This window comes from Psammomys obesus, unplaced genomic scaffold, assembly GCF_907164565.1.
Source record: "Psammomys obesus unplaced genomic scaffold, mPsaObe1.curated_primary_1811, whole genome shotgun sequence".
Taxonomy (NCBI): domain Eukaryota; kingdom Metazoa; phylum Chordata; class Mammalia; order Rodentia; family Muridae; genus Psammomys; species Psammomys obesus.
In genome coordinates, this window is record NW_026596443.1 from 5,305,326 (window position 1) to 5,377,414 (window position 72,089).

At 41.7% G+C, this 72,089-nt stretch overlaps 1 non-coding gene and 1 pseudogene across 1 annotated transcript; both read right to left on the reverse strand.

Annotated features, from left to right (window-relative positions):
• Positions 1 to 6,134: 6,134 nt before the first annotated feature.
• On the reverse strand, positions 6,135 to 32,379 carry LOC129669740 (60S ribosomal protein L27-like; annotated as a pseudogene).
• Positions 32,380 to 42,256: 9,877 nt separating this feature from the next.
• Positions 42,257 to 42,363, reverse strand: LOC129669839 (U6 spliceosomal RNA). Its single transcript, XR_008719089.1, has one exon. It is a non-coding gene; the product is annotated as a U6 spliceosomal RNA (small nuclear RNA).
• Between the last annotated feature and the right edge of the window lie 29,726 nt (positions 42,364 to 72,089).

Genomic DNA, 72,089 nt, shown 5'->3' on the forward strand with positions numbered 1-72,089 from the left:
GAACAGGCAACACTTTAGACATTGCCAAGACTCTGCTTTCTCAGAGTGCACACTTCCGGTGTGTGTGGCAGAGCAGGGGGAAGGCTTTTTAAGAACTTTATTATTTGCCATCTTTGCAAACTAACAGCTTAGCATGATGTCCTTTCAGGATTCTCTGGTCCTCTGGTCTCTGCCTGTAACCCAGCCCTCATGGTGCAAGTCATGAGAGACTGGTAGTATAGTTTGGTATTCACGCTGTCACAAGTACCCGTTGTTTTCCTTGGGCTGGTTCGCTGGGTCCTAGTTCCCACAGAACAATGCACAGTGGGCCAGATAATTCCTGCACACACAGTGAGCTGCACTGTGGGAGAGGGACCTCCGACATGGGGAACACAGATATTTTATATTGGGCAGTAAGTACCCGTGTCCTTTGCTTCTAGGGAGACATTACTGTTCCCTTTCTGCCCTTTGGGCTGGAAGAAGACACTGTTTCTAATAGCAGATGTGCTCACTTGCAGACACTCTTGTAGCGTCTGCAGTGCACCTTCACTGTGTGCAGAAGCCCCAGAGGCCTTCTGATGGTGGATGCTGAGGAACTCATGTTTACACTGACATATTCTGCGCACAGTCAGGTTGTTAAATTGCATGACGTCACAGATCTGCCTTGATTTCCATCAGTGATGGTGAGGCCAGCATTAGCCTCAGCAGTGCTGGGGATGAGGGTGGTCTTCAATCTGGGAGTCTTGGTGCATGGACCAGGCTACTCCGGGTTGATTGCGTAGATTCTCTGAATCTGTTTTCTCTAAAATGAGAGCAATAAAACTGCTTGTATGGAATTTCTGGAAAGCTAAGTAAATAATGTTTGTAAAATACCGAGTATGGTATATAGCTCCAACAAGCATCCAATCATTGCATTGCATGAGTAGTGCCCGCCCCCTTGACGCCGAGGATCTCCCCGGCACCAAAGGCTTTGCCCACATCATTCAGTTCATCCCTCATCCCTCATGGTAGTACTGCCATGTTGCAGCATTTTCACTTTACAGGCTAGGAGATGGAGGCTTAGCTCAGGTTATCAGCTGATGAATGATAAAGCTAGGTCCCAGAACAGTCAGTGTCACAGACCACACAATGTGCTGCCACTTAGCAGCTAGAGGCCAAGTCCCTTGCTTTTTCCAGTCACAATTTCTGTTTTAAAATCTCCCTTTGCCATTTATTGTCCATCCTGTATCCAAAATTGGGTTTATGAGCACCTACCAGATAAAATAAATCATGCTTTCACAATCATGCTTGACAAACCAATATAAACTCACACATACTGAGCTTGCTAACATCAGTTTTGGTTAGAGTTACCATGACAGGGTGTGGAAGCAACTTTACTTATTTCCTAGTGTCATTTACCTTCAATTTACCTCAATTTGACCCTTCTGTGACTTAAATGTCATATAAGCTGTGTATTAGAACAGCCTTGGGAAACTTTAAACACACTGGTCACGAAGTACTTGATGAAACCTTAGATGATTGATGGGAAGCAGAATATGCCATCTCATATTTGAGCTAATTTGATTCTCTTTTATTTTATATTATCCCCCATGGTTTTGGTAGTAAGTACATAGTTAGAGGTAGATCCAAAGACATGGGAAAAAAAGTTACCTGATTGAACTCATCATACATATTTGTTGTATGGGTTGACTCACCTTATATACATTTAAAGCATTATCTAAGATTTATTATAGAGAAAAAGTATATAACAATATAACTTTTCATTAAAGCTTACCAGTGAATATTTCTCAGTTGAGTAAGCCAGTTAAATATTAAGTTTGATAAAAAAAATAGCATGTGTCAAATAAAAATTATCTTCATTATTCTTTAGCTTCTAGAAAGGTGTTGGTATTCAGGGCTTTCATGTCCAATTTCACACCCTGGAGCCAGCAAGCCCGCATTTGAACGCCGGCCGGTTCTGCTCCTTACAAACGGCATGAATGTGGGCGAGATGCTTAAGATACAGTCTCTGGGAGGCTCCTATCCTCACTGAAAAGTACAGGCAATAAAAACACGCGTGCTGGGAGGATGAATGAGGTGTCATTCCCGAAGCGCTGGGTGAACATCTACACTCCTACCCTGCTGCACAATTCCCATGTTAGCCTAAGGATGAAGGGGGCCTCCTTCCGGTCGGCAAGTCTCAGCAGAAGGCATCTCAGCAGCCCACTCTGGGGGGCCCTGTCCTTACCAAGCTCTGTCTTCCTATTCTGCTGTCCACTCTGTGAACATTTCTTTAATTCTCCCCCAAGTTTGGCCAGTTTTACCTCCGTTGCTCATCATGCATTTCCCATCTTCTCTTTACTGCTTTCTCTAATTTGACACACTTTTTGGAAAGCATCTAAGGAGTTTATTTCCAAAGGGGCACAAGGTGACGTTTGGTAACAAAAATGAAGGACGCGGTAAAGAATAATAACAAAAGAGGCTGAACTGTGTGGAAAACCAGCTTTTAATAAAAATATAACTTAAAATGTATTGCTTTTGTGTGTGTGTGCACGCGTGCACTCTACAGCACACTGTGGCTGTCAGAGGACAGCTTCTTGGAGTCTGTTCTCCACATTCACCTTTATGTGGGTCTTGGGATCTGAACCCAGTCCTTAGGTTTGCCTGGGCATACCCAAGATGAAAAAGAAGGTCACCAGAAATAACATTCTTCAATAAAGAGTAACGTAGGGCAGGGTGGGAGCATCAGTGGAAAGCTGCCTAAGGCGAGAGGGCACTTTCTTTTGTTCAGCCACTTTAATGATAAATAGTTAACATAAGCTAATGTAACCTAAGTGCTAAGAGTTTGAAGCACTCTCTCTCCCTCCCCAAAAAGACATCGATCCTGCCCCTAGGGCACTCATGTAAATGGAAATCATATAGACAGTCTTGGCCCTTCAGGGAGCAAAGAAGGTTGGCCATTCACAAAAAATCAGACATGAATGAGTTCTATGTACCCATAAGATACAGAACTTATTTTTTTTCTATATAAATTTATATAGTATCTATATAAAATTAAAGAATAATTTGAGCATTCACTAGACTCTTCTAGAGATGGGCCTGCTGTTCTGTTGGCTTCTTCGGTAAAAATACATTTGTGATAGAAGCCCCTTGAAGGGTTTCAGGCTGAATCAAAGCTATGGTGTGTGTTGGTCAAACTGATGCATCTAAGAGCCTGTGGTTGGAAAGAGTGTGACTAGGAGTCTGTGCGTGTAACCACACCACATTTTTCTCCCGGAACATTTCTCTACCAAGTCCACTTCTTCAGGAGCAATGATAAAATCACACAACAGTCACAACATCTAGCTAACATCTTCAAAGTCTGCAAGAGAATCAGTCTGAAAGACCTCAGCAGAACTGTGTTTACTGCCTGTCTCCTCAGTGATGGAGGACGGAAGGTGCTGTGTGGCTTACCCTGTTTACTCCAGCCAAGAGAACTGTCTTTCACATTAGTTTACTGCAGATGGAACCAAAACCACGGGGGTGAGAAAGTTGGAGAAAGCAGGAGGTAGTCACGTGAGGCAAGGCGGTGGCCCATCTGATAGTTTCCTTCTGGGAGGCTGGTGGCAAAGCAAATCTTCTGTCTTCCTTAGCTAGCCCCACTTCAAGGCAGGCACATATGAAAACCCAAGAAGACACTGTGTCCAAGTAGGGTGCTGCCATTTACAATGGGGCATGTGCTTGTCTTGTGGCAAAAGCAGGGAGGAGATGCCCATTTTCCACCCAACACGTGTGTTGCGTGAGGTCCTCAACATTGGTACTAGAAGCATCTGAGCCAGGCTGATGGCACCAGCTTCTGTGTGTTAATGAGCATGGACAGTTTGCAAAGTAAAGTGGCCTCCAGGTGCAGCTTCTGTGAGTAGTCTTCTGGACTGAGCTAGGTGCTGGTGGGCAGAGTTTAACAGCCCTGGAGATAGAGCTTGTGCGCCGTGGGGAGATTAACAGAGGCAAGGTACAGTTAATTTGAGGTTTATTCAGAGGAAAAGAAATCTCTCTCTCTGTCTCTCTCTGCTTGCCTGTCTGCCTGCCTTCCTCCAAGAGCATGAATTTGTCAATAATAAATTAAAAACCTCCTGTAAGAGAGTTGTCAATATGAGAGGCTGAATTTACCATGTTCAGTAATCAGCTACCTATTATTTTGGTAAGAGATGCCTAAATTGAAATTCCAAAGGGCATTATAAACCTGAATTAAAAAGGTAATGGATTTTTTAATAAGTTCTGGGTCAAGATGTATTGTCAAACTATTTTCCATAGGGCATAGAATATACAACCTATCCTTCTAATAATGCCAGATCTAGTCTTCCACGCAGCAGCCAGCTGAGACTGCTTCTCTATTGTAGTCTCTCCCGCCATGCCTAACAATGAACAAACAACTAGATTGCCTATGAACCATTTTAAATAGAATGGTTTCCCAGAGAAACTGTTACTGGCAGAGACAGGTTCGATCCAGACCTGGATAATCTGCTTTGGGGAAAGCACTGATCAATATTGTTTGGGAGTAAGTAGTGTAAATATTAGGATGAAGTAAGTAAATCATAAAACAAATGATCTATATGCTCAGGTGCAGCCTAATTCTCCTCGATTGTTCTGATTCAGGCCTCCATAAAGGATGTTTCCGTGTGCTCTGAGATTCACAGGGCTTTCAGAAAGCAATTTTAATTATACAGGCCATATATTAGTCATGAAAGCACCATGTCCGCAACTCCTTAAAGACTGGCAAAGAACTTGACCACACATTTTAAAAGTAAGTGGACTGTGTATTCTAAATTGCTGGAGATGAGTTTTTTTTTTTTTTTTTTTCCTGTTTTATGGTCTCAGTCCAAAGCCACACACTGTGAAGCCATCCTTTCCGTCATCACTGCTTGACTCTGCTGATCTCCATAGCCTTGCTTCCATCTGGGGTCTGTATTAGGCTGTGTCCTGATTGTGCCTTTCCTCTTTTCCGTTTTTGACAAGTACTGGAGAGATGGACATTTCTGTGTACTGCAGAAGTGTGAGCCTGTATCTAAGAGGGAGCTAGACCAGTAGAAGCCGTTCCTTTATCTTCACTGAAACACAATCCGTCAAGCACCAACAACCGGGAAGGCCGCTTGGCTGCACGCTCATACACCCTACCTTTAGAGTTGAGCTGGTATATTAATTTTGCCGCTGCGTTCATTTGGGATGGTTTCTGATCATAGCATAAATTTACTTTATAATGCAACTTGATATGGGAGGCAGTGCATGAATTGTTACAAACTGTCTTCTGTTTTCTGTATCTTCTGTGAGACACAGATCTGGGTAAGATAAAAGAGTACACGCCTCTTTCATCACGGACACGTGTAGAGAGAGAATGGAGGATCTGGAAAACAAATTTGTACTTTTTTTCTGGAAATGGGAACTTCTCATAAAACATTTAATGAGTTCAAGGTCTCCGTGCTCTCCTCCGGCATCCCATCCATACAGCCGATTGGCAACCCTGAGGTAGTCGGGGTACTGGCACGTTACTGAAGGCATCTGTTTCAGGCACGGTGATTTATCAAAACTTCAATGACAGACCGAAAAAAAAAATGCACTTCCCTTTCAAAAAAGGGCAAGGTTATTGTTCAGCAGGCAGTGCATAATTAAAGAGAAAACGAAATGGACTTTTTATTCAGGCACAAGGACTTGGTTTAATATCACAATAGAAACTGAAGGTATGTGGCAAAATTTTAAAATCTTGCCCTGGGGTTTGAAGCCCCTCTGAGGTGTTCTCACAACCGTAATCACCATTTTTATGCATGGCGTGGACTTGTTTACCAGCTGCGTTTGCACGAGATCTCAGCTGTCTCCCGGTGCCGCTCACCTCCCTCCGAGCATATTTACGACTATATGCCCTCATTAATTTTGGAAGGAATGTTAAAGAGCTCTCAAATAACGCTTCCAATTAGTAGCCGGGGGTGTACGCGAGTATATGTTGGAGTGTGGGGCTCATTCAAACAACCCCAGGTGGGAAAATTTTATTTTAAAATCAGTCCAGGGTTAAAAAAAAAAAGACTAAGTGATATGGGGGGGGGGCGGTTCACCGAACCTTCTGACACAGTTAAATTTCTGTTCTCGCCCCTTTCCCGTCAGTGCTGGGTCTCGCTTGGAATTTTTGCTCTCTTTTCCTCTAAACTTTAGACCTTGGGCATCTTCTCCGAAACATCATCAATTTCTGCCTCATTTCCAGGGTCCAGTAGCCCAGATGAATTTGTATCAACTCTTTTTGTCCCGTTAAGCGAAGCCTTTGGTAATTTTGTGGACTTTTGCAGGGGTGCTGTTGAGATGGGCTGCACAGTTTGGTCGCTGAGTGTAGAATGCTTCTGAGAAGGAGGGCAAAGGAACAAAGGGACACAGAAGGAACACAGGGCGGCTGCCAACCACTTTGTGTCCTCCAGGAGGACAGGGTTTGGTAGGCAAGGCCAACCAGAGGGTTTCCTGATCCATGGACGCACTGAAGGCTAACGTGGTGTGAATGGCTGAGGGGCTAGAGTGTGCAGATGTGGCTGACAATCAGGAGATGGACAGCGGTGGGGGTCATGGGGGAGGGTATTGGACGCTGTGTGGATGCTGCTGCTCTTCCCCTTCCCCAGTGGTCGGCCTTATTTTATCTTCAAGTCTTCACTCACCTTTCTGGGTCTACGCCAGGATTGGTGTTTTCCAACAGTCTGCTGTCTCCCAGGGTGCGGCACCTCCCTCCGAGGCCAGAGGCATCTCCCTTCGTTGTCACTGCTCCATGGATGGGTAGTCACCTGCACCATGTCCCACCACACTGACAACCACAGCCAGAGCGTCCTTTTTAAGCTTATGTGGCTGACACCTCTGTTTTCTTTCAAAAGGACCATTTGCCTCATGCAGACCATCCCTCAAGTTATCAGGAAAAATTGGGAAACGACAAAAGCTGTTTTTCCACTTTAAGAAAAGATTATTTTGACAAAAACTAATATACAACATTGCCATTTAACCATTCTCATTCAATTTTAGGGTTTTTGTCTGTTTATTACCTATTGCCTGCTTAAATTTATTTTAAGTTAATTTTCTAAGTTTACTACGCTTTCAGTAAGAAGAAAAGGTTGCCTCACTATAATCTTGTTACATTTTCTGTTGCCATAAAATTGCATGTTAAAGACTAGGTAATTTATAAGGAACAGAAATTTAGTTTGGCTCGTGATTTTGGAGTTTGAAAGGCCTAAAAGTATAGTGCCAGTGAAGACTTCATGCTGTTTCAATTCAGGAAAGAAAGGAGAGAGACAAGACATGAGAGAAACCCTCCCTTTAAAACAGTGGTTCTCTCCATTTGCCTGCAAATTTCATGTTTTTAATGGCTGAGTAGTATTCCATTGTGTAAATGTACCAGTTTCTTTATCCATTCTTTTGTTGAGGGACATCTAGGTTGTTACCAGGTTCTGGCTATTATGAATAAAGCTGTTATGAACATGGTTGAACAAATGTCCTTGTTGTATGGTGGAGCATCTTTTGGGTGTATGCCCAGGAGTGGTATAGCTGGGTATTGAGGTATGGCTATTCCCAGTTTTCTGAGAAAGTGCCAGATTGATTTCCAAAGTAGTTGTACAAGTTTGCACTTCCACTAGCAGTGGAGGAGGGTTCCCCTTTCTCCACAACCTCTCCAGCATGTGTTGTCACTTGAGTTTTTTATCTTAGCCATTCTGATGGGTGTAAGGTGAAATCTCAGAGTCGTTTTAATGTGCATTTCCCTGATGGCTAAGGACATTGAGCATTTAAATGTTTCTCCACCATTTGAGATTCTCTGTTGAGAATTCTCATTTTTGATTGGATTACTTGTTTTGTTGGTGTTTAATTTCTTGAGTTCTTTATATATTCTGGATATCAGTCCTTTGTCAGCTGTAGGATTGGTGAAGATCTTTTCCCAATCAGCAGACTGCCTTTTCTTTATATTTATAGTGTTCTTTGCTTTACAGAAGCTTTTCAATTTCAAGAGGTCCCAGAGCCGCCACGTGTGTACTGAGAACAAAACTGCAAAGTCAGGAGTTCTCTGCAAGAGCAGCAAGTACTGTTGGCCACTGAGTCTTCTCTTCATCCTGAGGTCCACCCTTCTGACAAAGAGTTAAAGATGGCTTTATGTCATTCGTGCAGCAAAATGGAATCTCTCCCCGATTCGCCTCTAGCACTTGCAGACCTGTAGAGGCGAATCCCTTTGAGTGCACTGTCTGTATTCAATTTTGTGTCCCTGTGTCATTGCTAACAGCCTTTTTATTCTGGCCAGTCTCAAGGTGAATTTGAATTACATGAATTTTAAGTAAGAGATGAGGCAGGATTTCCTCTTTGCCAGTCCAGGTGGAGAGAGTTATGGAAAGGTGGCTCTTTGTATTCCTTTTGTGCTTATACTTTCACCTTTTTCTCAGCAAAAGGAGGTTCTGAAGAGAAGGACTGGCAAGGAGACAGTTTGTACTCTGGCGAATAGCAGTAAGACACTGTGTGTACTCAACAGAGGTTACCTTACAGAAAACCAGACGGCCATCCGTGTGGACTCCTTTATGCTGACTGTGTAAGTTGTTGACATGAAATAATTTTCCCTCCTGAAATTCCATAGAAATTATTTATCAATACACAAATCATGGCCAAGAAAGATGTCTTCAGGCACATACAATGCTAGAAGATAGAAAACTAAGATTTTAGATGTCCGGGTGTTTGGTTCATTCCTATTAAACTCTGGACTTCAACAAATAAAGTTCTGACTAACTAACTAGATGACCCTGTAAAATCCTAGGTGCTCTCTGCTCCAAAGATTTGCAGGTCCTCTAAAAAAAAAATCTCTTAGAGAAACTGAAATTCTCTTTAGTTTTTTTGGCTTTAGATAAAGGGCAGAGGAGCCATCCAGGTTCCAGTACCCACTCTCCAAATAAATGTTAAATTTATAGCAACTTTATGTCGTGGGTGAGTCTATGAATAATGCAGTTTAGGGTCTCTGGATTTGTGAATGAACAGGCAGCTTTGAACTCTTCCTGGGAAGAGGCATCATATGCCATTCAAAGGTAATTTCCCTTAGATTTACATTTCATTTATTCTTCTTGCACCTCCAATGCCAAGTGCTGTGTCAGGCCTTGAAAGGAAGCATAACAGCAAATGGCAGTCCACAGAAAGAGCGATAAAGCTGACAAACGGTCGCTTCTTCAGTAAATCATGGGTCCCATGGAGGGCAGTAGGCTGTTCAGGGAGACATTAGAAAACAGAAATGGAAGAGAGAAAGAAAATACCAGAAAGAGCCTTGCCACAGCTTTGTGAATGAGGAATAGGAGCCAAGGAAGATAAAAAAGTATTTTAATCTATGAAGCAAAGCCTTTAAGAATTGACTGCTAACCATTTCCGGGGGGGGGGGGCATGCGAATATTATGCATAACGATAAGAAAAGAGACAAAACTAATCTGTGTTTAAAAAGTTGGGGTGAGGTCTGTGAAAACAGCAGGGCCACAGCAGAAATGAGAGTTCATGGTGACTGAAGAGGCCAGAGATAAGGAAGCAACAGGCTCATGTCTGCTCCAAAGCAGGATGGGAATCTGTTGTCTCCCATTTGTGGTTGGAGAATTCCTGTTCATGCAGGTTTTCTGGGATGTCATGGTTAAAAGATTTAGTGCGGATGACTACAAGGAGAAATAGGAAATTACTAATGGACAGCTGAGCCCCTGATCTCAGATGGTGTTTGTGTTCACAGGAACTCAATTTGTGGTCCCTCTGAGAAGCAGGCCCCTTTCGGCCAGGTGAAAGGTGCCCTCTGGGCTGCAATGCTGAGCAGTGGCTTTGGATTCATTTTCTTGTGTGAACAACTTGGTTACTCTCTTCTTTTGGAACAGAAGGTGAACTGGAGAGACCATGATTATGGAGAGTGTGTAAATAACCTGGCTATTTCTGTTTTATTCTATGTATCAAAATTGTCAAAGGATTCACCCTTTCTGCCATTAGAAAGGCTGCTCTGGGAAAATGGGATACAGAGAAGAGGATGAAGGATGAGATGAGGGAGACTTGGTATCAGAATGCTTACAACCCTGGCTGTGAGGGGCCAGAGGCAGAAGGAAACTCACTGATCTCATCAAGGGGCGGATTAGCATATTCATTCTTCTAGCAAAAATGTATTGAATATTACATTGCGGGAAGAGTTAGCGAGACAGCAGCAAATGGGACAGACCCAGTGCCAGCCCGTAGGGAGCTTGCATTCTAGTGCTGAGGGACAGGCAGTAGCTAAACAAGTCATGGACACAGGTATAGCTATAGTCATACACATACCTGTATGGTCAAATGGTGGTGAGAGATACAGAGTAAAATAGAGCACTTCACACAGGGAGAGTCGGCTGGCTCTCTCTCTCACTTTCTCTTTTCTCTCTTCTCTCTGGAGCTGTGTGATGGTTTACCTTTAATTGCCAATGCAATATAAGTAGAATTACACTGGAAGAGAGGATTTGTGAACACCAGTGTGGCCTGTGGGGATTGTCTCAGTTACGGATTAATTGATGTGAGTAGACCCAGCCTGCTGGGGCAGTGCTTTCCCCACTCCTGGACTGTGTAAGTGTGTAAATGCACGCATGCATTCACTTCTCTCTGCTCTTGACGGTGGTGGCAATGTGACCTGCTGGGTCAGGCTTCTGTGCTTTTGCCTTCTCTGCAGTAAAGGACTGAAACCAGGAACTGTCAGCTAAACTTCTCTCTTAAGTTGCTTTTGGTTGAGGGTATCATTGCCTCAACAGAAGTGAAGCCAGGACAAGCTAGTATTTATTTGTTTATTATTTTTTAAATTTATTTTTGAAACAGACTCTCATAGTGCACGCCATCCTCAAACTGGCTGTGTAGCTGAGGCTAACATGCAACTTCTGATCCTCCTGCCTCTACCTTGCAAGTGCTTGGATTACACCCGCCATCATAACCTGCTTGTTGCTACTTTATATAAAGTGATCAAGAAGACCTCAGAGATAAGATTTCAAGAGAGACTTGACAGAAGCGAGGACAAGAGTCGCGCGGGAAGCATTTCCCATGCAGCAGCAAGGCCATGGTGGGTGTCTGGAGGTGTCGGTATGCTTGGCGCATCTGAGGAAGAGCAAGGATAGGCAAGGCAGAGGTGAGGAGAGCGAGGATAGGCTAGCAGGGTCCCGCTCCATCTCGGGGCACAGGGAGAGCTCTTCTTCCAGTGAGATGGGGAGCTGTTGGGAGGAGACAGTTGGAGAGTCCTCACAAGGACGCACCCACATATAGGGAGTGCATTGGGAAAACAACTGTGAGGACCTGGTGGCAGATGATAGGTGCTTGCTCGGGGTTGGTGATGTTGGCAGTGAGACACCGTTTCTGATTACACTTTTAGGAAGGGCTCCATTTCCTGTCATATCAGATAAGGTGACAAAGGCAATGGTTTATCTTGAGGAACTAGCAGGTTAGAGCTGTATTACAGGGAGATTTTTGCATTTGAGCCTTTGCTTGTGGTCTCCATTAGAATCTAATTGGGGACACGAAAAGGGAAGCTACGTGGGAGTTCAGGATGTGGAATAAGGCTGGAGAGAAAATGTGGATCAAGGTGGTAATATTTAAAGCTACAAGATTAGACAAGATCTCACAGAAAATAAATAAATATTAGTAGAAAAAAAACATGGTGAGTTTTGTTGTTGTTGTTTTCCCCCTGAGCTTTGCATGTTACTGTCATTGAGGTCCTAGGTGAGATCTGGTGTTTAGAAGCCTTTGTGTGTCGCTCATTTTTAAAACTCTACTTTACTTGGAGTGTTTAGGCCTCAATCTCCTTTACAACTTCTCTTCTAGGCAGAAGAGAGAAGATTAGTGGGACAGAGGGCCCTGTCCTTCTCCTGGCTATTTAGAGTCGAGGGGTTCTTTTAGGGTTGTACCAATCTCTGTCAACCACAGAGGCAGCCAGCAGTCTCCAGGGCGCTGTGCCCTTCTGTCTGCCCCAAACTGCCACACCGTCCATCTCCTGCCTCTTCAAACTACTCTTCTCCACACACCAACACGGCACCCACACCTTCTCCTTTTTGGCTCTCAATTTATATCCCCCAAGCCCCAGACCGTGCCTCTCCGTGCTGGCATTACCTGCTGGCAAAAGCCATGCCCTGCACGAGACAATCGACAGTTGTGAACAAACTAACCCACCCCCACTTGGAATTTAAACAAAAACATATCTACACAACATAACTGAGTTTACAAAGAATCCAAAACACCTTTGTCTGTGGGTTTTTTTTCCCCCTATTTAGAACAGGATTATCTATTTTTTCTTTCTTTTTTGTTTTTTGTTTTTTTTGTTTTGTTTTTTAGAGGCAGGGTTTTTCTGGGCATCCTTGGCTGTCCTGGACTCACTTTGTAGACCAGAGATCCACCTGCCTCAGCCTTCCAGAGTGCTGGGATTACAGGCATGCATCATCACACCCAGCTAGGATTGTATTTTCAATAAGCCATGCAGAGCTAGCCACAGTTGGACAGATAGTCCCACATAGAGCAAGATGTCCATGGTGTTTTCTGCCTTGGTGTACATTTTGCTTGCACAGATATTTGTGGAAAGCCTACTCTGGCCTGCTTGTGCCACGTGTGTGCTTCTGCTTGCGCTCACACACATGTACTTACACACTTCCGGTAATTCCTTTTCCTTTTTAAGACCTGGACCCTGTGTTGTGTCCTCTGAATATCCTTTGCGCAGGATATTCTGGGCAGGTGAGGCGGCTTTCTTCATTCTGTCGTCCTGTGCTTGGGGAGAATTCCTTATCCCTCTCTGTTATAATGACTTTCTCTTATTTATGACTAATAATTGCTATGGAGAATCCTCACAGTATTAAACCAAACCAAACCAAACCAAACCAAACCAAACCAAACCAAACCAAACCAAACCAAACCAAACCAAACCAACCAAACAAACAAAAAACCCTCACAAACCTCAGCCCAAATGGTAATAGAAAAAGTGAGACTTGAGTGATAAATGACACCAAGTCCTTCCAGCCCACAGTGGCAGCTGCTTCCCCAAATTCTTCAGTGTCCTGTGTCCTTCACCAGAGTTGCTCCCATGACCCAGCCTTAGTGTGTATGAGGAACATGTCTTAAGTGATCATTTCTGGAGAAAAAGAAGGAACAAGAAGATTTTTTTTTTTTTAAACAGGAAGAAGGAAGAAATAGAAGAGGAGATTTCATTTTGAAGACAAACTAGAACACTCCAATTCAAGCCCATCTCTTGTTCAAGTAATGAGAGTAAGTGTCTTGTATGGTGACTGTCCCCTCTAGGGGCTTAAAAATAACTTGAAAATAGCCTGGTGGTGATGGCATGCACCTTTAATCCCAGCACCCAGGAAGTAGAGCAGATGGATCTCTGTGAGTTGGAGGCCAGCCTGAAAAAAACTTGAAAACAGAAACTGTCTGGTCGAAAGAGATAATTAAACAGACCCGTTGAGCTTCTTAAATTCTACTATTTAGACTAGGATCAGAAGGAAGGAAAAGAAGACCTCCCCTATCAGTGGACTTGGGAGGGGCATGTGTGCAGAAGGGGGAGGAAGGGAGGGATTGGGATGGGAGGGGGAAGGAAACCACAGGGGGGAAACAAAGTGAATAAAGTGTAATTAATAAAGAATTTTAAAATAATCTACTATTTAATGCTACTGAACACTTAATTTCATAATTTAAGTATCATTTAAAAGAGTTGCTGCTTTTTTTTTTTTCTTCAGTTTTTATCATTGTTGATGTTTTCCCTGCCTTGCAAAGCCTTTGTCTATAGACTGTGGGCAGGACAGTTGCCAACTGGACAGCACTGTGAGAACTGGTTTCTTTCCTTGGGTAGCTCGGCTTGACCATCTTTTATCTACCGTGCCACTCAGTCGTAAATTTTCAGAGCGGCAACCACTCGACACAGGCACGCTTAAACCTGAGGACGTGGCTGCATGTTTTCGGCATGGTTTTGGTGTCTTTACAGTGGGCCTCATGTGATTCTGTAACAGTATGCTCTGAAAGCAGCACATGCACATTGCGCTAGCATGCAGGGACACGGCTATTTCACCTCCTTTTACCTTTATTAAACCCCAGAGGGAAACCTTGTTTTTATCAAAAGAAGCAGCGCTCCAGGGATTTAAAACAACTTGTTCAGGCTGAGACACTAGTTTAACCTGAAATGGCTTCAGCACTTTTTTTTTTTTCACTCTATTTGACACATGTAAGCATAGTCACCCAGAACGTGCGTCTTTGTCTCACACCTCGTCAAGCACGCCAGGAATTAGGAAAGCCCGAGTTCCTCGGTGGGTTTGAACGTCGTTATTAAAATAGTCAGGATGTTTCCATTAGGAGGCCGACTCCGGTTCTGTCTGTACCCCTCACTCCCGGGGACTTAGGTAATATTGACAGCCGTTGTTTTTAGCACTTCTTGCTGGATTCATGTGGGCAGTAGATGCCACATTCTAGCCTAGTGGAAGCTGCCAACCAGAGAAGAGCTGTTTACCGCCTCAGTAAGCTGGATTTATTCTTTTCACTTTTATGATGGTATTTTGCCTCTTTTTTCTTTCGTATGTATGTGTGTGCACACAGGCAGAGACCAGAGCAGCCTGTCTTTGAGTTTTCCTCAATCACTTTTCACATTATTGTTTTGAAAGACAGGGTGGGGTTGGCTGATCTACCAGCAAGCTCTTGGGATGTGCCTGCCTCTGCACCCGAATGCTAGTGTCTCAGGTACACACAGCCATCCTTCTCCGTATTTATGTGGGTACTAAGAATTCAAAGAAAGCTCCCAAATGCTTGCATGGCAAACACCCTTACCCATTGAACCATCACTCCAGTCCCTGTAATTGTTAGTTTTGATGTCATTTTAGATAATAAATAAATGAGTTTATGGTTGCTAGTACAGATTAACAAAGCACATGATTTTTGTGAAGTTTTTGGTGGCAAAACAGTAATGGTAACAAACTCAACTCCATCTCTTCAGCTCCTATGTAGAAAAGTTAGTATTTTGAGATGACTGACTTACCAGTGCCAGCATAGTTTAAAACTGGATCAAATCAACCCACTCAAGTTTAGAGGCCCTATGTTTCTCTCCTGAGAATCAGGGGAAAATATGTACAGTGACTCTCTGTGACAAATATGCAATATTTATCATGAATCTAATGAATTTTCAACATGCCTCTTTAGGAATCAGAGCATGGTAGTGGCTTCCTACTACAGCCGGAGCCTCTGCATTTTGTAGGTGTGATGGCAACAGGAATTGTCTCTTCACTTGCAGCTCAAGATTTATGAATCTTCTATGACACCTACAAGATCCTCTCTAGTCAAGTTATGATTATTAAATACTTACAACTTTAATCACATGATACATTTCCTCTCTATAAAGGGAGATGTCATCTGAGAGAATTCTGACTGTCCAAGGCTGAGGAAGATCATGAACTTCATGAGATCTTTCTTTTTTCCATGAAGTATGAACATTTAAAACCTTACATCTCTCAAAGAGAAAAATCACCATTAATCAGACATTCTTCCGGTCTTCCTCTCCAGTGAACAATCTCAGTTGTGTCCTGGCAAGCCTCAGTTCATCTTATTTATTTGTCTAAATGCTTCGAGATGATAAAGCGGGTAGCTCCTCTGTCTCTATCATTTCCTGTTTCCTGTGGTACAGGGTCTCTATATCATTCTGCAGAGTCAGGTGGACGGGAAAAGGGAAGCATTGTTAAACCGATCTGTAGCAAACCAGGGACAATGGTGCCTGCTTTATATGCTTTAAAGAGAGATCAGCTAATCAGCTTCAAACTTGTAAGTTTTGCAGCATTTTGTAATTATGCTCTTAGAATACATGATGTGTTTTTATTTTCATAATTAACAGGAAGTACATGTTATACATTAAATGTGACACAAGAGATATGAATTATGCAGTGAACTTGGTATGTGCTGATGAGCCCAAAGCCCAAGGCACGCTCAGGCCAGCTCCTATGAAGATCTCTATAATGAGCTTCAAGTACTTCGTTTCCTGATGGAGGAGAAGAAAACATCCATCAATGCAAATTTTGGTGCATTTTTTTCAGCCTTTATGAATAGTTTACAACTTCTAAAAAGAGTGTGTTTTCGAAGTGCAACTTGGGGATGGTCTACTAGTAAATTTGTGTGAGACTGTGTAAGCTCACAGGAATCTTTCCAGGCACCTAGCGCACGCACACATCCTAACTTATAATGGAGTTATCCATGAGGACACCTAGTAAGATATGGGTTGATCCTGTCCAATTTGATGAAGGCAATCTAAACTCTTTTAGTTTTATTTTGGCATTTAGACTCACTGTGGAACAAAAGAAGCAGATATTTGCACATCTTTTGTATTCAAAATTATAGTTTGAGAACACACACAGCAAGCCACCAGGCAATGCAGAGTTTGTTGATCATCTCTTTTGGAAGAGTTAAATCATGACAAATGTTTTGACTTAAATTTAGCCTAGAATTTTGCTTTCTATGAGAATAGTATTTAAATGCACACTAACGATACGTAAAGGAGTGGTGAAAAACTGCGTTAGATATAAAATTACAGACTATAGTATTATGCTGAGTGTAGTGATGCACACCTGTGTTTCTAAGGCTCTGGAGGCTGATATAGGAGGGTCTCAAATTCAAGGCCAGCTTGGGGGCTACATAATAAGACCCTGCAGAAAGAGAGAGAGGGGTACTCTGTGGTCTATGGAGATTTTTATTTTTAAAAAGTTAAAATATAAATACATCATTTCTTTTTTCTTTTCCTCCCTTCAGTCTTTCTTATGTACCCTACCTTGCTCTTTCTTACTAATGACCTTTATTTCTTTAATCATTCACACACACCCTGCTCAATCCATATAATGTTAGTGTTGACCATTTGGTATTGGACAACCAATTTGGGGCCTCTTCCTTGGGAAATACTGTTCTGCTCCCAGAATTCCATAGTGTCTCTAGCTCTTTGTTTAGGGTTGAGATGACATGAGAACTGTCCCTTATATGTTAGCATGTCTATTGGCATTGTCTGTATTCAGGTTTTGTTTAGGTAGCCATATTGATGAGACTTCATGGGCATAGCTTCTCTGACATTTCTATGAGAAGAAATCCCACAGCAAACCCCCTGTTCCTTTGGGGGTTTTCTACCCCTTTGTGCTATGACCCCTGAGCCTTAGTTGCGGGAGTTGTGTTACGGATGTATCAGTAGGGGCTGGTCATCATACTGCCACTTGTTCTCTGCATTTTGTTCAATTGTGGTTTTCTGTAATGTTTCCTGTTGATCACTAGAAGATATTTATTTGCTAATGGTGAGATCTATGTTTGTGTGGGTATGAGGGTTGTAGGCATAAGGTTATTGCGTAATTCAAATGCTGATTTCCGTACCCCCCCCCATATCTGGTTGCAGTCCTTGTTCTGAGAATCTCCTGTTTCAATGTTGTGTAAACACTGATCCCTAATTGTCCCCTGATATGTCAATAAAGCAGCTTATAACCATTGCTGAGCAGGGAGGGGAGGAGGGGAAATAGGGCTGGACTTCCTGCCAACCAGAGGAGAGGAGTTAGAGGAGAAAGTAGAAGATTCAGCCATGGACAGAGGTTCTGGACGGACCAGGAGAGAGAGAGAGAGAGTTCATCAAGGAAAGCTTCAAAATACAAGTATCTCTCTGGGATGTATGCTGGGAGGAAGCCAAATTAGCTAATAGGGTCAAGAATAAATTAATAACTGCTCAGTTATTGTGCTTTGAAGCTTGTTGAAATAATAGTCTCAATTATTTGTGTGCCATGTTAAGAAAGAAACTGAGAACCAAACAGTTTTATAAAAATAATCATTAACAGAGGGTAGATATTTTGAATATAGTTAGGAATTACGTTGGGTTTTGTAAAGTGGTAGCTGTCGGTTCCCCTCCAGGATCCCTGAATTTACTGACCCCAGGTAGTTGGCTATATTTCCAGTACCAGGCATGATCTCTATTTTGTTGAGTGGATCTTAAGTCCAATTAGAGACCTCCTGGTTACCAGCACGTATGTGTGCCACAGTGCACCTTCAGGGATATCATACTGGGATGGTTGTTGTTTTAGTTGGTAAGCATCTTTACCCGGTTAGGGATTTTAGTCCCTTCTCTCTATTAGAAGCTTGCATGACCTTCTGGTACCATGAAAGCTAGTTCTCAGGGAGGAAGCACTCAGGTCAGATACAGCTTGGGTCCTCCAGGTTCTATGTCTGGGTGTCTGGTGTCTTTCAGCAATAGGAACTTCCTTTCACTTTGGGAGGCACCCATGGGTGATAATAGTCTGTAATGTTTTGAGTCTCTTTTTAAAAACGCTGACCAACAACTCAGAAGGGAGCTTTTCATGACTGGTGCTGGGGTTTTTGTTAGATAGTTTAGGCTTTTGCTGCCCAAATTGGGAGACTACATTTAAACTGTACGTGTTCACACAGACATGGCAACTGCTCTATCCAGTGAACCACTTCCTAAACCCCATTCTTCCAGAAAACTTTTATTAAATATTCTGGATACAAACCATTGAAGCTGTTTGTGTTCGCAAATATCTTTTCACATTTTGGGATTAGTTTTTATACTTTGAGAAAATTGTTTTGAAAGAACAAACAGATGCTTGCTTTTCAGTTGTGCCGTTTACCCTATTTCTCTTAGCACTAGAATTCCTGTGTTCTAGTTTTTCTTTTTCTTTTTAAACTGTAATATCTACATCTTATTTTAAACTTCACAGTTTTATCCTTCAACTGAATATTTACAATCTACATGGAATCACTGTTTAAAAAATATTGTTAGCTGGTCTTTCAGCTTTTAATTTCTTGCATATGATTACTTGATTGACCCAGCTTTATAGGTAAGAGATACCATTTTCTCTGCACTGCCCTGTGATGCTGATTTTATAGCGAAGCAAGCATCTGTAAGTTTCTGTTGACCTTTCCAATTTCTCTTCATGTTTTGTGGGTCTGTCCTTGATCTGATAAAAGGAGCCTTCATGCTATTTCTTAACACTTAGTTTTATTGTTTTTCAATTATTTGTAGGTATGTGTGTGTGCATTTGGTTGTGTGTATTTGAGTGCAGGTACTTGAAGAGGCCGGCGGTGTTGGATCCCCTTGGAGCTGGGAACTGATCTTTGTTTCCCCTGGAAGAGCAGCAAGTGCTTTTAATTCCCCAAGCCATTCTCTAGCCCCCACTGTTTCTGGTTTTTAAAAATACTATTTTTTAAATACATAGGAAATGTGTATAGTGTGATGGCTAATCTTGGTTGTCAACTTGATTACAATTGGAATCAGCTGAAACTCAAGTCGCTGGGCACGAGTGTGAGGGATTTTGTTGATGGGACATTGAGATGGGAAGAACTAATCTAACGCTGAACCGTGTCTTCTGATAGTAGCCCACGTAGGAGCACATGCAAGAATGAAAGTCTGTTTTCAGCCTGTTTTCCCTCTCTCTTGCTGCCTAATTCACCCATCCTGCTGCTGAGCCCTTCTTTCACTGGAATTAGAACATACTGTTTTGGGATCCCAACTTACTCTGAAGACCAGCAGCTCCCTAGGACTCCCCTGAGACTCCAGTACGATTGTGACTGCTGATACTTTGGTCTCATGGGACATAGGTTCAGTTCCCAGCACCCACATGGGCAACTCACAACTGTCTATAACTCTAGTTTCAGGGTTCCATGCCATCTTCTGCTCTACCGAGGTACCAGGCACACATACTGTAATACATATGTGTAAGAAAATACACTTATACACAGATAAAAACCCTAGAAAACTCTTTAAAAAGAGCCTGACTTCTGTGTGGTCTGTTTTATACACTGTACATTTGTTTGTTTGTTTGTTTGTTTGTTTGTTTGTTTGAGCCATGACTTATATTTATCTGATATTTTTTCCATTTCTCCTGCCCTGAGCTCTAATTCCCTTGTTTCATCTTCTTTGTTTCCCGTTTCAATTCTTATTATAAAAACCTCTTTTGTTTAGATTCTTTAGGCCTGTAAATTTTAGTATGATTATACTATATTATATGGCTAATATCCACTTATAAGTGGGTATATACCATGTGTGTCTTTCTGCTTCTGGGTTACCTCACTCAGGATGATCTTTTCTAGTTCCCACCTTTTGCCTGAAAATTTCATGATTTCCTTGTTTTTAATTGTTGAGTAGTATTCCACTGTGTAGAACTAAAGAAGCTAGACAACAAGGAGGACTCTAGGGAGGATACTTAAATCTCATTCAGAATGGTAAATAGGATAGACACCAGAAGTGGTGGAAGGGAAGGAACAGGACAGGAGCCTACTATAGAGGTCCTCTTAAAGGCCCCACCCAATAGGGGAATGAAGCAGATGCTGAGACTCAGAGCCAAACTTTAGGCAGAGCACAGGGAGTCTTATGGAAGAAGGTTGGAGGTAGAAGGACCAGGAGGGGAAAGGATCCACAAGGAGACCAACAAAGCCAAGGAATCTGAGCCCAGGGGTCCCCGCAGAGTGACATACCAAGCAAGGACTGTGTATAGGGAGGACTTAGACACCCCTGCTCAGATGTAGCTGATAGGCAGTTCAGTCTCCGTATGGGTTTCTGAGTAAGGGGAGCAGGGGCTGCCTTGGTCATGTACTCAGTTGCCGATCTTTGATCACTTCTCCCTGGTGATGCAGCCTTGCCAGGCCACAGAGGAAGAGGATCCAGGCAGTCCTGATGAGACTTGATAAGCTAGGGTCAGACAACAGGGCAGGAGAACTCCCCTTTTCAGTGGACTAGAGGAAGGAGATAAAGGAAAAGAGGGAGGGAGGTTGGGACCAGGAGGAGATAAGGGAGGGGGCTACAATCAGGATATAAAATGAATAAATTGTAAAAAAATTTAAAATCCTAAAGAACTTCTTTTGTTTTGCTCTGGTTTTGGTTTGTATGTTAAAGACTTAACCATTTTTAATTGTGCGTGTGTGCTTCCCCACATCTCTCTGTAAGTGCGTGCCCATGTTTGTAGGTGCCTATGGAGGACATGGGATCCCCTGAGCTAGAGGGTGTGAACCAGCTGGTATAGGTGCTGGGAACTGAACTCAGCTAAGAAAGCGGTCAGCACTCTTAACCACGGAGATGGCTGCCCTGGCCCTTCATTTTACTTGTACAGAAGTACATCGTGCCTCAGTTTTTCTTGGCTACGTGTTTCTGGTGAATTTTCTAGCTGCTCATGTGGGTGCTAGGGATTTAGTACCGTTTGTTTTCCTGTATCTTTCCATCTTTGTTTTTCTACAGCATCTTTGGGCAGCTCCGTGCTTGTTCTACTGTCATTAGTCAATATTTAAATGAGATGAGTTCTTTGGGGCCAGCTCTTTTCAGCTTTGTGGGGACCGCTCTAAGGATGGTGCTCTAGGCTAGTGCTACACAATTTGTTTTCTAGGAAACGTCCTTATGACAGAGGTTTATGGGGTCAAGGGAGTTCTTGTTACTTTTCCACAGGGAAGAAAAGGTACAGTGACAAAGGGCTCTTTATTGTCGCTTACTGCCCTCATCACTGTTTGCTGCTTGGCTTCGGGCCAAGATTGCATATCCGTGGGTTCCTGTCTCTTTTTCACTTTAGCCTGATTCTCTACATTGCCAAATGTGATCCTAGGCTGTTTGCTGCATTAGACCCTCTGAATTCTTATTTGAACTCAGGCCTTGAAGGAGTCACTCTTTAGCTCTAAACCTTTTTTTTTTTTTTTTTTTTTTTTTTTTCTGGAATCCAGTCTCAGATGTGTTCTCATGGTATCTTCTCATACTCCTGCTAGATTCCTGCTGACTCCACTCATTTTGGGGGGACCCAGCACCCAGTGGCTGCAGCAGTGATGGAATTTACATTTTGGTTTCTCACTTGTGTTGCTTTAAGACGATTAAGGGAAGGAGGCACATATAACCTCTTCCTGCCATCACCTTCAAGATAGAAGCTGCTGATTTACTGCAGAAAGCCTTCTCGCCTGTGCTCATCACTAGTGTTTTGACCCTGCTCTAGTCTAGCACCTTCCAATGAGGCCTGTGTGATCATGGAAACATCACATATGTGAGCCAACCTGTAGTAATTCATCATTCCTGAACCCTTGGAAGATGTGAAAATAACCTTTCAATTTTATTTATTTATATAAAATTGAATTCAGTTGTCCCAGTGTTAGTTCTTTAGGCCTCCCTAAAGATGGACATGTTTAGAAGGTGTATATGTTCTCAGGTTTCCTTTTTTGTGCTATTCTCACATTAGAGAAGGAAAAGGGGGAAAAGGATAAATACATCAGAAATCTTACCTCTTTGCTAGTATTGGATCTTGGAGCTGGAGGCCAGATATTAAACCTCTATCTCTCACCCCTATCAGCTGCTCTGGACATGGGTGCCCAGCTCCTTCCTTATGGCTTCCACAGGCATGTTGGCCTTGAACATTTCAACAGGTTTAAGGAAGGCAGCCATCTGGGATGCTGAGTGCAAAGGAGAACAGTACGAGTGGGAGACAAGGCGTGAATTCCAGTGTGTGCTGCCTCATAGGGAGCAGGCATCTCAGGAGCTGGGCCCTCATCAATCCTTGGGTCTCTCCTGTTTTCTCAAAACTTGGTATTTTGTTCTTTGAGCTCTAGTCCACTTTAAGACTCAGCGAATACAACCATGTACCCTAGAACTTTGTATCTTTTTGTTCTCTCTTCTTGGGAATCCCCATTAGCCCTCTGCCATATTTTAATTTAACAGCCACTTGCTTTTCACACTGTGACCAGCACTGCCCAGGGCAGATTTCCTTCATGCCTCAGCTTAGATCACTCACAACTTGCTGAGAAGAGTGACCTCATACCCTCTGGGGAAGGGCCACATTGTTTCCAAATTGGAGCCAAAGCTGGGAACACACTCCAATCTTGGATGTTCTCACTCTACCTCTGATGTGTGGATGGATGGTGCTTATGTTTTATGGTGTTTGAATGACTTGGTTATGGTTTTAGAGGGGTTATCTAAAGAAAGAACATAACATTTCCTGGTTCTACCCCACGCTATAAAGTGTTACTCAGCTGTAGGCATATTATTGAGTTTTTCTTGGTTCCTCTCTCTACACATCAGTAAAACAATGAGCATGTTAGGTCACGTGACACTGGACTCGTTAGTCCTAACTTAACAAAGAAATATTTTCATTCGTAGAACTCACAGAAATAGGGTACTTGTAAAGAGACATATATTTTTTAAGTATGCTGGTGGGATGAATTATAGGACAATCTATCAAACTAGGAAGGGTGGTGCTCTCACAAACACACCCACTTGTTTTGTAGTGTGGTACCCTACAGAGCACTGTTTCTTGGCTATTATGCAGGGGCAGGGCTAGATAGTCATTGTATAAGACAGCAGGGCATCAAAGACAAGGGAAAATGAGAGGAAGATTGGCTAAGGGTGGAGAGAAGGAAGTTGCTAAGACCAATTTTCTTCATGTGAGAGAACTTGGAAGAGCAATTTATCCCTTTCAAAAGCACACCGGTGGAGCTGAGTTCCTAGTTAATGCCTAACGGTCTGTTCTGCCATCTGAAATGCTTATCTGATTATTCATTGACAAAGGCCACTTGCTGACCAAATAACACCACTTCTGTGACTTTCCCATTGTATTTGGAGTGAGTTGTTCATTAGCAGCTATGTGAAAGGACAGATGCTACTTCCTAATTGGGGTTAACCTGGGCTGGATTGCAAGAACACAGATGAGAGAGAGAAGGCAGCAGGCCATTTCTAAATGATCTCCATTCAGGTAAGCTTGTTCTCCACAGACTCAGTTTAGCTTTAACTTTATAAGTGCACCAACATTTCTTAGACTTTGCTATGCAACAATATATATTAGCTTGCTGGGAACAAATCCATAGACAAGTGTCAAAAGTCAACAGGGTCAGCAGAACACTTTTGCCTCCCTGCCCCCCAGCAGGGGACTGGATTACAGGTGGAAACTTTCCTTGCGGCCTTTCACAGATGACTATTATAAATTAGTCATGTGACTATTTCAAGCTAGTATGAAAAAATTAAGTTCCATTGAAGTCATTAGGCAGGCTTAATCATCTTCTGAGAGCCTCTGCCTGAGGCGAAGAAAATGTTTCATTTGTATTTAATCAACAAATGAATTAATTAGTCCCTTACAAAACCTCAGAATTGTCTGCTTACCTTCCCTTACTTAGAACTGGTGAGGAAATTTGTGAGTTAATCACCTGGTGTCCTGTGCAAATGGTAACCTTGAAGGCTTCTTTATCTTCCTGTCCAGCTCTCTGAGCATTGTGCTCTTTTGCACTCTTTCATAGAGGATATCTACTCCTCGGGCTGTGTGGTGGTTTGAATAGAATGGCCTCCATAGGCTCATGTGTTTGAAACCTCAGTCATTAAGTGTCACTACTTGAGAAGAATTAGGAGGTGTGTCTTGTTAAAGGAAGTGTGTCACTTGGGGAGGGCTAGGTTTCAAAACTCAGGCCCATTGTCACTTTCTCTTCCTGCTGTCTGTGGACCCAGATATAAAACTCTCAGCTCTCTCTCCAGCACCATGTCTGCCTGCAAGTTGCCATGCTCTCTGCTTAATGTAAATGGACTAAACCCCTTATACTGCAAGCCCCAACTAAATGCTGTCTTTTATAAGAGTTTCTGTGATCATGGTGTCTCTTCGCAGCAATAGAGCAGGGACCAAACTGGACTGACGGTGGCGTTTTGTTTGGCTGATCCGTGGCTTCTCTGCCAAAAGACAAAGGCAATGCAGAGACTCAATGTGGGTTTCAAAGGACTAGAAGAGAACTCAATTTCATAGAAGGCTCTTCTTATAGAGTCATAAAAAAAAATACAAATGTGCTTATTGACCTGGACACATCATTAAAGTATGTCAAGAAGACAGTATCATCCAAAGGATAGAATTTATTTCATTTGAGTTGTGAGTTTTGCAATAGGAGCTCAAACAAACAAACAAACAAACAAACAAACCTTAAACTGGGAGAATTTGGTTTTTATATTGACCCTAAAAATTACGTAAGTTCTAACAAATAGCTCAGGAAGTTTTCAGACATGGCCATCGTCCCTTATCTGTAAGCATCAGTTGAACTCTGAGTCCATCCAGCCTCCAAATAGTAGATTTGGCCCACCTAAGGTAATCCTGCATTTCTTTGTTTGCCATTTCTCAAAACATTGTCTTCCTTGATAGCTAATTTCCATCCCAGAATACAGTAGTAAAAGCTTCACACTTTCTCCTTCCTTAAGTTTGGAAATAAGGGCTTACTGAGTCTGACCACAGTAGTTTATTTTTCTCTCTAGGATTGACAACTGGATGAAATATCGTCAACTGTTTTTTTTTTTTTTTTCAAAGTGAAATACTAGAATCATGAACATTTCAGTCACATTTACACATTTTTTTCACTGCTAACAAGGTTCCATAAACGGCCTATGTCGTTGTCCCTCTGTCATCACTACCCCCAGGTGTGTACATACCCACCTCTGCAAATGTTTCACATTCCCTTTGTTGCTGTGGAGCTTGCTGAGTTTGAGCATAAGCTGTGGAGTAGACCTATCTATCTCCATTCAGCAGCCCTTTCCTGGGAGCCTGTGCCCAAAGGAGAAACGTTTGAGTGGGTCTTGGATTCTCTCTTTCTTTTCTCTTTACATTTATCTACAAATTTTCTGATGAGTTAACCTCTCCAGCCAACTGTAGAATTGGGCCGAGATGAGGGGAGTTAGAGCTACTTCCAGGAAACGATTCAGAGGCTCCTTCTATGATTACATTCTTGTGCTTCCCTAAAAGTGTAAGAGTGTGTGGAATCAGAAAGAACGCCTTTGTTCTGAGAAGTCTCTCCCTTTCTTCCCTTTAAAAGAAATCGGAAGTACTTCCTCCTGCAGAATCAGTGCAAATCCTTATATCAGGCCCCCTGGGTGAACACAGCTATGGGAGACTCCCAGCGTAAAGATGGGCAAGGCTCTCTCAGCCGAAAAGCCTACATCTCTCCACGGGAAGGCAGAGGGACTGGCGCAGAAGAGTAAGACAGGGCCCTCTAAGGCAAGCCTCCCCACTTTACGACTTGATTGTGCCGAGGATTGGTGCCTCTGGTCTTCCTTAAATATTCTTATCTCAGGGAACCCAAGGAGCCCTGTGGAATACTCTCCGAATTTTGCAGCCTTGTGGAAAGATCTTTGCAGTCTTTTTCTTTCCTTTGTCAAGATCAGGCCTTCCCCAGGTACTCCCCAGGTACCCCTGGATTTTAGACCTCCTGGAGCAGGTGACTCAAGATTCTAAGCTGCCAATTCTCCCTAGAAAGCGTTGTTTTCTAGGATTCACCACCAGCCAGCCCCATCAGCCACAGGACAGAAGCCTGTCACAACAGCATAGGCATGGAACCTCAGATTAAGAGAGTTTTTCTCATCTAGCTACCAAATAACCTCTTGCCCTTTCTAAGATGCAACACTACCCAGGAGTTTTGAGCTAATGCAAAGATGAGTGTTCTGCAGGATTTAGAAATGATGAGTGTGACGTCAGTCACAGGGTGGGAAAGATGGGTGATTTAGATGTGAAACAGATGAAAATACAAGTGGATACATTGTTAAACTTTTTAAATGCTTTTATTGCTTGACATTTTCATACTTTTGTACAATAGGAAGAGAGAACAAGCTTACCAAGAGATGTATGTGTGTGTGTGCGTGTGTCTGTGTTTGTGTGCGTGTATCTGTGTGTGTGTGTGCCTGGGTTGTGTGTGTCTGCAGGCACGTATCTGCATGTCTGTGTGCATGTGTGCGTGTGTTTGTGTCTGTCTCTCTGTGTGTATTTTTTCTGTGTTGTGTACATGTCTGTGTGTGTTGTATGTGTGTCAGTGTGCACGTGTGTCTGTATGTTTGTGTATGTCTGTGTTTGTGTGTGTATGTACGTGTGTGCATGTGTGTGTGTCCGTGTGCTTTGTTAAGCTGTTTAAGCTCAGCTCTGTCCAGTAGAAGACCCTCCAGAGCTGGTCTTTGGCTTTTGGTTTCTGTGTGGTTGCATGCACAGGCTACCTTCTCCAGTTCTGCTTGCCAGCTAGCAAGCCAGCTTCTAGCTTGTTGCCTTGAAGCTACTTACTTGAACAGGTCAGTGTGGACACTGCTTGCTGTGGGATGCCTTTCCACACCCTTTCCGCCATCGGCAGTGTGCTGGGCTCTTGCCTCTCTGCAGTATTATTGGGTAACTGGGAAAGGGGTCTGTCCCCTCCCTGTGTTCTCGGCTGTACCCAGGCCAGGGAAAGCCAGTATGATGAATGAATGTGAGCGTGTTGGTCACGATCAGCCTGCACTCCTCTGTTAAATCACTTAGAGAGTTGATTGCTTAAGCTACTTTTCCCCAATAATTTTTCCAACCTCTAGGAATCAGTTTTTCTACAAATCTTCTCTTGTTAACAGAATTTTGAATATGATTTAGACTAACATATTCTAAAATAGCTTCCTCAGCACCACCTCACGATGAGGCTCAACAATATTGTCAATCCTACTTCTAGGTTTTCAGTGTTGAGAATGAGAATTTCATTTCTACTTAAGACTCTTTTCTAGAGAAAACATCAATTGAAAATCTCTAAGTTATTCATTATAAGGACATGATAATTTTGAAGAAGTGACAGACAAAAAAAAATTCAATCCTTTCAATGATTGTCACTTATTGAGCCCCTGGCATATGCCAGGTAATTTTCTTCTTGTTTATTTCACAAATATCTACTTAGCGAAGATGGATGGTAATGCTTTAAGTACAGCCGCTTCTTAATTTTACTTGTTTGGCACGCACTGAGTCCTACAGTTAGAGTGCTGCCCTTGGTTTGTCCAAGCAGTTATTCTCACTGTTGTGAGAAGAAGATACAGGGACTCCGAGTTAGGTCTCTCACTTATGGTCTTGTGGTTAATGAGTTTCAAACTGGGAATTGGATCCAGCACTATCTTCTTCAGTTAGTGGACTCCTGCTTTTGGGTAAGACACCTTGGAAAATGTCTGGGTTCCTGGTTAGAAGACCTTAGCGGAACAGTGAAGGAATCTCAGCTCAATGATCTGCTATATGTGTGAATTTTGATGTCTTTTTTGGGGGGTGTATGTGGGGGGTGTGTTTTGAGACAAGATTTCTCTGTGTAGCCCTGGCTGTCATGGACTCCCTCTGTAGACCAGGCTGGCCTCAAACTCACTGTGATCCTCCTGCCTCTTCCTGCCAGAGTGCCGGGATTATAGGCATGCGCCACCATGCCCAGTAAGTTTAATGCCTTATTGGACTTGCTCAGACTTTGGTTTCCCTTCTGAGTAATAAGGAGACTGATCACAGTGTTACTGTAACGAAATGAAGTATTTTAATAATATAGTATATTTAATAGTATATTTTGTTTTATTCTTATGTATGTCTGTGCGTGTGCGTGTGTCTGTGAGCATGCATGTGCACATGAGCGCAGGTGCCTGCAGAGGCCAGAAGGGAGCATAAGACCCCCTGGAGTTGAAGTTACATGAAGGTCTCAGCCCCTGGACATGGACTCTGGGAATCAAACCAAGGCTCTCTTCAAGAACAGCAAATGCTCTTACAAGCTGAGCCATCTCTCCATTTCTCAAAGAGAATTTTCTAAGTGATAAAGCCATTAGCATAGTGGCTAGTATTGGTTATGAAGGAAATTTTGGCTTTATCTGAATTACAAGTTAAAAATTACTGTCTTTGCTCCACGTTTAAGCTTTCTTTTTAATAGTATCATGATTAGTCATTTATAGAATCTGTATAATGAGTTCATTTTCTTGGGTGATCTCTGATATGCTATTTTCTGAATAACACTTGGTTTGGGTTCCTAGGATGAATCAGTAAGGAGTTTACTAAGAGGGCAAGAAGATTTAAAGACAAAAGTCATAAGGTCCTGGGCATTGAAGTATCTGTGATTGTCAAGGTGGTTCAGGGGCTGCTGGGAACCAAATGGTCTTCTGCCTTGCTTCCCACTGCTCAGATCCCTCCACTGCTCAAGGGCTACTTCTGTTCTCTGACACAGCTCTCTTCTCTGTTCCAACCCGACACTGTGGATGTGCATGTGTCACTGCATCCCAACTGCTTCTGCTGTCACTCTTGCTGCCGTTCCTAGAGGCATTGCTGCTCAGTAAAGACCTTATTCCAGGAGTCAGTGATGGTGTGATCAGAGGAACATCACACTGGGCTCTCAGCACCTACCCTCTGGAAAGAAATTCAGGGTTTTGTCTTGGTTAGGCTTATTATTGCTGCAATGAAACACCATGACTAAAAGCTACTTAGGGAAGGTTTATTTGGCTTACACATCCTCAATCACAGTCCTGAGGGAAGCCAAGGCAGGAACTCAATCCAGGCAGGAACCTGGAGGCAGGAGCTGATTCAGAGGCCATGGATGAAATGCAGCTTCCTGTGTTGTTCTCATGGCTTGCTCAGCCGGCTTTCTCATAGAATCCGGAACCACCAGCACAGGGATGGCACCATCCATAATGGGCTACACCCTTCCCTATCAACTACTAATTAAGAAAATGTCCTACAGGCTTGCCTATTACAGCTACATTTTCTGGAGGCATTTTGTCAATTGAGGTTTCCTCCTCTCTGGTGACTATAGCTTGTGTCAAAACTAGGGAGCACAGTGGGGTAAGATTAAAATATACACGTCACAAATTTTTGCCTGTCTCTCTCATCTCAAGATCCTTCTCATCTCTTTTCATGCTAGCTCTTCAGTTTGACACATTCTCCTGCTGGCTTTGGCGGTTCATAGTTTCACTGAAGAAGTGTTCTCTTAAGAACTGATGCCGAATGTCTCTGTTCACAACAGCTCTAAACAATTCTGATGTCACCCTGGTGCCGCTGTAAAGCCAGGCACTTAGGGTTGGATTAGACACAAAGGGTTCCATGGGTGGGTTAGGGAGTGTTCATGAAGACAGTGGTTGTTCTGTCAGACCAAGCCTTAGAAAGACAAAGTCTGCTCTTCTAGACAATGACTGCAACAGACTATTTTTTCAAAAAAAATTCGCACAGTTTATTTCACCTTATAGAAGCAATATGGAGGAAAAAGGAAGGCATCATGAATGTGTAAAATTCCCACAGAGTCATAAGGCAATATCTTTCTGGAAGAGGTTTAAAAGCTGCTGACAGGCTCTTCTCTCAAGCTCAGTCTCCAGGCTGAACTCAACCGATTCTTAAAAATGTTGAAATGATTTTTTAAAACTTTCCCCTTATATGTTAAATAAGAAACTATCTGATTTATCGGTTATCATCGATTTTTATATTCAATTAGTGTTTTGTGAGTTTTTCTCTAAGACTAGCTTGTCAAATACCCACAAAGAGAAGCAGAGCTGTCTAATAAAAGACAGTGTCTGTCTTCTGCCATAAGCACGGAGGTGTTGACAAAAAAAAAATCTTGACTCTCAAGGATCATTTAAAACCAATGAATTAAAAATCAGGAGGTCAAGGAGAGCTATACAGTGATGGTATGGCTTTTCATATTTATCTTAACAAGGGAAGTGTTAACTAGAGTGATTTTTGCCTCTGTTGTTCACCAGGGAGAAATGTGCAGCTCAATTTTACCCTTGGTTGAGAAGGTGCTAATTTGCCCGACAAGCTGTTGGAACCTGTGGTGCTCAAGGCACCCTTGATGTCTCAGACCTTCATGCTGAGTGAAGCACACTCGAATGCATCAATGTTTAGGAGATATTCTATATCCCATTAGGTAGGGACAGTATAAGCCACATGAATGCAGATTGGATGGGAACTTATCCTATGCTAAGAGAGAACCTTCAGTTTGTTATAACTAAAGCAATTTCAGAATCACCTCTATGCAACTAAATATTTCATTAGTCTTCAACTTTAGTCTTTTACATTGTAGAAAACTTAAATGACCTTTCCCCCACTTGCTGCCTAATTCTTGGGAGGAGTGATCTTCAAATCCTGTCTTTTATTGATTTCAGTACCAATGAGCCTGTATCAAGAAGGCTCCAAAGAGAGATGGCAACATAAATATGAAAACTCTAATTCCTTTTCTTTTTTAATTGCATATTTATTGATTTTTTTCATATACTTTCTAAAGCCAAGAATTAGCTGTATGAATGACCTTTGCATATTAACTAAACCCTAGCTGGTAAACTGATGCATCATTGAGAAAAAAAGTCCTGTCAGAGAGAAACACTCCTCACAGCACACTGTTCTTCGTAAGTTTCCCAGTTGATAATATCAGCAAGCACACGGAACCCTTCCTATGGGCTAGGCACTGTATAAAGTCCTTTCAGTCATATGAATTCATGCGATCATCTTAATTAGCCTCTGCTGTATGTTATTATTTCAGCCCCACACACTCAGGAAGGTGATGACAACAATCACACAGCTCTGAAAAGGGCTCCGATTCGAACCCAGAATGTCTGACTTCACAGTCTCACTCCTAACTCATATTCTGTGCTGCTTTTTCCCCACATGTGGAACATCTTCTAGGAGAGATGAAGTATGCCAGGAAGGACTGTCCTGTGCCCTGCAGGGGGAATGTCACTGTAATCAAAAATTTCCATGAGATCATTTGTTTTCTAAAAAAAAAAAAAAAACACACACACACAAAATTAAGGAACTAACCTTTAATATCTGTAATAATGTTTTGATTTTCTGTACAAGTATTATAATCTATGCAAAACTACTGCTCTTTCCATAAAACCATGTATTAAAGCTACATACATGTATGTATAATGAAAAGCTTTTGGGGTGGTTTTGATGTGAAATCAATTTTATACATGGGACTAAAGTAATTTTTATTAATTTTTTCCTTTGACTATTTCATACCTGCATATAATACTTTCTGGTTACTTTCACCCCATGTTCTATGTCCCTCCCACCTCTAATGATGAAAACAAAAATATACCTGAAAGTGAAGCTTATGGATAAACCATTTGTTTTTCTCTGTCTCACATTGTTTCTCAAACTTGATCTTGGCTTCCCGCCTGGCCTTGTGTTTCAGAGCTGGTCTCTAAAGACATCCTTGTTGACAACACTTCTATCCAAGGGGATGTCCACAGAGTACCTTGTGGGCATGAGGTGATTGTAGTTATAAACTTTCATAAAGGACTTAATCTTTGATCTCTTCACAATTTTCTTCTTGCCCATGGCAGATGTCACTTTTCAAGGATAATTCCAGCCACCAGGGCATGGCTATAAGGGCGATCTGAGGTACCATCATCAGCATTCTTCATGATGACAGTTTTGAGGCTGGAGTAGCATCCAGTCAGGACCAGAACCATTTTCTTGGGGTTTGTGAACTTACCCATTTTCACAGCAAGCAGCTGGCAACCAGCAGAAAGGACAGAAGAACACTTCCCAATCCTGCTCCTCTTTCTAAGCCACCCTCTCACGTTCACGTCTTTGTGTTTTCCTTTGTCACCTGCTGAGCTTAATCAGGAGCATCCATCTAACCATCATTTTTGAACTATCTATTGGAGACTGCTCAGCTCATCTGTGGGTACATAAGTGAAGACAATGACTGACTGTCTCCCAGACTCCACTAGACAGCAGTTCAGCAAGGTGAGTACAGTCCTGTGAGTCTTTCCCTGACAATCATGATTGATGACAAGCCAGTGCATAGTCCTGGTCGTGTCATGCTTGGGAGCTTGCATTTGTAGCCCTTCTCGATAGCTTTCAGCTCTTTTGTTCTTTTGACCCCCCGTGGTCCCTTAGTCTTAGAAGGGGTTGTGTAAACATCCTGTTTAGGAATGAGCACTCAACGGTCTCTATTTTCATATCTTGAACAGCCAGTCTCTGCATTCACTATGTTTCATTACAAAGAGAAACGTCTCTGATAAAGGCTGAGGGAAGCAATACATGGAAAATCACACAGAACTCTATATCTAGTCAGAAAACTCCTACAGTAAATATTAAATGCTGTTTCTTTTTTCTAGGAGTTTCTGAATAAGGAGTTGCAACATAGTTACTTGACTAGTCTAGTACCCAGCAGATAGATTTACTTTGAAAGCATAAGAAGTAATTTGCTAAGGTTTTTTACTAAATGCAAACAATCCTACATAATAATCAAGAGTGTATATAATACAGAAGCATCTTTTGATAATTACCCACTTATTCTTGAAAGCTCAGCAATGATTACACATCTACAAATAACATTTATGCATGAGTCCTGGTTGCCTTCGTTTTCACTAACTAGAACCCTAGTACCTTCTCTGCTTGCTGGCTTGCATGACCTTGGTGCTCACCTGCTCCTGCTCTTGCTTAGCACGGTCCCCCACACGGACGCCTAAAGAGTGAGAGGTAAATGGGAATTTATCTTATTCCTTTGGCTCCTTTCAAGGTCTTCTCAAACTGAAGGCAGAGCTGTGCTGCCTTCAAGGCCTCTTTCCCACAGACCGTGCACATTTGAGGTTCCTTATCTCTCAGCATCCTCATGCTTTTATGCCATGGAGGGAAAGGAAACTAGTGATTCCAGTCTGAGGTGCCTACACCATCTCTAAGGTCATCTACATTCAGTTCCCACCTTAGCATAGCTTCTGTAAGAAGAAAGCCTCCTCATGTCATCCCATTTTGACCATGCTGTTTTTTTCTTGCTGGGACTCACTGATACAGGACGTGATAACAACAGCCTGCCCTGCCTGACAGTGACCAGAAGATACTGGATTGGTACCACACAGCAATATATATTAGAGGCAGGGTCTATCTACTGCGGAAAATGTATTAGAAGTAGTTTTAGAAGCGTGTTTGCCTCTGTTGTCAATGGTGAGTTACAAGGTAAATGTTGCAGCATTGGCAGCTGTGCTGCTTACAAGCAACTATTCAAAGCTACCACAAACGCAGATGTGCACATAGCGTAGCCTTTATTAATTGTGTTGCTAATGCGTTCCCTTCGAACTCTTTGGTATTTGCCTGTATTTTCCTACTTTTGCATATCCTACTAATCCCTTGGACTCCAAAGTAGATCAAGTGCCATCTATGTCAGGAAGCCCTCCCTGATTTTTCTCAGCTCACGGGACACAGGTGTTTGTGTGATCCACTTTGCATGCTTGTGACACTTTCTACCTTGGCTTGTATCTCAGACATGTTCTGTCATGCTTTGTCTAAGCAGTTTCCAATGTTTTGCTTTTCTTAGTAGTAAAGAGGGGATAGTGACGAGTTTTTGATGAAGTCTGAGGTTTGTGTTATATAAGGTAGGCAGAGAATTTCACATAGCACCTTGTGCATGATGAGTTATACATAGTAGGTATTTAATTATAGTTATATCATTGTCTTGAAACTGTTTAGGCTAACATTCCTTACTCTAATTTGCTGCAGAATTGGAAGAGTGAGAGGTTGCCAGATGCAGCACTGGCTTGTGGGTAGTTGTAGATCTCGCAGTCCTTGCCAGATGTGGCTACAGAGCAGATAGCCCAGAGACTTCGTTGTTGGGTTCAGGTTTGATTTCTGTTACCTGATAGTGGCAAATCCCTCCATCCTGCTTTGCCTCAGCCCTCTCCTCTAGGAATGGAGGCAATATCTCTGTTCTTTCTCAACATTGTTAAGGAATTGACGAGATTGTTATGTAAATCACCTAACAGTACCTAGCAGCAATGGATATTAATAAGAGCATTATGAACAACAATGAATAATAAAAGCTTATGAAGCAAGTCAAAAGATATCAAAGAAAGTAGTCCAGAGGAGGAAAAAAAAAATACCCACAATGCAAAAAAGATCACGATTTAATGATTACTGTATTGAAGGTCTAAAATTACAGTAAAAACATATTTCTGGTAGATAAGAAAGCATCCAATGTTGAGAATTATGTCAGGACAGGGTATCCTTGTACAAAAGTGCTCTAGTGATGGGAAAAAGATTCATAAAGTCTCTGTCTTGCCAAAGGCTATGTCAAGTGTGAGATTTACACTCCCCGAGAGGTGTGGATTGTGATACATGCCATTTATTTGCGTGTCAGTGACTCCATAATCATTCCTATCCAGGGCCCATTCGCGTCTCGCTGACCTCCCCTTTCCACTCCGTTCATTCCTCATTACATACGAGATATGTACCCTGATGAATGGCCAAAAATCTAGGTGAATCAAGAGTGGCAGTCTAGAATAGACAGGAGCCGTGTCCTGCCGTGATTCATTCTAATTACACCCAAATCTAACTAATGGGGAAGTCAGTGCAGTCGGGAGAGAGAGGAATGTGGCTCCTGTTTCTGCCTTTTTCTTCTCCCAGAGACTGACCCCAGTGAACTGTTGGAACTTGATAGCCATAATCAATAGCTTGGAAAACAATAAGGTCAGCACTGGGAAGATTCAGATTTTCTACCTCCAAATGTAATGGAAACGAGGCTGGTGTGCTGAGCCACTGAGGTGAGTCTGACCTTAGCTGACTGACTGATGAAAGCAGGAGCAGGAGCGATAAAGGGGAACACGGGAAGACTTGGCTGTAAATATGCCCCAGCCTGATCCCTAGGTCTGCTCTGCAGGCCTGCTGACTCCTGACTTTGCTATTGTATTAAGAGTAGAAAATTCAAGTTCAGCTAAGACAATAGCTTTTAGAAACTTTCAGGAATGCAGTGTCAACATGTATGTGAGTTCATCTCTCTAAGGGCCTCCACTCAAGATCTCTATACTTTTGGGCTAATTTCATTTGTTTGCTTTTATTTCCTAAATAACAACTTCACATAAAATTTTGTTTGAAAGCAAGGGTTTATTGTATTTCAAAACTCCCACTTGGACTTGTGGCTCAGAAGTCAGGTTTTTCTGCAAGGTAAACACATATCTAAAGGGCATTGAAGGCCTGCATTTTGCTTTCAAAATAGTAGATTGTTATACTATATCTCTGCAAAAACACTTTAGGATCTGATTAGAAAACATCGAGGCAAGAACTAGACTTGGTTGTTAAATAGATGCTGTCTCCCGTTGACTGGGAGTTTTTTTTCAGAAGTTGATGTATCTCAGTTGAGACTTGAGGTTACATGACAGCTACACTCTAGGTGAAAAGCCACTTCTTGTATTAGATATATATTTTTTTTCTGAAAATACATCAGTGATTTCAAAAGCTTTTTGATAAGCAAATAATTTTGATTTATTTCAAATAAGTAATTAAGCATTTGAGAGTATATAAACCTTTTTAGCATGACTGAGTTATTTGTGGAAGGCAGGTCATTCACAAAAAGTGCTGATGATGTTAACTGAACCATTTTGTGAAATACGGTTGAGCATTTTCCACCTCAGGGAGTAGAGGCCCTGATTTAGGCAGAAGTCAAACCAACAGTGTAGGAAGTGAAACAGAATTGAATCTTGAGTTGAATACAATTAGAATTGAATTTATAATAAAATCCTTCTTCGTACCATATGATTCGAGTTTATCCTTTTAATATGAATAAGTGTAAGTCCCCTATCTGTGTCTACAAAATAAATGTAGCAGCGAACGGGTAGAAGTGTGCAACAGTGGCTTCATCAAAACGGTGACTGTTGGGTGTGGGAGCTTTCCTCCTGCTTTCCACCTATGTTAGCTGGCATTTCGTTGTTGTAATTAATACAAGAGATAACACATTTATGAAGAGAAAAGGTTAATTCTGTCTCATAATTTTGAAAGTTTTGGCCTTTGATAAATTTGTCATTGCTTTTAGGACTCCATTAAGGAAGCATTAGACTTACCATGTGGCCTGATGGGAGGAAAGGAAGAGACTGGGGGTCTCTTTAAGTGCTTGCTTCCAGCGATCTAACACATCACAATAGATCCTCTTAGTGTGTCAACTGTATCTTTGTAACAGCGTCAAGTTTGGGGGTAGGCCTTTATCTGGGGATGGCGGATATTTTAGGTTAGAACCGTAGCTAGCAATGACCTTGATACTATTGGGAACTCTGATGAGTTATTACATTGAGCATGGGGACTTGTCTTTGCCTGATTTTCTCCCTTGGCTAGCCTGAGGCTATGCATTTCCAGTGAGAATGGATGCTGTCCCCTCCCCCTAACTCAGGAAGTACAGGGCTGTGTACTGGTAATTTCGGTGTTCACTGACTTTAGTTATTTCATTTGGCTTCAACTCATTTCCTAGTCAAACTCCTTCACTTTTCTTAATTTACATATGCTAGCATGGTATATAGTTCTGTGGGTTCTGACAAACCCACTGATCTGCTATTTCATCTTGAGAATAATTTAAATTTCCATGCTCACTTTCTCGACTTTGCCTTTGCTATTACTCCTGTCCCCACATCCCATGCTGACAGCCATTGGCTTTGGTTTAAGGCACTATAGTTGTGCCATGATAAAATGAACTTAAAGCATATTTCCATTTTTGTGTGAATCAAATTTTCCCATTTCTCTTCTGCCCAATGGTAGTATAGCTTAGCCATTCACCACATCAGTTTTTGATGACCGTCAATAAAGATGCTATAGACATTGCATAGAGATTACAGGTCAAGGCATGTGACTTTTGTATAAGGATGCTCAGTTGTTCCAGCCTCATGAATTTGCCTGTGCAATTTCACAGTGTGCTGATACACCTATCTGGGTCAGTTTCTGATCTTCTGTGTGGGTTGTTGTGTGCATCCTTTACCAAGGCCTCATTGTCTACACTGCTGTGACTTCATAGTAAGTCCTAACACTGGGTGGTGTGAATTCTGAATCTTGTATTTCTGTTACAAAATTATTTGGCTATTCTATTTCTTCATCTTTTCAAATATATTTTAAAATTAGTTTAACAATAGTTATTCTCTCCCCAAAGCCAACCGGACAAACAAAAGACAAACTAGCCTGTCTGAAATTTTCACTGGATTGCAATGAAAAACTAGATATTTTTTTAAGCTTCACAATGTTTCATTATAACAGTGTCTAATATAATGTTAACTGCTCAAATTAAATGTTATATAATTTCTATAGTTTCAATTCACTTACAACATAATAAAATGTACCTATATTACAGTTATAATGTTACGAAGTATTTTAAAACATTCAGTATAATATTATGTTATTGAGTTTTACAGTTTATGAACAAGTATATTTCTCCATTTATTTAGGCCTTCTTTGGTTTATTGCTTAATATTTGGTAGTACACAACATATATTTAGTTAAATTTTAGTATATTCTTTATAGGTTTTTATTATCAAATTTAGGGAATACCTTATATTCCTTGTTTGTTGAATGTGTTTATAATTAGTAGATTTTTTTTATTTTTCCAATGTTAGTTTATGGTGGTTATTTTTGCTTTGTGTTTTGTTTGTATTACCTACTAATTTTTATTGAACAAATTTATTAAACAAAATGTTTATTTTAAAATCATTTAGGAACCATCCTAGATGTCCATCAACAGATGAACAGATGATGAAAAAGTGTTACACATATAAAATGGAATATTATTCAGCTCTAAAGAAAAAATAAAATCATTAGATTTGTAGGAGAATGGATAAACTTGGAATGTATAATATTACATGAGGTCACTCAAAAACTCAGAAAAAAAAACACCTTCTACCTCATATGTGGTACTAACCTCTAGTACGTGCATGAATATATATAAACAGCTTCAAGTCTTGGTGTAGTATAACATTGAGAAAGGAGATAATATTAGGGGACGAGAATGGATGGAATGCAGGTAAGGGATGTGTGAATCATGAAAAACATTACAAAACTAATTGGCCTTCTTGTTTATGGTAGATAAGCATAAAACTGTAATTGATGGTAAGAGTGTAAAACATTAAGTGAAGTTCCATGGCTTCAGCATGGCCATTCTAACTAGGTAGACACTCACTGAGTTACATAGTTTGGAACTGGTCACTTACCTATTTGAGTGGCTTTCTTTATTTAACTGTGTGATGTTTTCATTTGTGAGTTCATTATAATGAAGCTCCTTCAAAAATAAAATAAAACCAGAAAATCCAGAGATACAAAATGTAAAGTAGCTGCCACTTACTGGTTTAAGTACTAAAGTTTGTATGTACTTGTATATATAAAATGTGGGTCTAGTATGGCTGCCCCCCTAGACCTAATAGGCTAGGGTCAGATGGAAGGACAGAAGAACCTCCCCTATCAGTGGACTGGGGAAGGGGCATGGGAGGAGATGAGGGAAGGAGGGCAGGATTGGGAAGGGACGAGAGTGGGGGCTACAGCTGGGATACAAAGTGAATAAATTGTAATAAATAAAAAATTATATTAAAAAAACAAAAACATGGGTCTATGTGGTAATGCGTGTCCTCTGAGTAGTACTCGAAAAATTGCGTTTATAAAGAGTTCAGCTCAAATTGCGTATGTGATAAATTCTCATGCAATGGAAATCTTCTTTTGGAATAGGAATCGCTGACTACCGTAGCTAACACATAATGTAGCATGAAGCTGGACTGTCCTGTGTATCAGGTATGCAGAACTCTGAGATATTAGCTCTGCTTTCTTCCTGGGAGCCAGATAGAAGAGCCAAGGCACAGAGTAGATGAGCACAAATTCCTGAGCTCTTGCAATTACCAGAGCATGGGTCTGTCTCGGCTGTCAGTCTATTTTCAGAACTAGGTTTCTATCTCTGTCTTCTTTCTTTCTTCCCTACATCCCTCTATTCATCCCCCCTCTCTCTCTCCCCCTTGCTTTTTTCCTTCCTTCTTTCCTTTCTCTCCTTTCTTCCTTCCTTCCTCCCTCCCTTCCTTCCTTCCTTTCTTTCTTTATTTCTTTATTCCTTTCTTCCCTCCATCCCTCTCTCCCTTCCTCCCTCCCTCCCCCTTTCTTATTTTTTGGTGATACAACATAATCTTCATTTCACCATTTGTTTATTTATTTGTGTATGTGTGGCCAGTGCCTGCACAGGTCAGAGAACAATTTGTAGAAGTCAGCTCTCTCCTACTTTGTGGATTCCAGCATGGGATTCAGGTCATCAGGCTTGGCAGCAAGTTTTTTTTTTTGTTGTTGTTGTTTTGTTTTGTTTTAATTGTGGTTTCAATATATGCAACTTGAGCCATCAAAGGCCATCTTCACATAAGAATATACTGCTTGACAGATAGTGTTAGGATGGTATGATATACCTTGCAAATCCCTCGCTCATCCCCTTTGTACCATGCCTATACATTTTATAAATATATATATTTTTAGTCACACTAAATGTGACTACGCTTTCATTTTTGTAGTTAGTTGCATTTTAAGAAATTAAAAAGAAATATTTTTATTTATTTTTATTCTGTGTCTAGGACTCTCTGGTATCATGTTCCTTTCTTCGGAAGGGCTTTCTAATGCCTTCCTTACAATGCATGTCCCTGGCAATACGACTCAGCTCTTACTTGTTTAAGAGAATTTCCCCTGCCCCCTACCCATTTTGTTTTTTCTTTGGGGACAGTGTCTCTCTGTGTGTCCATGGCCAGCCTTGAACTGTATCAGCAACTGTTGTGGCTCGGCCTCCCAAGGGCTAGGACTACAGGTGTGGATGCCACACTAAACAAGACAGTTTATATTTCTCCTTGATTGCTGAGAAAATATTTTGGCTAGGCAGAGAACTCTGTTTTATCACGTTTTATCCCAGCACTTTAAAAACATTACTTGTTTCTGGCTTGCACTGTTTCTGACATTTGTGCAGTAATTCTCTTTATTTCCCTGTGTAGCTAATGCAGTCTCAGTCTACATGTTTTGAATGCACATCTTTTTCCTCTTGCTGCTCCCAGGACAGGTCCCTCCTCTTGTTGTTCAGCCTTTGCACATGCTCTGTGGAATGGGCAGCATTTCGTAGTTGCTCCAGGGTTTGCTTTTTGTATCTGTGTCTTAATGCCCGCCAATAAGTGAAGAAAATTCGCAGTTATTGTTTTCTGAGACTACTTTTTCTGCCTCACTCTTCTGTCTTCTCACTCAGGGATTCTGATTTCACCTGTGCTGGTTCATTTGATCAACACGTAACACTTGCGCATCATCAGGAGGATGTTCCTACACTTATTAGCTGACTAATTAACAATCATTGCTGTCTCAAACTTAAAATAATTTTTTAGAATTACTAACATGTTTTAAGAGAAGTTTCCTATTATATTGGGTGTGAAAAATCCTCTTCTAAGCATTTTGTGTATATCATTTCAGTGCAGACAAAATTAAATATATTTCCTCCCCATTCAGACACATACACATGTACAATTAAAACCATGTATGGATAATAATATCCTTTTTAATTTTACTTTATACAGGTCATCTTGTCACGTAGGGATATATGCTTACACTGATCCTTTTCATAGCTACATTGTATTCTAATGTATGGATAAAACCCTATTTGAGGAACAAATCCACTAATGATGGGACACTTATGGACCGTGGACTTACAACCAATGAACAATGTTGCAACAGGCATGCATTACATATATTTGTATTGCAAATTATATATTAACACTTCTAGATGGAAGTCTACTGAGTCTTGGAAGGTGTGGTTTGTGGGTTTACAGCAGAAGAGAACACTGAAGGCAAGAAGGGCACGAGACCACTGGGGCTGGGAATACTTTGAAATCCCAAACTGAGGCACGGGCAGGTGGATCGGTCTGTTGGAGCTTGGGGAGCAGGGAGCAGGGAGCACCAGCCAGAACCGTGCAGTGAACCATGCGTGCTGGGGTCAGGCCTGTGCTTTGACAGTGCTTGGTGCTCCGCTTTCTCCCAATGTCTGCAGCCTGCGGCCCCCAGTTTGGGTCTCCACCACTGGACCGTCTGCATTTCTTGTTTACCGTAACTCCACACAGATGCAGAGTTCTAACCAGGAGATGATTTGAAGCCAACTCATAATTTGAGAGACTGTAGCAGTGGCTCACATTGACCTTGTGATCAATATGATAGTTGGACCCAGGCGTTCACTTTGATGCTCTGGTCAAGGAGAGATCTTCTGACCCTTGCTAATTGTTACATTCAAAAGAATCATGGAAATTAAAAATTTTACAAGTTAACCTATAGAAGGCAATGCATAGGGACCCGAGGATTCAGCTCAGCAGCAATACACTTGCATGTCTGAGGCCCTGGGGCTGATCCTGGCACCTCAAAACCAACAACCAACAAACCCCATAATGCAACTTCCCTTAAACATGGTCATCTCAGCGCATGCTAACCTGTAACACGGTGAAGCCTGAAGCATGCGAATACCTAGCACTCTATGATGTGATCCAGACACACCACTTGTTTAGGTCCGTGGCTTAGAGCTAGCAGGCTAGACTCTCTTCTAGTCTTCAGCGTGACTTGGTCATTAGACAGCCACCAAGCTGCTGGCTTTTGTTCTAGTGCCTCCCAACTCCTCCCCTGTCTCTGTCTAAATGATTGATTACTTTCCTACTATCTGCTTTTCTCTTACTTTCTTATGCCCTCCTTCCTTCCTTCCTTCCTTCCTTCCTTCCTTCCTTCCTTCCTTCCTTCCTTCCTCCCCTCCCTCCTTCCCTCCTTCCTTCCTTCCTTCTTTTCTTTTCCCTCCTTCCCACCCTCTCTCCCCCCTCCCTTCCTTTTTAAAAAATATGGAACACTTCATAAATTTGTGTGTCCTTCTCGTGCAGGGGGCATGCCAATCTTCTCTGTACTGTTGCAATTTTAGTGTGTGTGCCCCTGTGGTGAGCATGTGCCCTGTTTCTGATAACTCAGGGTTTTTGTACTTTATTCTTTTGCCCAGTGAACATTCGGTTGTGACATGTGTAAATTATTGTGCCATCATTAAACATATAGCTATAGTTCACAAATAGTCTGATTCCAGATCCATATCAATAGCTCTTCTTCAAATACATTTTACTTAAAATGTAATTCATGTGTGAATCATCATCAGCTTATACAATGGAATCGTTACACATGGTAGTCTCTTCTGGCAAACTTCCTAAACCACCACTGCCATGTTTTAATGGACTGACATTACTCTCTTTCTGAGCTAATGTCAGGCTGATTGGTGGTTGCATGCTTTTCTCATGTCCTGCACTGCTCTGGACTTGGGCATGGAAGCAAATACGACATTTCTTTGTGCCAAGTGTAAGATCTATGCCCTAGTCTGCAGCACTGACCCTGTTAGTTGACATCCTTTGCCCTCCTGACCACTCACTAAGTAGCCCAGGGTGTTCTCCTTGAGGTCCTCTGGCCTCAGCTTCCTGAGTCTTGGGGTTATAGGCATAACACAGTCAAATAACCCCTTCTTGTTACTGCTGATTCCCACGGTAGACCTTCAGTGGGTGACTGATGGCTGCTTGCCAATGAAGAAGAGCATTGCATCGAAGTACCACAAATGTGCCTGAGGTACATGATAAAGTCAGCTCTCTCAGCTGAGTGCAGCCCTCCTCCACAGTACCAGCATATTCTCCTCAAGATGGCTCACAGAGACAGCCACCTACCTCATATCTCCTCTCAAGAGCTTCACTGTGTCACCTCCTCAGGGCTTGTTTGAATGTCCGGTTCTCAGTGACATCTTCTTAAGCCCTTCATCCAAAATGGTTTTACACCATTCTAGAGTCTTTGTCTCTGTCTCATTTTTTTTCCCATTTGTTTTTGGCATTTAGCTGACATGTCATATTTGTGTGTTAGTTTTGGTATCTACTGCATGTACTGTGAGCCTCAGGCAAGAGTTTGTGTCTTCATGCCTCTAGTCTCAGTCTGTATCCTGAGGGAATCAATGAGTTGAGCTGCTGACTCATTCTTCTGCCTGCTTTCACTTTCTTCTCACTGATCCCTTTCTGTGTCTTCACTTCTAGCCTACAGCAAGCTCTCCAGGTGCCACAGCAGGGTTCTAACCACACTCAGAAGTAGAGCAGCAGCTTCTTAGTCTCAACCTCAAACTCCCAGGTATCAAAATAGAACCAACGCCATTTTCAGGTATGCGTCTGAGTTCCATCTTTTGTGGCCGGGGGATAAAGGGCACAAACGACTCATGCAAGTTGTTAGGCAGGATCTGTTTTTCCGGGAGATGGTAATACCAAGGAAAACATCACTGTGCACTTAATAGGCATCACGTTTCCAGTTCCAGACTGACAAGTGCTTTCCAAATTAGCTACCGTGCAGGATAGTTTTATGTCAACTTGACACAAGCTAGAGTTATCTGAAAGGAGGGGACCTCAAATGAGAAAATATGTTCATGAGGTACGGCTGTAGGGAAGTTTCTTACTGAGCGATTGATGGAGGAGGGCCCAGCCCATTATGGGTGGTGCCATCCCTGGGCTGGTTGTCCTGGGTTCTACAAGGAAGCAGGCTGAGCAAGCCAATCTAAGCAAAGCCAGTGAACAGGCATCCCTTTTTGGCTTCCCAGGTTCCTGCCCTGTTTGAAGTTCTGCCCTGGCTTCCTTTGATAATGAACAGTGACATAGAAATTTAAGCCAAACAAACCCTTTCCTCCCCAACTTGCTTTTGTCATAGTGTTTCATCATAGCAAAAGTAACTCTAACTAAAAAAAACCCAAAATTCTCAAACATTTTATTTTAAATATTACTTTTATGTGTGTCTGTTTTGCTTGCATGTATTTAAATTATATCACATACATGCAGTGCCTACAGAGGCCAGAAGAGGCTGTCAGAGACTCCGGAACTTCAGATGGTTATGAGCTGCCACGTGGGTGCTGAGAACCAAACAATTAAGAGCAGTAAGTGCTCTTAGCCATTGAGCCATCTTGGCAGCCCTATTCCCAAACATTTGAAAAGGCACCACGTGTGGGGTCTTAATCGTTTTCTCCTCAGCACTTAGCAATATTTATTAATGCATCTGTTCTACTGAGAAATAGTGGAGAAAAACTGGAAACTGATTACATAATGGGGATGCTGTGAAAAAGAAAGCTAAGTCAGGACAAGCAGGGAAAGATCATTTTAAAAGGTGGCAGTCAAGAAGAGGTTCATAATCTGACCTCAGAAAGAGCCACCGTATTTTGAAATGCACAAATGCACTGTGAGCTAATGTTTTCAAAGCCAGGCTGGGCCATGGGATAATAGCTTACAAGTTGTCCCTTGCTGTTTGGTAATGTTAATGCACAGGAAGTGGCTAATGATTTCTAAAGTGGTGTTGGGCTGTAGTTAACAGGCCTTCCCAGGCACAGTGTGGAAGGGCAGTGCTGCTCCCTACCAAGGGAAGGGGCTTTCCATGCTGCCCTGGTTCCATCCCACACAGGATTCAGCCTCTAAGCGTCTGCACCATTTCACCCTTTCCGTCACTCCTGGTAGTACAGAGCCTGTGATGATCACTGAGGGACCTTCTAGAGCAGGGAGACAGAGATTCTTTGATATTGGAAGTTCAGCTAAGTGGGGCCTTGTATTTGATTTTATATTTTCATTGTAATTATATTTTAAGCTTGAGGGGGGTAAATGTACAGAGAGAGCTCATTCGCCTTTATCTGAAATTGAAAATCAACTGTGATCCTGCCTTGTGGCAGCTAGCCCTGTTAACTCTGCCTTGTTCCCTGAGTCTCAGTCCCCTCATGCAGATGTGCTCCTGCTGCTGCTCACTGTGAGCAGCAGCATGGAAATGACAGACCTGCCCAGGGACACAGGCAGAAGCCAGGCTGGACACGGGCTGACCGGGAAAAAGCTGTTTTTCTAAACCATGCTGAGTTGATATGTGATGAGAGCATCACTGATTTTTGTTAAAATTTTTCTTTTTAATTTGTGGTGTGTGTGTGTGTGTGTGTGTGTGTGTGTGTGTGCGCTCACAAGCATATGTGTGCAGAGTCTGGCAAGTCCATAACAGGCTGGAGTCACAGATGGTTGTGAGCCTGATGTAAGTCTTCTGGAAGAGCAGTTCACAAACTACGGGGCCGTCTCTTCAGCCCATGAGTGACTGCACTAAGAATGTCGCTATTAAAAAAAAAATCATTCTACACCTAGATGAGAAATCCTGGAAAACCACAGGCAGACCATCCAGAGAGAACTCAGGATGCATGCTTTTGTTTCACTTTACAGAAAAGAGCATGGAGAGGGCAGAGTGGAAGTAAAGTCTAGGGCTTTCACCTAAGGCATCCAGGCTGCATCCCTTAGAGACTGGAGGAGATGGGCCAGAGCCTCTGCACACCACCTTAGAGAATCCCTCTGAGGATTGACCTCAGGACTGATGCTCCAGAGCTGCCTTCTAGGTGTGGAGGTCCCTTGCTGCCTGGCTTGCCAATGCCTGGCCAGACTCATGGCCTGGTGAGTCCGGCTTCCGGCGTCCTGTCATCAGATGACAGCTTGAGTCATCATTGCCTGTTATTTCCAAAGCAGGGTCCAGAGAGTCTACTGCAATAGATACTTTGTCAGTGCTGACACTGGCCATGTCATGTCAGTCAAAAACATATGGACGAGAGGGACAAGTAACCCTCCTCTAAAGCAAACAAACGCCCACACCGTAGAGGACCCTGGGCCATTGTTCTTCAGAGACCAGTAAGGTGTTCTCGCTCCAGGCAGCAAGGTTTAAGCCAACCAGGCTCCTCCTTTCTGTGAAGCAGAAACTGCCTTTGTTGCTACTGTCCTCAAACTTTGTTTTTATTCAACTTGAGAGATTTGTTTATCCCAATGGGCCAGTAGTTTTCTCCAACTGCTCCATTTTTGCATGCCCCCAAACTGCAATTCTCAAAACACTGTCCAGGAAGCCAGTGTCAACAGCAGATGTTAAGCTACTGTGAATGCACACTCTCCTCCCCCCCCCCCCCCCCGCCAGCACCCTGGATCTGGCACCAGAGGAGGTGCTGGCTGAGTATCTGCCGTCCTCAAGTCTCTAATCCTCTTTGTTCTTCGGATAGTCACAGTCCCGCCTGTGTCTTCGCCCACTGTATCTAATTATGATTTGTGGACATTCACTAACTTAAATGACAATATGGGAAGGAGAGCCATTTACATTGATTAAATATTGTTCTCATTTAATCTATTGAGTTATGACTGAGTGAGCACACACAGAGGTCAACAGTAATGACAGGGAAGCTTGCTTCTACCCCAGTACCCCAGAAATGGGACATGTGGGAGGCAGTACCAGGGTGGGTCGGTAGGCAAGGACAAAGGCTGAAAAGCCAAGGCTAGTGTCTTTAATGGGGTTTCTCCAGGAACAGTGAGGCAGAGGAGGGGACGAGCTAGGGGTGGCCTGAGCATGAGCACCTCCTCTGGGCTCTGGGGCACAGGGCAGTCTCTAGGTCCTTGGTACTTGTCCCTGGAGTGATTTGAAGCAGGAGAAATACAGGCCTGGTGTGCTAGAGTTAGATGGGAGGTTGAGGCCATGGACTTGGGCTTGGCTGATGTGCCACCAGCTTTTGTTCACGCTAAAAGATGGCTAGTCCTGGGAGGTACAGCTTGTGTCTCATCAGTTACTTTTAAAGATGTTAAAAAGAAAGCATGCAAAAGCAAAAAGAATATGGTCAATACAAGTGTGTGCCAGGTCTTGGGCTAGAGACAACAGCCCTGCGTGGCTGGTATTAACAGTTCATAAATAATGAGGGTGGAATTCAGAGAAGCCAGGGATGATCTAAACTCACACACTGCAGAGTTTAAGACCAGCTTGACTTCGAAAGTCCTTTCAGGCTTAGGAAGGTAAGCGACAGTGCCTAGGTTCTTCTGCTAGGAGCCACAGGAGACAGTGAAGGAGTTCCAGACTGCAGTGATCTGGGGAACAGGGTTCTGAAGCTTGTTGGCTATGGGTCTGGGCGGGCAGCTATTAGAGAGCCACAGCTGCCAGCCATTCTGCCCGCACACCAGCGGGGGAGGGCTGGGTGTCCATCCCTGCATTTCTCACAGCCAAGTTTAAAACAGTTTAAACGAGGCAAAGTATTCAATTAGAGATGGTTGAGGAAACAAGGCACGTATCATCTGTGTCGGCAGCAAAGGAGAAGAAAATATTGAGCTTTTGCAAGCTGTGAGCGCCTAGGCTCCGCAGGATGGTGTTGCCTCTTGGAAGAGCAAAAGAATCCACCGAATACCTTAGAGAGATTAATTTCCCTAGGAAAAAAATAAAACAAAGGAAGAACCTCTGATTACATTTAAATGTTTCCTTGCCAATGCTTGGGGGAATTCTAGTATTCCTCCCTCGCAGAGGAAAGCTTTTGTGCATGGGAAAAAGGGGGTTAGGGCACAGGGCGCCTGGGAGGACTGAGGTGAGGGAGGGCTGGTGAGGGGAAGGATGTTTCACTAGTAGCACAGGTGCAACAGTTTGGAGTGAGTGATGGCCTTACAAATGACCCTGGCACAGAGCAGAGGAAACCCAAGGAGAAGATGAATTGAATTACAGCTCCAGCGTGGATGCATTTGATTTTTGCTGCGGAGTCTAATGGATTGTGGGGCTGGCTGACCAGCTGGGGGAAGGTCAGAATATTGAGGAAATGGGAGGGGCTAGTGATGAACAGTTTTCTGGATGGGGAAGAAGCTGCAGACCGTTCGCTTTGGGACGGAGCATTTGGAGTGTGAAAAGGCACGGGTCATAATCTCCTTTATCTGTGAACACTAATTATGCCTCATGCCAAGACACTGACAATCTCCGAGGAGTTCACTTGAACACCAGGGAGGGCAAAATGGGATAAGCCGTAAAACATTCACTTTAGTTTCCCAGAGAAACTGACATTGCTAAAGAGAATTAATAGTTTTTCATTTACGCTGAAAATACGATTTATTTAAAAAATTGCTATCATATACCTTTTCTATGGCAACCCCCAATGCTGTGACATTTTCCTTATGTATGTTTTATGACATATACAAAAATTTTCAATATTGTCTGTATGACTTCCTATTTCCTTAGAATATTAATCAAATCAATTGAGGAATGTGATCAACTCATTGTTCAGATATTTAATTAGTTTTTTTCTTAAACATGAGTTGATCTCTAGGTAATTAACAGTTTAGTTTTCTAGTTGGTCAGTTTTTTACTTACTCAATTCCTCCTTTAATTCTGTTTGTGCAATGTCTGTACCCTTGTATGCTTCTGACTTTTGAGTTACATATTGTAATATTTTTCCCACTGTCCTGTCAGTTGACCAGGAAGGAAGCAACCTCGTATATCTCAAGATCTAGACAACACGGTTCTGATTCAGAAAATGCCAAGTAAGCCCCCCAAAGTAGCCAAGGTGCTTCAGATTATAAATATTACAGGGGGAAGAAATATGAGTCGTTTTAAAGTAATCATGAATTTTTGAGTGAGACAGGCTTGTATTCCAATCTGGGTGTTGCTAACTTCCTATGGCCAGGGGACCCATGGGTTCCGTACACGCCAAACAGAAACCATCCCAATGGCTTGTAGGGTTGCAGTGAGAAAGGAACAAAACGTTTGCCCAATGCTGGATTTCTTCCTGACTCTTCTAGGCTTTTCGCCCCCTTGCCTGTTTTAACAGAACGTTGACAGAAACTCTGGCACCCTGGAGGGTCACTGTGTGGGTCTGTGGTCTGGACTGCAATCTAGCTGGGAATCCCAAGCATGTTGCTTGATGTGTCACACCTATCCCACACACCTCCAAGAGGGGCAGAAATTGCTCTTGTCACTCCTGCTGGCCTCTTTCCTGGCCACTGGTGCCATGATGTGGTATCAGCTGCTTGGCCTGCCCCACCAGAAGCCTGCTCCTCACCACTCTAAAGTCTCAGTGCTTCACTGTGACTTCCGAGTGGACGCTGACTACCACAGAGAGACCTAGACCTGTCCTGCCAATTGTAAGCTGAGAAGAAAACAAGCAAAAGCCACTTAAAAGACACGGAGTGCCAAACACATGCTCATTAAGTCTGTGCCCTATTCCTGTACCCCTGGATACTTTTCGAAAGCTTCAATTACCCTTTTTCTTTTTTCTTTTTGTCATTTAGTCTCACCATAGGCCTTTAAAGTAAAGAGCTAATTGCTTGGCTTAGCAAACTTCTTCCCCTGACGGTCTATTAACTATTTTGTCCTTTATAAGTTGTGCAAAGTACTAACAGCAGCAACAGCAGCTTTGAGGTCTTTTGGATTTTTCTATGTAAGGTTTTTCCTGGGGATCCCAGCACCAACAATCCTAAGGTAGAAGAGCCTTGCTTTTTCTTTCTGCTTTTTATTTATTTAGTTTTCAATTGGCAACTCACTTTGATAGTGTGTTTGAGAAGCTAATGGTGAGAACAGAGGGCTCAAGTGAAGTCTGAGCAGCACACTCCCGAGGCGCTGTTAGGTGCCCTGAGCTCTGTAGATTTTCCCAACACTCTCTGTCCCTGTGCTCAGGACTCTCTGGGACCACAGCCACCTTTCCGTTGTTCGCATGGGATTCTTTCTCATGTTAGAATACATTGCTTGGAGAATCTACAGGCTTGCTCCTCCCAGCATGGTGTTTCATCCCCACTAACCATACGGTCTGCGGAAATATGCTATGTAATTACCCAGTCTTCCCAGTCATTTTATTTCCCATCAGAATCTTACAGGCTTTAGTTCTTGCCTGTTGCCCACTGTGCTTTCAATTCTTTGAGACCATGCTTCTTCCCTGGTGTCATTTCTAGTGCTCAGTGCAGGGGCTGGCGCAGAGTTGGCTGACAGTCACCAGCTGAGCAGAAGGACTTGCTTTGTTAGCGATGTGGACAGAGGCTGGTCCTCATCAGACAGAGAGCAGCTTTGCATGGCTGCATCTTAGAACCTCACGTTCACTTTTTCCTCACCCCAGGATGTGTGATAAGCAGATTGCTTGCTTCTCTGATCCATAGCGGTGGCATCCAGTCTTGGGGATTTCATTAGCACAGCAGATTGACCCCACTGAAAGGGAAATAGGGCTCCCCTCACACGGGGAGCACAGTAAATGTGAGCCCTCTCGTCTGTGAGTTTATCTGTAACAGAATTTAGGCAGAGGGACTCATTCATTCTCTGAACTTACACACACACACACACACACACACACACACACACACACACACACACATTCCCCCAAAGAGGATCTTGTGCAGCATGGGAGTCTGGGGATGGAGAATGGTGAGTTGGGCCTGGGGGCTTAAGAATGGGAGCAGAGACAACACAAAGAGAAGAAATCCTTGCCTTTCACAGGGCACCAGGGACAGAAGCAAGGACCGTCCATCTTGTGGGGAAGCAGGGGGCAGGGTTACTTGTGAGCAATATAAAATACACATTCACACTCTTCAAGAACTAACATGTTTCTGTCAGCATAACAGTTTTAAAAAATATTTTAAGGAACATTATGTTATGTTACAAAAATCACAAACTAAGGAGGTAGAAGAAAAAAATTGAGAACATTTAATGTCTTTTGTTTGTTTTACTATTGATGAAACCAAGACTTTCCCGAAAGCGTTAGTGGGTCTTATTTCTATTTTGCCTCCCACGTTAATTTTGGAATTGTGTGGAATTATGCTGGGAGTGGTCGTAAGGCAAGGAGTTCATACACAGGACATGGTGGTAACGAACACACTGAACCAGACTGTTAATTTACCTAAAGTCTTGGTTTAACAGACAGAACTAATCTAACGACAATTGGAACAGACACAGCTAGTCTACCTGATGAATGGGTGAATAGCCATGTATTCGCTTCTGTTCAGTAGCACACACTTCACATGACACTTTTCTGTGGGAATCCTTAAGAGCATCCTTACAGTCCGTGCACACTGTTTTTCTGAGAAACGCACACCAGGCATTTGGGGAACAGAATTCGTTCATGATTTTGGTGACAACCCAGATGCTTTCTTTCTTACATCTATTTCCTCAAGACTAATTCATTCTTCATACAATCAGCATTCGTTTTTGGTGTGTTCGAAATGTTCCACATACATAAGAAATATTGTGCTCTCCACTTCTGCTCCCCCAAATTGCTATCTGAAACAGTAACATTCTTCCTTATAAACGACTGGAGTCAGCTCATAGTCTCCTTGACCAGTTGGCCTTAACTCACCATACACTTGGGGAAAGCCTGATTTTCTCTGTGGCGTTAGCTTTTTAGAGCAAGACAGAGTTTCCAGTTACCACAGCAGACACTACTGTGCGAAACTCGAGGCCTCTTTGTGGTTCACTACATTCAAACTCAGCATGGCCTTAGTTCCTATGCTTTCTGGCTGTGTCCTCCAGATTAAGAATGTAAATTGATGCTAACTGCATGACTGACATCTAGTGGATAAATGCCAGTGGTGCTGTGTAGACCGGCTTTTTCTCCCCTCTAATCCCTTCCTGCACTTTCAATGGGCTTTCTTAGATGCAGCGGACTTTATCTGTATGTAAGGAATTACAGGGAAAGAAATTATTATCTGAAGTACAAAGTTATACCGCTATAAAGAAAACTGGTGGGGATGAAATCTTCTAGAAATGAAGAATGTTCACTTTGTAGAGATTTGTAAGAATGCATAATATCTTTGGAATAAGAAAAAAAAAAAACAAACAAACCTTGAATATAAATTTACTTGGTTTATTGGCAAGCATACAGCACAATGCCCAGAGAGAATGTCAACACTTATTATTTTTGATTGTGTTTTTTGCTTAATCACTGTAAACGGTTGGATCTGTGATTCTGATATGGAAAATCACTTGTGACTATAGTGAGCATGTTGAAGTTTTACTGTTCTTAGACTCAAGTACAGATAAATATTAGAATAATTTTTAAATTACCTGTCTTTTGCCTGCTGGAAAACTTTATTTATTTAGATTTACTTTATTTAATGAGGGACATTTCATAAGACCCTGTCTCAAAACAGGGCTTTTTTTTTTTTTTTTTTTTTTTTTTTTTTTGTATATGTAGGTGTCCACAGAAGTCAGAAAAATTTAGGCACAAAATATTTCAGAAAAAAGTGCTTATTAGGTACATATAGGTATAAATAGCTTTAGAAATATAGTGGTTTATTTTTAAGATTTTTATTTTTCAAAGTTAATTTTAATGAAAAGTTAGAGCTTGTTTTTATTTTATGTGTGTGGCTTGGATATTTTACCTGCAGGTGTGTCTATGCGCTATGCCCATGCAGGCCTGCGGAGGCCAGCAGAGGGCGTTGGGTCCTCTAGACCTGGAGTTACAGACAATGGTGAGCCTCCACTGGGGGTGCTGACTGTTGAACCCGGGTTTCCTGGAAGACTAGCCAGTGTTTTTAACTGCTGTTCTCCAGTGGTCAGAATTAACTTTTTAAAGCGAAGGATTTGTTAATTTTTGTTGTACATGTGTGAGTGTTGTGCCTGTTTGTATGTAAATACGCTCTGAGAATGCCTGGTTCTGATGAAGTTAGAAGATGGGTCCCCTGGAACTGTCCAGCAGGGTATAACTTTGGGGATGAATATTATGACATGGTAGAACTGAGTTTAATTATAATTTTTCCCTTTTTAGAAAAATAAACTTTATTGTAAAAAAGCATGCAAAAAATAAAAACACCAGGCACCAAAATTAACCAGATCCAAAGTCTATACAACTCAGTGAACTTCTATACAGTTAGAATAGGCATTTAGAGCAGTGCTTTACAGTAAATTTTCAGCTAGTATTGAATACATCTTTTGTACTTACCCATCAACGAAACCATATTTCCGACAGAATCGGAACTAGAAAAACAATTAGCTTTGTATCATCTCAACTATATCCATCGTCTGAATTCAGTTCCCCCTCATCCCCTTATCTTTAGCTCTTCCTGTCTTCTTTCCCTCATCCTCTGCTACACTGTAGCCACATGTATGCTTGTTTACATATATGCATTTATTATTAGCTAGATTCCACATGAGAGAGAACATGTGGCTTATTGTACATTCTGAGTCCATCCATTGGCCTGTAAAATTTTAACCCCATTTTTCTTTTGAAATGAATAGTATCAATATATGCATACACAATTTTCACTGCCCCTTCATCTGTGGATGGACACCTAGGTTGATTCCAGTTCTTTGCTATAGTGAATAAAACAACAATGAGCACGGATAACTAGAGGTGCGGTTAGCTCTGTGGTGGGTGCAGAGTGGGCTTCTGTCCAGGAGTGCAATAGCTGGTCCCTGCTAGTTATATGTTTAAACTTTTGAGGTATCTCCACAATTATTTTCACAATGACTGCCTTAATCTGCATTCCCACCAACAGTGAATAAGAGTACCTTTCTCTCAAAATCTTTTTCAGCGTTTCTTTTTTTTTTCTTTTTCTTTTTTTTTTGTCAGATTTGTTGATGTACCCATTGGAACTGGGGTGTGGTAGTAGCTCAAAGCTATTTCAATTAGCATTTTATTGATGGCTAAGGACATTGAACATTTTTAAAAGTAGTTATTGGCTATTTTTACTTTAGAAAAGTGTCTGTTCTGTTCATTTGCCCTTTTAGTGACTGGCAGTTTTATTTCCTTGTTACTTAATTTCAGCAGTTCTTTGTAAATTCTTAATAGTACCCCATTGTCTAATGTAAAGCTTCTAATGATATTTCTTTTCTCTCTTTCTTTTTTCTCTCTCTCTTTCTCCTTTCTTCCCTTCCTTCCTTCCTTCCTTTCTTCCCTTCCTTCCTTCCTTCCTTCCTTCCTTCCTTCCTTCCTTCCTTCCTTCCTCTGTCTCTTTCTTCCTTCCCCTCTCTCTTTCTTCTAGAGAGAAGGTCTCAGTCTATAGCCCAAGCTGGCCTGGAACTCACTGTGTAACACAAGGCATCAGTTCCTACTGCTGGGCTTGCAGATATAAGGCACTGTTCCTGTCTTTACTGATACACTTTTTCTTCATGGACTATATGATAAGTTAAACTGATTACTTGAAGAGGTGGGATGAAGTATCACTCTTAGCTGAGGAGCTATTAACAATTGATTGTTGCTGGAAAAGGAGAGTCAGTTTTCTCTAAGGGTGTGTCTCTTGGTAGGTTGGCCATACTCCAATGGAAGGTCGCACATACCAAGAATATATATGAACAGCTTTAACTGGACTTGATATGTTTTAAAAACAAAGGACACAAATTTGAGTAGATAGGGAAGGGGTAGTGAATATGATCAAAATACATTGTACAACTGGGGGAAGCAGCTCATGTATTTAATCTCAGCACTCAGGAGGCGGAGGCAGGTGGATCTACCTCTGGAGTTTGAGGCCAGCCTGGTCTCCAGAGGGAGTTCTAGGACAGCCAGGGCTGCACAAAGACATCCTGTCTTGAAACAAACAAACAAACAAACAAACAAACAAACAAACAAAACAACCCCCCCCAAAAAAATCCCCCAGAGCAACAAAAAAAATGCATTATACAGAATTCTCAAAGAACTAATAAAAATAAATGTATTCTTTGTAGCAGAACTTCCTTTGAAAGATGCTGTGTCTTTGTAGTTTGAAGCCAGGAACAGATCTTTTCAGAGCACCATCAGTGGGCCTCTCGGTCTTGCCACACGAACAAGAGGTGTTTATACAGTTTTCCAAGATACGGTTGATTTAGCCACGTGCCCTGAGACCTGCATGGGGATTGTTAATTTCATATTGCCCACGACAGCCATCTCATGACTGCTTACAGAGTTTATAGGAGTTCAGCTACAAACGTGATTATGCCAGCCATTTCTCAGTCCTGACACCAGTTTCAAATTAAAAACTGACAGCCCTCACCTGCTCTTGGGTTCACCCACAGGTCACTTTCCTGTCATTTCAGTTCTCCCCCTATTAAAATGACATCTCTGTTCATAAAGGCACAGAGAGGGGCTGTGCGAGTGTTGACTTGTTGGAGAATGAGAATAAGGTGTCATCTGCTAAGATAACGCAGTGTTTAACTTTGGCCTTTAAGGGGACGGGAGGCCAGGGATACTCAACGGATCTCCAGATACAAGAACAGAGGTCCAGAGAGGTCAGCGTCTGATTGTATGCAATCCACACACGAGAGCAGATGTGCCTTATGAAGACACATTGAAAGGACAGAATAGATGGAATTATACAATAGTCTTTCAAGTATTCTCTCTAAACATTTAACATTTAAAAACTCTAGATATTTATTAATTTTACCTAAGGGTAATTTTTTTCCTAAGAAGAATAAGAACAACTTAGGATAATATCCACTTAAAAAAAGTGAAAAAATGTTGGACATACTCATATAAAGGATTTAGTGAGACTATTTGGCATCTATCAGTATGATGCTTGCACAAACATAAGGATGTACTGTCATCACCTTGCCAAGAAACACGAGTGGCCTGTAGTTATTATTTCAAATAAGACCAGTGAAAAAAATTAAGGAAAAAGCTTTTTTTTCTTTCTGAGAGAGAATGAATTGACAAATAATTTGAAATAACAGTAATTTAGCATCTTAAGATAGTACAGCACAACGCCCTCTTCTGGCATCTGAGGACATTGCACACATAAAGTAAAGATAAATTCTAAAAATCTCAAAAAATCTTCAATAAAACAACTTAAAATTGTAAAACAAATGTCATTATCAAACATCTTTGTTTTGAAAAAAATCAGAGACTTTAGACCATGAGAAGAATAATCTGCTTCCATTATTAGCGATGATAGTCTTTCAAGACTGTGACTTTAGTAATTCTGGATGTGGCTCAGTGGTAACATACTTGCCTAGTATGCACAAAGTCCTGGGTTTGAGTTCCCAGCACCACAGGAGGGGAGTGGGAGCAGGGGCTGACTTTTTCATCTACCATAATCTCTACTCATGATCTTCAACACATGCTTATTAGCATCTTTCTGTGTCAAGTATTTGCTGATTGTAAAATGAGAATACTTACACTGTATTCTGAGAGGCTAATATAAAAAATAACAAAAAAGCAGTTTTTGAACACATATATATTTACTTGATAATATTGTTATTGCTATATTATTAATTATTATTATGACTACAAATACCTTATGGTGCAATGGTTGCACCTCTGATTCCTGGTTACATGTAGACGATAATGTTAGACTGACTTCTGGGAATAGGACATTTCTATGCTTAGGGAGATACCTTTTGGCAGGTACAACTGGTTATTCACGAGTTTGTCTTGCTCAAGTCAGACAAAAGTCCTTGGCTTTAGGCAGGCCACACATCTGAAATGGTACAGGAATCAGGAGCTTACATAAAGATGCCATGGTAGCATCCTGAGACAAGCCTTAGAGGGTAGAGTCTGAGGAACACAGGGAAGACATTCATTTGAGCAAATCTATACACCAAAATCTTATGTAAGCTGTAAAGTAGATAATAGAAAACTGTTTCTCTGTGCTTAAAGACTGTCTTGATTTTATTTAAAATCATCGAGGAAATCAGGTCGTGAATGCATAAAGGTTTATATAGTTTGTATAAGATGAGTTACTCAAAGGTCAGGACAGGAACGCAAACTGCCTGTGTCATCCAGACTAGTCATTGCTGTCATATCTATGAATGTCACCATTTGTCTCGTGCTTGTTAAATAAGAGGCGGTGTGTTAGCAACTTTATATTCATTCTTAATTTAATGTCCGGTACTCCTATAGAGATAGGTAATATTTTTGGCTCGATTTTATGTTACTTTTGAGGCATAAGAGGTCAAGTTTCCTATGGTTACAAAAACGAGGAAGTACTGGAAACAAATCATATTCACCCCACTCTCACTCCTAACTGAATCTGCCTTTCTGCTGCTTGTTTTAAGTTTTAATAACTAATGCTGTAAGAAGAAACTAAATAAGCGACTGCAGATGACACACAGAGTCAGGAACGGGGGTTTGGAACTAGAAGAGAAGGTTTAGAGTTGTTTTGTCCCTTTACTACAGCAACTTGGCGAGTCACTGAATCTCCCAATACCGTAAGTAATAGAAATGATTTACCCCATGTCTCACAGGGTTACAGTGGAAATGGGATGAGATCAGGTGAGATCGCAGAGCTAGGATTCCTAAGATGTATCCTGTGATGGTTGTGTTTTGAAGGTCATAATTTGCTTGGAGGATGAGTGTTCGTGTTAGAAAACACTTTCAGATTCCCCCTAAGGTCAAATGTGGTCTCAGTGCTTTATCTGATCCTGTGCTTCCAGTGCAGCTGTCAGAGCAATAAACACACCTCATCGTTCACTCAGATGTTATTGCTAAAGACACACATCAAATGTCGTTAGCTGGAAGGGCGTTGGAATGCAGATCAACAACAAAAGTGCTATCTTAGCTTTTTTAGAAAATCGGAATATGGCATAACACACGGCATGTACGTACTTGTTGACTCCTTCCAGAAAAATTGGTCAAGTTGCAAAATGTTTCAAAGAGCTACAACAACACATGTATAGGGAGGGAAGTGGTTTGTGTGTCTATGTGTATGTGGTGTAAGTATAGATTATCGGGATGCTGGTGAGATGGCTTTGTGGGGACAGTATTTGTTGTGCATGCAGAAGGACCTAACACTTATATAAAGGCCAGGTGTAGCTCCACAGATTTGTAATCTCAACACTAGAGGGCCGAGATAGGTGAATACGGGGAAGCTCACTTGCTGGCCTGCCAGACTAGCTAACACATCCAGCTCCAGCCACAGTGAGAGACTCTGCCTCAAAACATAAGATGGAGCGCAAGAGAGGAAGATATCAGGACATCAACTGTTTACCTCTATATGCACTCCCACGGTGAGTGCTTCTGTATACACATGCAAATTCACAGTTATTACACACACACTACACACACACTCATACTTTATTCAAAAAGAGAAAATCTGAGGATGATATAATAGAATAATAATTACAAAGACGTATTTGACTAGGATGAAATACTAATACTTAATACTTTTATCTATGGTGTGTGGGCTGAGTCTAGTTCCACAACATATATATAAATTTGTATACATATATATGCATGTTTGTAGCTGTGAAAAAAGAATGGCTTTAACATTTTTATATAATTGAAAAATTATTTTGCATGTGAAAATTACGTGAGATTAAAATTCCATTGCCCATATTAAGGTTTTTAAAATTTTTATTTATTATTATCATTTATTACAATTCATTTGCTTTGTATCCCAGCTGTGGCCCCCTCCTTCATCTCCTCCCAATCCCACCCTATATCCCTCTTCTCCCCCTATGCCCTTTCCCTATCAGTCCATTGATGGGGGGGTCCTCCTCCCCTCCTATTTGACCTGAGCCTGTCAGGTCTCATCAGGACTGGCTGCACTGTCTTCCTCTGTGGCCTGGCAAGGCTGCACTCCCCCCCAAGGGGGAGGTGATCAGAGAGCTTGTCACTGAGTTCATGCCAGAGAAAGCCTCTACTCTCCTTGGAGCAATGGCTCAGCTGTTAAGAGCACTGGTGCTCTTCCAGAGGACCTGAGTTCAAGTCCTGGCAACCACATGGTGGCTCACAACCATCTGAAATGAGATCTGGTGCCCTCTTCTGGCGTGCAGGTGTATATGCAGATAGATCACTCATATCCATATTAAGGTTTTAATGAGACACAGGCATGTTCATTTGTTTGTATATTGTCTATGGCAGAACAGAGTGCATGTATGGGCCACAATGCCTGAAATATTTGCTACCTGGCTCTTTGTGGAAAAATTGTGTCTGGCCTGTGCTAGGCCACAGAAAAGCAGCATAATTACACTATAGGGATGTAGACCTATAAAAATCTATTTTTATTTAAAAAAAAAAAGCTAGCTTCTGAAAGCGTTTGAAGCTTCAAACTTGTTTTGGCTGCAAATTGCCTTTTTTGCCTGTCTCAAATACAACCAATTTTATGATGCTTTCTTTGCTCTGCCTTGGGAATACCTTTTCTCTCCTATGCCCAAGCCCAGTGTATTATGTACTCCCTGTACTGTGCTTGGGCACCTGCTGGATAGAACTCACTTTGTTTTCTAGCTGCATTGTTAGCTCCTCAAGGAGCTAAGGTGTCTCTGGCCCCACTTTTCTCTCAAGACAGCTAGCAGTGTTTTCTTTGCTAAGTGACCCAGAATTTGTTGAATGAACACAAATAGCTTGGTTATGTATTTTGAAGAAGCTTGACTCTAGACACAAAACTCACCTTCTACATGGTCTCTAGAGATTTGGGCAACTTCCTTCACAAAAAGCCTGCATCTTCTAAGAGCTACCATCAAAACAATAGGACTCAGTGCTTGATTATATGACTTACCTGGATAAGTGCCACTTGAAGACACACATTTGAGCTCCACAGACAACAAAAAGATGAGAAGAAGGAACAAACCAAATGTTTTGTTTGATTGTTTACTGAGGCAGGGTCTCACTATACAGCCCTGGCTAACCCGGAACTTGTTCTTTAGACCAGGCTAGCCTCAGATTCAAAGAGACCCACCTGCTTCTCCTCCCAGGTACTGACATGAAAGGTAGCACCATCGTGCCAGCTTCCTTCTTTTTCTAGATGAGTCTTCTCTTGGAGTATGCATTTGGTATCTAAGAAAAGGCGACAAGTTTTAACTCACGTAATGTTCTCCACTTTATAGAATGACTTAATTGTTCTAATAGTTTTTCTTATCAATTATTTAGTTTTTATTGGGAAAATATATTTTCAGCCTGAAAAATTTTTTAAATAAGAAAAAATTAACTCTGGACGTGCTTTTCTTTATTATTATTTTTGAACTATTGTAGTATTTCTTTCTTCTCTGATAGCTTTCTTTATCACTGCAAATAGAAACTTCAATGTAATCTAAAAGAATTGGAAATTCACTATCTAAATCCAAAGAAAAACTTGTTCAGCCCAAGTCATCAATATGCTGAATAGCTGAGAATAAATTATAGAAATAAGTTAAAGAGAGAGCCATGTGTGCAATTCTGGGCTTAAAGAAGGGATCCTTACAAGGTTTGTAAAGCCAGACTTGACAGGGGAAAGAAAAACAAACATGGACTTGCTGAGGGAAACCTTCTAATAAATTATTGTATATTGATAATTCCTAATCATTTGCTCTGAACAACTAGGGGTTGTATTATCGTCAAATATGCCAATGAAAAGCAGGTCTGTTCTTTAACCTGCTCCAATTTGCTTTGACGTATTTTGTATCTCAGGGGATTTGGCCACAAAGTCCATTAGAGCTTCGGAGGCAGTCAGGTCAAATCAATTGTCCACGCTGCAGACAAGGTCCCCATTTACGGTAATTCTCACAGCCATGGTAGAAGAGAGGAAAGGTTAAAAGTGGTATTGTCGTGAGCACATCTCATCCATCTTTAGGGCTATGGGTGGAATCCAAACACTGGGTAAGGAATAGGGTGTAGAACTTAAAGTTGCACTTTAGGACTCATATACATCACCAAGTGAGTAATTCACACTCCGAGCCAAACTGAGTAGCTGCTAATGCCTGCTAAGATGCACAGAAGGCACTGGGAATACTCAGCTCTTGCGAGGTTCAGAGTAAATTGAGCAACTGACCTCCTATTGGGAGATCCCTCGAGTTCCCCCTCTAACACTTTCGACTTCATACTTAGTCACATGATAGAGGAGATTCACCTATCTATCTACTACGTTCATTTGATGTAAACAAGGGAGGAACGATTGAATAAAAGGGTCATTCGAGTATATTAGTAACTACTGTGCTTTCAGGAAGAAGAAAATCTTATTATTGACCATGACATCATGAAATAGGTCAAATGGCACTTCATGGAGGCACCAACGTAGGGCAGCTGCATTTCTCCCGCCTTGTGAGTGGGGGAAGCTGCCGTCCACTTCATAAGCCCAGCTTCATTTTCAAATGACACCAGCTGCTTGTCAGACTGTAGCAGAAGCAAATGCATCCAGATACACCTGCCCTGGGATTCCAAGTGAGCGACAAAGCCATCTGCAGCTTTGTAGGGCGGGGTGAATTGGAGTGCATGGAGAAAAGATTAGCTGTTCATTCTGCTTTGTTACCTGACTGCTTGTTTTGCATAACTTCCCTCTGGAATTCTATTTTCCTTTATAGACTTTCTCAAGGAAAAAAGTGTGTGTGGGGTGTGTGTGTGTGTGTTTAAATCATATCCACCCCTAACAATATAAAAAGCTCTGGCTGTGCATTTCCCTTAGACATTACTTGTCTGTGAAACAGATATGGACTTTCTTTTTGTTCGTCTTGGTCAGATCTTGTTTATTCCTTTCCCAGAGCGAATGGGACAGAGTCAGGGCTCTAAGAGACAGCAAAAGGAATCATGAACTGAATCGAGAATCTTGGCTTTGTTTTCCTTTTCACTGGTCCTAAAATGTAATAATGAATATTTTTTTCAGCTCCTCTTTTCCTGATCACCCAAATTAAAAATATTCTGAAAAAAACATCAGATCAGGAGAATTTCAAACTGATTGTCAAGACCCTTTGAGAGACTCAAAAATGTCTAAATGCATGTGGACTCATATTACAGGATGGTTTACGCTGTATCTTAAAGTGCCTTGAGAAGCTTCTCTCTGCTCTAAAAACCAAATGCAGTGTGCAATAGGTACTAATTGAATATTAGCAAAGCAGGTGGATTCCTAGACTTTGAACAAAGGAGAGCTGTAGGACAGAGTTATTTGCAAGTTGTTGGTTGTTTCAGACGTATATGCAAAATATATATGTTTTTGAAAACTCAAAATAATGGTTTCAGCTGACCTGAGTCCTGTTACTAATTATGTGTGAACTTGTAATAAAGCCAAAGGATAAGCAGAAGGGTGGAGTCTTTTCCAGAGAATTAAATCAATGGTTAACCTGGAAAAAACAAACAAACAAACAAAAACAACGAAACCTCCCTCAGCTGGGTGAGGAAATGAATGAGATCCTCTTTAGAAGTTAGACTATATATATTTTCATTTTCTCTCATGACTCTTTGTGAAGACTCAGAAAATCAAGAATTTTCAAATTTAAAACAATAACAGAAGACACAAACCTGCGACTGTTTCCTCAGGCTCTGTGGATGACGTAAAGTGTGTCGAGGCCACTTGGGTTTTATGCCTGGTAGAGACATGTGACTAAATGATTATCAGTTTGCTCTCCATACAGACACTACAGTGTTTCCATGTAATTGCTGCTTATCAAGAGAGGTTGGGGCTTTTTAAAAGAGGCTGCAGTTGTGAGGAATTTCTTACAGGGAAACTGGTACACAGTGTATCAGATGGCTGGGAATGGTAATGGATAAACAGAACACATTCTTATTTTTCCTTACTGAAAACTTCATGTTGCCTAATGAGACTGGTCTTCTCTGTCCAGCATTTTGCTTAAAACAACCCACCTTTAACTCTCTGCTCACTACTTCAGTTTTCTCCATGGAAGTGATGTTTTATTGTACTTATTTATTTAACTTGTGAGTTCTGAGAATGTGGGCCTTTGTTCGGCCCTGAGCTGCGTCCCCAGAACCTCCACTGCAGCCCGGCACATAGCAGGCAGAGAAGTGTTTATTTTAAATAAGTGGATGGATCAACACATGATCACATTCATTATTTCCTTTTTTCCAAAACATTATGTAGCTTAATTGCCCACTTAACTAAGTACATTTGTTTCAGAATTGCTTTAGTCTATTTCCAAAAAGCAAACTTTTTTTTTTTTAAAGAGAAGGCTTGGTATTCATAAGTATTTTAAACAGCATGATACATATTTCAAATATAATTATAAAGAAAATCAGTTCTTTATAGGTTTTCTTCCAAACCGAGGAACTGAAGCAAGATTATGTACAAATAGAAATGGGTTGAAAACATTTCCTTTCTGAGTACTTGAAATTTGAATTATAAAATTAAACATCACATCTCAGAAACTTAACTTGTAATGTGGAGAAAAATTATTTCTTTTCTACTCAAATTATTCTGAAATATTTGGCTTTCTGTGACTATATCAACTAAACGAGATAAGCAGCTTATAGACACGGTTCCAGAGGTTTCCGTGTTGGCACGTTTCTTTGGACTTATAGCAGTACTCATGGTAGGATTTTCGGTGGAACAAAGCCATTTGTTCTCATGGGAGAGAAATAAAGGAGACAGAAGAAGAGACCCGGGTCTCACGATCCCCTTTAAAGGCATGTTACCAATGAGCGGTGACGTCTCATTAGGCCATTCCTCTGAAAGGTTCTGCCATCTCCCAGAAGCACCCTGGGCTGGGCCACGCTTTAACAGATGGCTCTTTATTTTATTCCTATCTTTGACTGTGTGTATATTTGTGAAGATGTGTAGATGTACACGAGAGTGTAGGCCCTGTGAAATCTATAGAATGAACTGGATCCCCTTCAGCAGGAGTTACAGGTGGTTGTGAGCTGCCTGAGGAGGTATTGCTAACTGAATCTTGTTCCTCTTTAGGAGCATTCTCTTAACTGTCTTCTCTCCAGCCCACACATGGGCCCTTGAAGGATATTTGGTACCCAGGGAACAGCAACTTCTCCATGCAAATATTTATCTTTTTCCTAAAAAAAATTCATCTAATCTGGTGGAAAAATGATAGTTAGAGAATCTACAAGAATCCTTACTTTGATTTTCTGCCTCCCAGGCTGGCCCAGGAGAGTCTACACCAGAGTCCCTGCCTGGTTAGTCCTTCCCTTCCTTCTGTGTCTGCTTTCCTTCAGTGGATCCACCCCCTCTTCCAGCTTATTATGTGCTTTGTTGGGGAACAAGATGAAGCAAAACACAAGTTTGCCAGTGGTCTTAGCCTTCACCATTTAGTAATTTTCACGCACCTTCATTTTCTCAGTTCAGTGAAGAGAATAGCTTTTGTAGAAATCCTTGTTTTGCATTTGGTTATCTTTTATATAGAACTCAGGCACTGACAAAGATGTTTACTGATTTAAAATGATTTCATTTTGTTGATGAGATTCAAAGAGAGGTACATTCCAGGAAGTGCAATGGAAGAATTATAGGCAGGGCACATTTGGGGATAAACATAAAATGAAATTAGAAAGATAAAATAGATGTCTTGTGCTTATTTCTCAAAAAAACTAAACATAACCAAGACAACATAAGTATAAAGGCCCCAATGAAAACATTGTGATAAATTGTTATTACCTTTGATTTGACAAAGTGTTCTCCAATATGGCACTGAAAATGCTGGCAACAAGCAAAAGAAATGAGTTTGCTAGATTTCATGCAACCAGGAACTTTTGTGTTTCATAATAAGGCATCAACCCAAATTAAAAGATGGCCCACAGACAGAAGGGATGCTTTCTGAATTGTGTGTATCCTAAAAATTTTGTATCTAAATGGGGAAAAGAATTCTCATCACCCTGTAGTACAAACAGAAGATAAGTGAACAGGAGTTGGGAAAGGATCTAAAGTTAGCAGAGATGTTCCACAGATGTACAAACGGCCCATAGATACGCGAAGAGATGCTTATCATTAGTCACAAACGAGCCACCAGGATGGATAGATTTAACAGTTAGAAAATAAGAAGTGTGTGTTGTTGGGGGGAGGATGTGAAGAAAGCAGAACATTTAGACATGGATGGTGAGCATTCACAGAGGCCTGGCTTTGGCAGCACTCTTGACAGCTCCTCAGACTGTTAAGCACATAGATTAGCACACAGCATATCCCCACTTCTAGAATATATTCAAGTATAGAAAAACGTACATCTCTCAAGCAATGTGTACACACGTATTTATAGTAACATTACTCACTAGAGCTCAGAGGTGAAGATAAACCACTGTCTATCAATGGATGCATGAACAAATGAAGATACGTAGACATATTAGGTCTCTGTTACAGGATAGTAATTAGCCATAAAACGAACAAAGTATGGACATAAGTAATAATGGAGATGAAACTCAAACCTATATTGAGTGAAAGAAATCAGTCACAAACCCCATAAAATCCATTCATTTGAAAGTCTGGAGTAGGAACTATGGAGGCAGGAAGTAGCTCAGCTCAAACAGGAGGTAGAAGATAAGGGGTTCACCTTATCTACATAAGTTAACATAACAGAACATCCACATCTGTTTTCTATATAGGGTAGTAGATTAGGGATCATATGAATAGGAGGCCAGGGTGTGATATAAGGGTTATAAAGTTAAGTGTATCAGTGAATATACTGATCTCCATCTGCTGTAAACTGAAGGGCGTGTGGACATGTCTCAGCAAAGCCAGTAGAAGGAAACACCAGATCAAAACAAATTCCTTGTGCAATCACTATGTGTATTGCGTGGCATTACATGTGGTCTTAGGTAATCTTTAGTATGATTTGTATTTTCTGATGATTTAAATATGAATTGGATGTCTCTGATACCCAAAGTTTGTACATGCCTTTATATCACCATGAATTTTTCTTCTTGCTTTGTGTGCCTGTATGTGTTGTGTGTGTATGAAGCTGTGGTTTAATATTTATTTATTTGTTCACTTTACAACCTTATTTATCATCCTTATTTATCATCCCTTCTGTCATGGGCCCCTTTGTCCTCTCCTTCTGACCCTACCCTACCTTCGTCTTCCCCCAAAGCCCTCTCCCCTACTCCTCAAAAAGGGCAGCCCCCCAACCCTCCACAGCACATCAAGTAACATCAAGACTAAGAGCATCTTCTTCCACAAAGGCCAGGCAAGGCAGCCCCACCAGGGGGAAGGGATCACAAACAGGCGACAGAGTCTGGGTGGTGGTGGCTTCTCTTTCTTTTTAAAAGAATTTGAGAGAGGGCTTTTTTCTCATAGAAAACTTAGTAACGTTCACCAAATAACAATTTAACGATTGAGTGTCTGGAGAGGCGGCTCACTGGTTAAACTGCATATTCCCTGTGGAATTTCATACTTTAATTTCTTTAGACGTTACATAAAGCTTGAAATGATTCTGTCCCCTAATCCCCACACTATCTGATTAATGGTTTTTGTATTGTGGTAAGCTTTACCAAAAAATACTTGTTTTTGGTATTTTTAGTTATATGTATGTCTCTGCGTATCTGTATGTGGGAATGTGCACATGAGAGTAAGAATAATGCAACTTTTTTTTATTTGGGGAAAGCATACATATTTAACCATTGGTGACTCCATGCAATGGTCCAGCCACCTCTAAACACTAATAGCACGCAAAAGAAGATCCATTCACATGGATTCAGAGTGAGGGATAAACAGTGAGAGATGAGGAGAGATTTCTCAGAGGCCAGCGCTTTGAAAGAAAGGAAAGAAGGTTTATCATGAGGGCTTTTTACTTCTCTACCCTGGGCTGGGGGAAACTCCTTTAATCATTACTGCCGCTCAGTTGCCTGGAAAGCTACTCAAGGCATATGTGTGACTTCTTCATTTCCTATTTGTGTACAAAGTTCTGAGCCCCACACTCAGTACCTGAATGTGTAGTGTGTCTATTATTGGTCTGTGACTAATAACAGTGCAGAAAATAAATACATAAATTAGTTTCAATAAAATAAATTATTTTAATAAAAATTTTCCTTCACGAAGGCCAATAGGCACATGTATGAAAATGCACTTCTTGAAAACGTATAGTTCTCTATGTTTGCAGTGGAGACACAGACACAGCCCAGGCCTGTGTATTGTTTTTGTGATAAAAAAATAATGAATCAAGCATGTTTACATCTTTGAAATTTCTTCTTTTGATGTAATTTTACTGGTTCTTCTAGTTTTTGAAGCTTATTTTTATGTGTATGATTATTTTGTCTGCATATATGTTTGCGCACCTAATGTGCGCAGTGCTTGCAGAGGCCCGAAAAGGGTGTTGAATACCTGGGACCCGGGTTAGAGAAAGCTCATAGCTGCCACGTGGGTGCTGGGAACTGATCCCAGGTTCTCCGTAAAGCAGCAAGTGCTCTTAGCCGCTGAGCCATCTTGCTGTTCTTGCAGAGAACCTGGGTACATAGAGAAGTCTACAATGACGAGAAATCATGAAATCACCTGCAATTACGGACGTGTAAGTTTGAGAGACCAGGGCGGGTGAAGGCGTGTCTCCTCACTCTAAGGGCTTGCTTCCAAGACTGGCTTCACAGCTTCCGATGACAGGCGGGCATTAACGATTGTGTAGATGCAGGGGAAACCTCTCTGCCAATCCACTGTCCTCCTGACCAAATTGCCCCAAGTTCAGAATTAACAGGCTTTACAGCAGGGGGCATCCTCTTCCAAAGATATCTTGCCTTCTTCGTGTTACTCCAGAACAAATACAAGCTAGCGGCTCACCATGCACTGGCAGCGTGGCGGTTCCTGCAGGCGCCTCAGACGTAAGCAGCTTTCTGAAACTGAAGGCGCTGTACAGAGCCGTGGGCACCCTCCCGGGGCTCTCGCTGCCATGGCCCCTGCCAGACCGAAGCCCACCATGCTCCTCAGAGCTTTCTTATTGTGCTCTCTTTTCTGTGCTCTGAACTTGAACTGCATTAATTTATTTTAAAACTCTGAGCAGATTAACTGAAAGGTACATTTCTATGGGCAAATACTGTGAATAATTAGTTTTTGCTTAAAAATCTTTTGTTCAACTTGATGATATTTATATCTGACTATGTTAGGAAAACTTCATTAAACTCATTGTAATACTATTTCATTATTTTAGCCAAACTGTAAAAATTGGACCTTGCCCCTCTAAACTCATATCTCTCCGCTCTTTGGGCATCTCTCAGACTTCACCAGAGAATGTCCTTGTGCAGGGATGGTGGTTAACATAGAGACTCACTACTGGTCAAAGTTCAGAGAATAAACTACTGTGGTATGCTCAGCCACAAATAGAACATGTATATCACCCTTGTCTTTCTAAAGCTTAGTGACCATTTGAGAAGAAAGGACAGAAAGATTGTAAGAACTAGAGGTTGTGGAGGAGGAGTAAATCATGCATGACAGGCAGGCTCTCATGAACTCAAGGCAGCCGTGGCTGGTGGCACAAGATCTGTGCAAGCTCAAGCCAGTCAGCTTTCTAGCGTGGAATGATATTCCGCCCTTTTCTGAGAGTTATTGATTGCAGATGGCTTCCAGGTGAGGGCAGCCAGTTTTTCAAGGGTGCGTCCTCTGAGAGGTGGATACCAATCCTGTGGTTGGCCACACACCTGGGGTATGTGGGCAGCGCAAACCATACTTGGTGCGTTATTAAAGAGAAAATAGAGGACACAAAGTTGGGAGGGGTTGGAGAGTAGAGAGCGGATTTGGGATTAGTAGAGAGTGAACATGATCAAAATATATTATATGTACCTATGAAATCCTCAAAATTTATATAAACTTAATAAATATAAGTAAATGCATTAAACATAAATAACTGGAGTTTGGCATTAAACTGCGACCAGCAGTGTTCATGATTTGTTTCTTTTAGGAGAGGTTAAAGCTTGCATAACCTAGTTCTATTTGGGATGTAGCTTTGGCTCAAATTTATATGATAGTGGGAGCAGATTGTCAGTGTGTGACGGGAGACAGGAGTTTTAAATTGGATTTCTTGGTAACTCTCCTCTGCTGCATAGTAGTTAATGGTGGTGTGCTGTTGGTGGATCAGAGAGGAATAAATGACTGAGCCAGATTTTTTTTTTCTGAGCACAAAAGACTTACTAGTGTTTGTTAAGTTTAAACTTAACAACTGTAACAGTCAACAGGCCTGGAAAGTGTTGAAAAACTGTGAGCATCCTAGCTAGATTCAAATTTAGATTTTAGCACTGAAACATGTATTGTACATGGGTTTCCCCAACCCATTCTAAGTCCAACTGCTTTCATCCTTAGAATGTGTTGTTCTGAAAACTATATGAGAAAATGCTAAAAATGTATGAACAGTTTCTTATAAGGTTTCCGCTGTGTACACAACAGCTGGCCATCAATGATCTATTTTTCTGAGTATACAATGGACCCTTGACCAGGAGTTTAGAAACCTATGTAAAGCGGAAATTTCCGGTTTCTTTGAAGACTGAATTTTGTCATGTGATGCTTGCTCAGGTTGGCTTGTGAAAGGGGACGTGACATTTTGCTATCTCATGGGAGGGGCGTGACTTTGGCCAGCTGAGAACATCCATGGGTGGACATATGTAGAGGAAAGGACATATATAGAGGCCCAGGCAGAGTGAGACATTGCTTTTTGGATTGACATCACAGTGCTGATCTTTGTGCTTCAACAGTTGGCTTCACATAGGGAAACATTCTAGAGAGCTTCTCGGCACAAATCCAGATGAGTCTTTTGGCTTTCACTACTTCATGTTGGCCTTTGGACTGGACTTCTGGTATCCTGATGACTGAGTGTGGTAATTCCCTAATGACCCATCGACCCTGATCAGCAGGAAATAGGTAAAAGAGAACTACAACCCTATTAATCTCCTATCTAAGGTTTCGGGGATGGGGCGGGGGAGTGTTAGAAGGGAGGTAAAGGTGCATAAGAATCCTAAATAAAGTAGTTTTGGTGAAAAATCTAAGCCTACACCTATGCTTAATATTTCAACTTTCTCATGCTTGCCTTTTGGCCGGTCATATAGACTATCTAGTTGATACCTAATAGACATCTGACCTTGAGCAAGATGAGTGAGAGATTTTGTGTCTCTGTTTTCACAGATACAAACCTAGGTTAACATATTTCTTAGCTTGCTGTTAGACTTAAGGAGGGGATTTAATACACTCAGAACATTGCCTCTCACATCACAAAAAACTCGAGAACAGTTGGGTAACATCATCATCACTTGCCACTTTTTTGATTGCTTCCTTCTGCCATGTCACCTGTTCCCCAACTCAGATGCAAAGAATAGTCTGATTATGACTGGGGTGCTTAAAATAGGAACATTCTATAATTGCTCTACAAACTCTGCAAAGCAATCTGTTTTTAAATTCGTTATTCTGACATCTAGAAGTGATCAAAACTGGATTTTTAGTTAATGTCTTCTTAACAGATTTATTGAAGAGTAATTATCACAAACCGTCCATATTTGGAGCTCAGAGTTAATGAGTTTTGACATGTGTATGCACTTGTGAAACCGTCATGGTGGTTACCGAACACACCCACCATCCCTACAGCTTTCTTTGTGCTTCTTGTAACACACCTATGCACATACTGCCTGCCCTAAGGCAACAGCTAACAGGCTTCTTCGTTACTCACAGTTGCTGGTATTGTATACAGGAGGCTGTTCTTGTGTGCTTTGTTTCACATTCCATGATTATTTTGTGGTTTATCCATGACCAGTATAAATCAACAGTTTCTTTTGTCTTTGTGCTGTATGAAGATTTGTGCACAAGTCTTTGGTTGTTAGTTTTCATTTTCGTGGAATAAAGCTAGATGTTTGCTTCTGAGAATTTCATGCATGCATATAAGGTACTTAGATAATATTTGCTCCCTTTACCCTCTGATACTATCTCTGCCCTCGTGCCCTCTGTGTCCACCTGATCTAATTCTTCCCTTGCCATTATGATGTTCACATCCAGTCTGGAGTGCAATGTACATCCTGTACTCACTTTCAAAAAGTTTTTTCAAAAGTTGTGTGTGTGCGTGCTTACATGCATGTGCCCACAGAGGCAGAAAGACTAGGTCAGGTCCCCTGGAGATGGAGTCATGTTGCCAGATGTGAGTTGTGGGAACTTAACTTGGTTCTTAGTAGAGCAAAAAAGTGTTCTTGACCACCGAATCATCTCTTCAGCCCTCTTTTGAATCCCCTTTAAAGTAATTTTTAAAAATAATTCTTCATCCGGCATTGCACCCACTTTGGTATCTTTGGAGTGACTAGTTAGGGAATTATGAACTCTTCTACTAGTCATTTTGCCTTATACTTCTTAAGTGTTTCTTGTATTTATATGTTGAGCTTGGTGTGTCAGGATGGATATTTCTTCTAGTTTTCTGTGAGAGCATTTTTGCAAAGCACTCATATTTTGGTGATGTGTCCGGAGACACTGTGCTATTGTGAGTGTTATGGATTCTGCAGTTTTCTTAATTCCTTAGTGAAGACTACCACACTTTGACACAGTGAATATATAAGCCACAGCTGGGGTTTACTGCTTTCTCTTTATGTGTAAAAAGATTGAGGGAGCATTTCTAGTGTGTCAGTCACGTGTGTTGTGGAGACTGGAGTCTATAGGTATTGCTGCTGAAGACACTCTCTAGCTGTGTCAACAGGAGGTCTCTGGCACCCCTCCAAGACATGCCCTGTTGGAGGCTTGCGACCATTTTGGGGATTATCTCTGCCCTATGCTCTGAGTTACTCCTTCAAGTGTCAGTGGGGGCGGCTGGCTTTAAGCTGTCCTGAGACTGCTCCGTGGCACAGTGTCCACATACAATATACTCAGAATGTCGTTCTTAATCCTCAGCACTGTGTGGAAAGAGACAGATGAATTACAGTGAAGCAGGAACTGAAATAATGCAAAAACCAAGAATTTACTGGTACATCCATACAACTTTAACAACAAGAACAGGAATGGTGGGTAAATTAGAGAGTTTTTTTTTTGCTTGTTCTTTTTTATTTAACTTTTATTACACTTTATTCATTTTGTATCCCCCCCATAAGCCCCTCCCTCCTCTCTTCCTGGTCCCACCCTCCCCCCTCCTTTCTGCATGCATGCCCCTTCCCATGTCCACTGATTGGGGAGGTCCTCCTCTCCTTCTTTCTGATCTTAGTCTATCAGTTCTCATCAGAAGTGGCTGCATTGTCAGGGTTCTAGGTTATCTCCATGAATAGTCCTTGGTTGGAGTATGAGTCTCTGGGAAGTTCCCTGTGTTCAAATTTTCTTGTTCTGTGGCTCTCCTTGTGCAGTTCCTGTCCTCTCCAGCTCTTACTATTTTCCACTTCTTACATAAAATCCCATTTACTCTGCCCATCAGTTGGCCATCAGG